Source organism: Crinia signifera, chromosome 2, assembly GCF_055691185.1.
Source record: "Crinia signifera chromosome 2, ASM5569118v1, whole genome shotgun sequence".
In the NCBI taxonomy this organism is placed as follows: Eukaryota; Metazoa; Chordata; class Amphibia; order Anura; family Myobatrachidae; genus Crinia; species Crinia signifera.
The window spans coordinates 221,747,472-221,819,560 of record NC_139218.1 but is presented as its reverse complement, the minus strand read 5'-3'; the positions used below and the strand labels follow the sequence as shown (position 1 = coordinate 221,819,560).

General features: G+C 45.2%; 1 protein-coding gene across 1 annotated transcript; it reads left to right on the top strand.

Annotated features, from left to right (window-relative positions):
* The first annotated feature begins 35,190 nt into the window (after positions 1 to 35,190).
* On the top strand, positions 35,191 to 62,683 carry MFSD2A (MFSD2 lysolipid transporter A, lysophospholipid). The gene is made up of 14 exons (XM_083173788.1): positions 35,191 to 35,572; positions 43,892 to 44,020; positions 44,262 to 44,386; positions 47,592 to 47,715; positions 47,813 to 47,891; positions 49,695 to 49,867; positions 52,152 to 52,242; positions 52,340 to 52,461; positions 55,890 to 55,973; positions 56,468 to 56,551; positions 58,053 to 58,165; positions 59,414 to 59,557; positions 60,108 to 60,284; positions 61,615 to 62,683. Exons 1-14 carry the CDS (start codon positions 35,507 to 35,509, stop codon positions 61,667 to 61,669), a joined length of 1,566 nt encoding a protein of 521 aa, XP_083029914.1. The 5' UTR covers positions 35,191 to 35,506; the 3' UTR covers positions 61,670 to 62,683.
* Positions 62,684 to 72,089: the final 9,406 nt, after the last annotated feature.

Sequence of the window (72,089 nt, the reverse complement as noted above, 5' to 3'; positions counted from 1 at the left end):
CTAAGGCGGAATGCATCAAACATTGCATTTTGCATGCGACTACCACAATAGTACACGGTATTTCCATGTTTAAAGCTTAAAAGGACCAAACTCTTCTTTTGACTGCTGCTTATTTTGTTATGTCAGGGAATTACTAGCCTGCAATCATCGGTTTGTGTTACTCATAGACAAGTTCTTTCTAGTGTTTCAAATTAGACAAGTTCTTTCTAGTGTTCCCCCCAGTTCCCCATGTTTAACTTTGCGATAGGCCAGGTTAGACAGTAGATACACTGTAGTAGATACACAGTTGCATGCAATTCAGTAGCATACTGTATGTGGCAAGCTTAATTGCTCAGAAGTAAATTATATGTGCATCTTCGCCTGGATTCTTCTTCTTCCCATGTATCACTTTACTGAAAACTTGAAAAGCTTTTCTTTGTGTTGTGAATGTAATGGGTGGAATCGGAAGCCTTTTGTTTTTGCACAACGGGAGCTTTGTTAGGGAACCCTTTGACATCTGTGAAAGTTTTATCAGTACTTTACCTCATGGTTAGGTGTCACGTACTCTTCCCTATAATCCTGGAATTCTGTTTCCATACTGGGTTTTGTAGGCATGGCAATCTGATCTGGTTCTATCCAATAAGCCAATCTTTTTTTAGTGTTGCTGAAGATTTAAGGTGCCCAAACACTTGTCCGATTTGGTGCTATTTCCCCTGATCCCGATGAATCGGGCCGATAAATTGGGCCAAATCCTATGTGTTTGATGTCCCCCTCGGGTCCGATGCGCAGTCCCGTGCGCATCAGACCTGAGCCAGAGGTCGGACCTGCTGCCCGTCCGACCTCCGACTCGGCCCCCTTCAGGGTGGAAGGGAGTGTGGTTGCATGCAATACATTTAATAGGCAACAAAAGGTGTTTAACACAAAGCGCTCAGTGTATAACCTTAAAGAATAAATTTATAATGAAACAATGTCTCTTTACAGACACTGGATCAGTTTAATAAACAGGATTGATGACCTTTTCACAAGGTGGTAATAAAGGACAAATATAGTGCAAATTATCCTTAGTTTAAAAAGAGATTTAATACATGTCCACACTTACAAATGTAGACGATAAAAACAGCATGATAAGAAATCCCCACAATGGCAAACTGCTACAGTCAGGTAGAATGGGCAGGAGCAATCACAGATCCACCAACCAGCCCGGAACTTGGGATGGAATCAGTCTCTGCTACACCGCGGTGACCGCTGACCACCTTTCCTTCCGGGGGGAAGTCCTCATAACACTCAACGCGTTTCGGATGTTCCTTCTTCAGGAGTGTAAGTTAGTGTTAGTTAGTCCTAACACTTCTGAAGGTGTAGCAGAGACTGATTCCATCCCTAGGAATGGGGTGGAGCTTAATGGGGATGGGGCTTAAAGGCAGCAAGTCCCACCCCCTGGAAAAGCTGCAGAGAGTCTCCCCTCCCGGGTTCTCTCTGAGGAGACATTTAAGGTAGGCAAGTACAGATGGAGTGCCTCTAGTTCTTGCCCGGGGATCGCCAGCATGCCTGCAGAGGCGTCCCAGTTTCAGGACGGCACCGCTGCCGGTCCCTGCCCCTCTCCACTTCAGGAAGATGGGCAGGGATAGGGGGGTGGTGGGGCATCGAGGGGCACTGGGGAAGGTGGCGGGGGAGGCGTCAGGTGGCAGAGAAATCTCCGTAGCCATGGGGCGCGCGCAAGCGTCTCGTACGTGCGCCCTGGCGAGAGCCGGCCAATGGTGGGGGCTGGCGATTGAATCGCCAGCCCTTCCAAGAAAGAGTCCGGCTCTTTTTGTATGATTAGTGTACATTCAGATATTGATATACTTACTGCTACACGCTAACTAAATGCACACAAGTCTTCAAATGCTATTTTTTGGCCATACTTATGTTAAAGTCGAGTTACACACATTTTAGGATAGTATGGCCGCCATTTTGGTTCGCAGAGTTGCGCAAATAAAGTATAATACCCGAGTCTGTGTAACAAAGTGGATCATAAGCGCAGCCATACTAATACACATAAATTCATAATATCACACTAACACAAAATAAAATATAGTTAATTAAAGGTTTAGTACGCTACACATAGTTTAATTAGAAATACACGATTGTTTCTGTACATGTTTGCGCAGCATTCCGGTCGCAGCCAAATATTCGCAAGTCCTATGGTTTGATAATTACGGACAAAATACTTATTATATGTACTTTTGCCATGTGTCCTGTGTAAGACAAAGGAATCAAGTTGTAACCAGTTCTTGTTGCTGATTTACGACCCTGACAACGATGCTAACAAACAAAGGACACCAAAGTACCCTCCCCCCTGCACCAATCCAAACCAGGTGCAATACCTTGCCCCAATCACTGAAGACTGGACATTTGAACCCTTGACCAATCGTGAGGGCCCCTTCTTGGACCCTATAAAATATCTATCCCTGAACTGTCTCGGTCTCTTTTGCACTGCATCTCTAGCTACATCTTGACCGGGCTAAGTTCAATTTGAACATAGCGAGCTCCGACCGGACTGCGCTGCGATATTCTCTTTACGGTAACATTTGTATTCCTGTTTGTTCAATGTGGCTGATTATATCATGTATCTGTTTCTGTTCCCTTGTTAGTGTAAAGTATATTTATTATTGTTAGTTTAACTGTATCAAGTGTAACACTGTGTTCTTACTTTCTGTAATCCCATGTTGTCCGCTAGGGACTAAATACACTATTTGGAGAATCTATCTCCTCACTTTGTTATATCTTTGTCTCGTCTATTATTCGCATCTAGCGATAAGGTATATTACGGACATTGTCCATAAAAGGTATTCGCAGTTTAAGTACTAAGTACTGCGAAGGGATTTCTTATTACTTGAACTGATCCAGCGTGTACAATACACGGAAAAGGTCCGCTACACTGCGCTACACTTTGTTCGCACGTAGCTAGAGATAAAGGGTACGCAAGTTACGGAAAGAGTACGTAAACTGCGCATTTCACTTATTGTTCTTCTGGTTATATAAATATCGGTATTAACACTTATTTTATCTCACATCATGTCACCCCACCATCTATCTCACAAGACAGAGCGTTATGCCAAATTGTCTATGCAGAAACACTGAGGATGAAGCAATTCTTGCACAATTGATAGACATTGGAGTGTTTGCACATTCCAATGTTGATACATTTAAAAGTGAGGAAACTGATGTGAATGAGCCAGACTTTTAATGACCCTCTCAGCTTTGGTGTGTTATGTGGCACTTGATTAAAGGTCTAGCTTTGTCATTATGTAGTAAGGTTTGTCTAGATCATGACTTCACATTGTGTTATTTATTTATTATGCCTGGCACAATATTTGGGTCTGAGACCCGGGAGTCCCTCTGCACATGCGCAGACTGATAGCGCTGGCTGCGGGTCATGCTGAGAAAGTTCTGTGATGTATCCCTCTGTACTTGTTTCCTAGCACGGCGCCTATCGCATACCATCGCATGCCTTAATTAGTGGTATGCGATGGTATGCGATGGGACCCGATTTTCGGGTCCTAAGAGCCGCACTGTACAATTTTAAAATCACATTGCATGCCATTAAAATGGCATGCGATGCGATCGATGCGATCAAAATTATGATTTAATTGTACATGCACCCTGATGGGTGATTAGTATGTTATATGCACTCCCATCGTTAACGCCACCGCCACTATTAACGCCAACCCGAAGTGTGGCGAGCGCAGCGAGTCTGTGTGGGGAAGCGGTACGCGTCCACCGACCTTTTCATACCCCCACTAACCTCGTTGGCGTGCAGTTGATATTACATAGTGTGGCGAGCGGGAATACATGTGAAGTAATCCACGTCCCCTTGCCACGCTTCAGGCTCGGTGGCTCGCTACGCTCGCCACACTGTATAAAATCATCTCCACGCCGACGTGGATAGTGGGGGTATGAAAAGGTCGGTGGACGCGCACCGCCGCCCCACGCGGACTCGCTGCGCTTGCCACGCTTCGGTTAGGCGTTAATAGTGGCGGTGGCGTTACCAATGGGGGTGCATATAACATACTAATCACCCATCAGGGTGATTGTACACTGAAATCATCGCTTTGAACGCATCGATCGCATCAATCGCATGTGATCTGGTCGCATGCGATGCGATCAATGCAATCAAAAAGATGTAACAAGATTAAAATCGTGGGCGCCGTGCTAGGAAACAAGTACCTATCCCTCAAATAGTTCTGTGAAGAGAAACCCATAGGCTTCTATAGGGTATTGTCAGCTTTAGCTGGGGATTCCCTATGCAGCGGTGTCACGGAGGAGAGGCTTTAGTGCATATGAAAATGTGGTAAAACCCCAGAAAACTGGGATTTTACCGCATTTTTACTTTAGTGCATCCTACCCAATTTGTTTCACCTTAGTTACTTTTTCTATTTAATACTTGCGGACAACTTTGTATCAATTGCCATCTGGTGCCTACCTTGCTTCCACAGCCAGGTAAAGGGCGGGATGCTTAAAACCCGAAATGCGTTCCATATCCCGTTATCTGAGTTTTTACCGCAATTCTGGATGCTCTATTGCCCCTCCGCAGTGTCAGCGCTGCTGAGGGAATCGCCAGCAAAAGCTGGAGATTCCCTGCAGAAGCCTATGGGCTTATTAACGCAGACGGACTCCCAGGTCTCAGGCCCGGAAGTCCAGTGCCGAAGCCGCATCGCAAAGGACAGCTCTTATTGCAAGAGCTGTCCCTTGTGTTAATAATTGCATACGTTAGAGCATATGCGATAATTAACAATGCGGTACCCAGCGAAGGGGGGCGATATATTAGAGCATCCTGCCCAAAGTCTTGTATGAGTTCTTTACAGTGATCCATAGACTATGGAAGATTATGGTGCCCAGAGCACGTGTATGCTATATGTAAATACTCCCAGCAGCATTAATGTGGTAAACACACTGTAGTGACCCAGTTGACATCATGCAGGGTTGCCTACTTTCTGGCTGCCCTCTGCCGCATTGCACAGTGGTGAACGCAGAGCCGGCAACAGAAATCTTGGGGCCCTGTACAGTGATATTTCTGGGGCAACCAGTGTAACAGAGTGCTAAAAATAATCATGCAATACCAATAAAAATAAATAAATCAAAGAGATTGTAATGTTAAGCTCCATTCACATGGAGTGCTAGATCTCTGAGCAATATATTGCACAGTTTTCCTATTTCAGCATCCACCAGAGATGGTTGCTGATAAAAATGAGACTCTCTGGCGGTGGAAGCCGCTGGTCACAGGAGCATGCTCGTGAGACCAGCGAACAACACCAGGGCTGATCGTGTGAGCACACTCCTGGCAACAGTTGCCCCGTACACACGGGGATATGGTTGCACAGCGACCATATCCCCGGTGATTATAGCTGATATTGCTCCGTGTGTATGGGGCTTTACAGCTATTTTTCTATTTGTTGCAGTAGCCGGGTTTTGTATAGTGGTGGTACAGAGAGTGCACGCTAACTTTCCCTTACTATTATGGTGCCTCCGGACCCACCGTTATCTGCAGTTGCTACTGCTAGGCGATCAACAACAGAACATCTTTTGAAAATACAGTATCTGCTTTTTGGGATTCACAGACTTCCTATAAAAGTATTCTTGTTGATCCAATAGACAAGAAATATAGGTGCACCCACTGGCGAAAGTGGTTAACAGGAGAATTTGGTTGTGTTTTATCCTGTTGTACAATGATTTTATCTAAAATAGCTCAAACAGAAAGAGAGAGAAAAGACCATGGTACAATATCATCAAGTACTGGGATTTGATTTATTTTTGTCAGTCCACTCACATTGATCCACAATAAATGCGCATGTCACAGGGTCTTTTGAGGGAATGTTCCTCCTGAGTTATCTTGTTCCTATATAACTGGCAAGAAAACTCAAATAGTGCAATATTGTCGAGTAAAAAACTTTAACAATTTTATTGGTGCACTCACATAATAAAAGATTTAAAATAGCATATCACCCATTCCGGGATAGCAGGGTCCGGCAAGTGCGTCACAAGGTAGGTACAGGTATTCCAAATGTCCAAAACACAAGTGTCCCACGTCCGGACCGGTCGGTGATGACAGAAAGCTTAAGCGCGCTTTCGGGCTCCAAAAGCCCTTCTTCAGAAGCGGTGTGTCATCATCGAACGGGGCGGACCTTAAATCCCCCCATCCAAATCAAAAAACATGTGAAACAGGTGAATCGTACGGTTATCCGGACCGGAAGTGACGAATCGCGAGGTCCGTTTTCTTGAAACTGTCCTCTAAGCGGAAGTCGTCATAAGAGTCCGTCTTGAATTTGTCTCCCTTATATGATTTGGTGTTTGCGTTCCAGCACAATCAATACTTCCTTCTAGCTGGAACGCACTGCCATTTTTGATGTAATGTCCGCATTTTTTGCCAAATATAAAGGGAGAAAAGTGTAAGTTAACAACTTTTGCCAGTGGGTGCACCTATATTTCTTGTCTATTGTATCTATAAGCTTTTGGTGAAAGCTTTTTTGGTGTCACCCTGGGCTGAAGGTGTTTTTTGCGCTGTGGTGAAATCATCTTTATATTTTCTTGCTATTCTTGTTGATCGCCCAGCAATAGAAGCCACAGATAACAGCGAATCCGGAGGCACCATAATAGTAAGGGAAAGTTTGCGTGCACTCTGTCTCTGTACCACCACAACAAATCAAAAAATAGCTGTAACATTACAATCTCTTTGATTTATTTATTTTTATTGGTATTGCATGTTTACTTTAATACACTTTTACACAATAACACACCTTATTTATGTTTGTAGAAATATTACAGAGCTGGTTCCCAGAAATCCATTTCTACAATTTTTTATGACAATAATGATGACTACACACTGCCTGGCTTTCTCTGCACTACAGGGATGAGCTTCTTGACACATACCCTTGACCTCCGTCCTTCTCACCTATACTTTCGAGGATCCAGGGGGCCCTTTCAGACTTATCTTCTCCAACTGTGACTGTCCTGTCGTGACTGTCATTCCGTCTCCTGCTACGACGACAAGGCAGGGCAGGAGGCAGCCACAGAGCGCGGAGCAGATTACACAGTGGGGCATGGGCGGACATGGGGAGCATCATATTGGGGCAAAGATGGATAGACAGACAAATGGGAGGGTGCACTGATGGCCAGAAGGGAGGGGGCATAGACTGACAGATAAAAAGACTGAGCATTATACGGAGGGGTCGGGGTCATTGCTGATGCGGCCGCCGAATCGCTCCACAGGGGGGGCTTGCCGATGCAGTCGCTGCATTGCTTCACGGGGATGGGGTGGGGGATGGGGGGCATTGCCAACACATCGCTCCACGAGGGGGGGGGTGTTTGGCGCCGCATCGCTACACACGGGGGAGGTGGGGGTGATGTGGTGAGGGCACAGCAGCGCTGCTCCACGGGGGGTGTGGGGTGATGCAGCCCGCCGAGTCACTGCAGCCTGGGGGTGGGAGGCGGTTAGTTGCCACTCACCTCGATCCACCTGCTCCCTCCTGCAGCCCTCCAGTGGCATGGTAGGTTTCGGGGGCACAAGGAGGGGTGAAGTGGGCACAGAAAAAGCTTATGGTGGCACAAAAAGAGCTAATGGTGGCACAAATAAGGGTAAGGGGTTCTGGGGAGTAGGGGTATCTGTCAGGTGGGGGTAAGGCTACCCATCACTGAGAACAATCAACCCCCACCCCCTAGAATGAGGGGACACACCCTGATGCCCCATCATGTACAGCAGCATCACCCCATGCACTACTGACCTCTGTGAATTTTTCAGCTCCAGCGCTAGGGATGAGCCGAGACCACCTCTAAGCAGTACCATCTCTACCTTCTCATCAGGCTGCAGTCCAACTCCGCCCAATTCCTATCAGGGCCCGGGTTGTGCTGCTGGAAGTTCCCCCATCCTCCGTGCACAGCAACGAGTAGCTGCCAGTCCTGGAGAAATTGCTTGCTGGGGGAGGGGGCGGAGTTACACAAGAGTCAGCCTGTAGGAGAGACCTGGCGGCAGCGGCGCGCTGCAGTAAAAGGCACTCAGAGGGAGCTCACAGACAGGGGCGGGGCAGCACACATAATAGACGGCTGTGGGGGTAACACACACACTCGAAGCTATACAGCTTACAGATGGGCCGCGGCTCTTCAGATCGCCAGGGCCCGTCACAAAGTTGGGGTGTGTCTGTGTGTGTGTGTGTGTGACACCATGAGTTACTACACCGGGTGACACCAACCCTAGTGACGCCACAGGGACAGGGTGTGGTTTACAATTGTAAATAATTTACATTATTGTTAGAAAAACAAAAATATCATATACCACTAAGAATACCTACAGTAGGAGGGCGTGGCCTGGAGTAGCTGGCAGCGGAACGTGTTTGCCAGTTCTCCCTCCTCAATCCTGTTTAAACATCCTTTTCTCAGCAGTGCTCTCGGCTCCTGGCTGGGCTACTTCCCTGACACCCCACTTTCTCTCCCTGGCATGCGCTTACCTGAGGCCCAGCGAGTTCTGTGGCCTGATCCTCTGACGTGGTGCCCTGTTTAAATGTGTCTAGTGGATGCTTCATCCTGACTTCCCTCTGGACCTTCTGAAGTGATCTCTCCGGTGTTTGACAGAGGTCCTTTGGGCTGCTGATCGAGTCTTCCCGGCTGCTGACTGGAACCGGGACAGCTCTGCACTGGCAATTGGGTGTGGTCGTGGCCATTTTGAGATCCCTCTGCCTCTACATTTCAGCACGTATGGACGGCACCTCTAGAACTTGTGTGCTTACAGCCGATTGTGTTCCTGCTGCCACTATCCTCGGTACATCTGGTGGTGTGCTAGCTGCCGCCATTGTCTATTAGGGCTCCTTTACGGCAGTCAGATTGCTCTCCTTCAACTTTGGAACTCTGGCTGCACATAATATTCCAATGATTATGGAAGCCTCTTTTCAACAACTACTGCAGGCTATGGCCCCCATTTACCATTGATCGCATTTACAATGCGATCTGGGCGGAATATTACATTGTAAAATGCGATCATTTCGCCCCAATGTATTACCTGTTGTGCGCAGGGACAGGTCCCTGCGATGCCTGGAGCCGGAAGCCGGGGGGTCTGCGCATGCGCGGTTATGCGCTGACCCCCCGCGACCCCGCCAACCGCACTGCCGCTAGGGCAGTGCGATATGTAGCCATAGGCTACAATGGGCTATCGCCATATCAGAATGGCGATAGCCCAGGGGTGCGAAGCCGGGCTGCCCGATGTTGATACATCGGGCAGCTTCGCATCCCCCATAGAAACCTATGGGGGATGCGGCCGGCGACGCTGCAGGGGGGGATCGCAGCAGGAATCAGAGATTCCTGCTGCGGTCCCCTGTGATACATTTCAGTGGTACTTCATATTTGTGGTTAGCCGCAAATATTAGTTGATAAATGGGCCCCTATATATGCTTCTAGTGATAGGCTTATTGCCAAATTTGCTGATCTGCAGGGGGGTGCCTTATCAGCCTCCTTTGTCCCTGACAAGTGTGATCTTGGAGATGAGAAGAATCTGCCTCAGTGCCATGATCTTGCGACCTCTGCAGCACCTACATTTGCTACTACCCTGGATGGTTTCCCCTGGATTGATTTATCCGGTTATGATGGGCCTTGGTACTTTATACCTACGTGCTTGGATGAGGCTGTGGTCCTCCCAAAACTTTCTCCATTTCTCCTAATTCCAGCTGTACAATTCTGGATTTCATGTTTTGACTCTCCTGGACAAACTCCTGCGTATCCCCAAGAGCCTGGACCTGCCTTCCATATTTCATTTCGTTCCTTTCCTGGTCCTGAAAACTGGCTGGACTAACTTTTGATGCCACATTGAATTTTGCGATGCCCTTTTCACCTCAGACAGATCCAGGAGCAAGGTATGTGCTAGTGCACCACTAGCGGTGCAGGGACGCCAGCCCCTGGTGACACTATTTGGCACCAACATTGCCCCGTGGCTACATCCCTTCCATCCCCGGACAGTCACCCCCACCGCACACAGGCACTCATCATTTCAGAACACCGAGTCTGGTGTCCTGGACCACACGTGAGCACAGTGCCAGCCATTTTTCCCCACCGATAAGAGAGGTCAGACAGACCGCAGACACCGCCGAGTGCAGCAGTGCTCTTTCCTCCCCCACAAACCCCCCCACACCCCTCCCCCCAAGCATTAGCATTGACATAATTATTTGGCTAGAACAGTCTGTTTACAGACTACACTGTGTTCTATACCAATAAATTCTCTTTGCTTTACACTTTATTCTCAGGTCATCATTACTCACCGCGTACATAAGATACCCACACATACACATTGGGCACACACTCTTAGAGCTAGTGCGCTGATCAACCTAGTATTTACTTTGTGTGGTTGTACCCGAATGGCTTCTTCGGGTACTTGGACTATTACAATTGTAATATAGCAAAACTCTGCTTCATTGGTCTGTGCAGTCTACACCCATCTCCTTTGTATATGACCATTTGTTGCTTCACTATTCGTTGTCGTATATTATGCTATCTTATGTGAAGGCCTTAGCTGCTATTATTTTTAAATGTGTTGTCTGTTTGTTACAAAAAAATCAATAAAAATTACTCAATCAAAAGAATACCCACAGTTTTCCTTTTCAAACACTTTTTATTCATAGAATAAATGTGTTTTGTTCAAGTAGTAAAACATGTGAAAGTCTTTAACAGGTCTTGTAAACAAGGCTCTACACTCGCACCCTCTGGCACTGACTGGCATGGGCACACTTCTCTGCACTGTGTTCCTCTCATGTGAGGCATCTTTCCCTCATCAGATGACATTGATGATCTTATCCGCAGGCATCAGGTGACCATTCCTGGCCAATAAAAACAGTTTCCAAGTGGGCAGGGAGAATATTTCCAGATTGCATAATTCAAACTTAATGTGGGTCACCAACCCGGGAAGGAAGACCCTGTAAAAATCCAGGTCAGTTGGTGCCTTTCAGACATAACAAAATCCCAGTTTGATGCGCGTTCATGTGCAAAAACACGGGATTTTGTAGCATGTCTGAAAGGGTTATTAGACATATTTCTTCATAAACCTAAATCTCTCTGCACATCCTCAATCTCTCCCACCTGCAGTTCTCTCTCTTAAATTGTTCCTTACCATAGGTGTGCGCAGAACATTTTATTAAGGGGTGCATCATCAAAGCGGTGTGCCTAGCACCATCTACTGGGCATATCTAACACCGCCCATTGTGTGTTTAACACAGCCAATCAGGCATGTCTTCCATCATCCATTGGCACTCGCTACTATATTAAACGTCTCTCAGCCACACCATAATCTCCTGCCTATTTCAGATTTAGGGTGAGATTTAATAGGATGAGAGATTCAGAAAGTGAGAGATTTGGTAAGAAATCTCCAGTTTTTTTAAAGCGGCAATCATTTACACTGCAAAACCAGATTGATTTTGAAGTGTAAATGATTGCCGCTTTAAAAAAACCTGGAGATTTCTTACCAAATCTCTCATTTTCTGAATCTCTCATCCTATTAAATCTCACCCTATATCTTCTAATTACTTTGTGTAACAGTACATGCAAATAAAGTTCAAAATATATATGGATGATGCAGGTATGTGGTGATATGACCATGGTCTAATACAATTAACAATGCAAAACACACATAATTGATTTGATGGGCGTTTGTTTTAATGGAATACTGTTCTAATAAGCAAAAGTCTTTGGTTAAAGGTATTGCTGGTATAGCTAGCAGCAGGGAGGTGTTCATAAGGGTGTGCACCCCTAAAGGTGCCTGTGTGCCCCTAAAGGTGCCCATACACGAGCCGATTTGGTCCGATTTCAGCCGATTCCAATGGATCTGGCTGTGAAATCGGACCAAATTGGCTGTGCGTGACATGCCGCCGGGTCCGATGCGCAGTCTGTGCACATCGGACCTGGACCCTGTGGTTGCACCAGCAGGACATCAGATGTATTGCAATCAGACCCATCAGTTGCACAGAGTCCTACGGTGTCAGGACTCTGAGGGGATCTCAGACAAAAAGTTACCGGGAAGGACAGGCCACAATCCCAACCCTAACTCTGTTAATCCCTCCAGAGGTTATAGGCACCTATTCATCTATATAAGCCACGTTCGAAGGGGTAAATTAGGTTCACCCCAACCCCGGTGCCACCAGGACTTTGCAAGGAAACAAGGTGCCCAACGCCTCCAGAGCGGACAAGAAAACAGCTAACTAAACTAAACTAAAATGGGAAACAATACAAAGTGTGGCATGGCTGTCCTCCACGGGAAGGGATCCTCCAGCAGACCAATGTACAATTTAACCACAAGTGACCCCTACGTAGGTCAATTACAAAAAGGTAGTGAGGTGGGGTACAATCCTCCACCGAACTACTGTGAATGCAACAATGCAAGAAAATGTTATACGTACAAATAATACTTCCCAGCTAAACTTATGAATGCAGAAATGCAGGAAGATGTTAAACATAATATGTCCCGGCTGACCTCATAAATGCAACAATGCATGAAGGTGTTAATAATATACAAACCCCCCCATGTGAAGCTGGATAACAAAAACATAAAAATAGAGACCATATAACTCCACACAGATACTGTATATGCTAGTAATGGACAGCAGAAAAACTGCAGGAGATAGAATGATCACTATCTCTGTCCTTGCAGAATCTGGGAACAAGCAGAGAACTCCAAGGCCACTGGGCACAGGCTGGATCTGGGAAGCTGAATAAACAGCAGATGACAGGCAAACAGACTAGGAGGGATATGGTCATTGGGTCTACAGCAAGTTATTCGACAAGCATTGGGTTGACACCATTAGGTCAACATGGTTCTAGGTTGACATGGTTCTAGGTCGACATGGGTCTAGGTCGACATGGGTTTAGGTCGACAGGTCATTAGGTCGACACAAGCATTAGGTCGACAGTGTCAAGGTCGACATGGAGTTTTTCACTGTGTTTTGAGCCGACATGTGCCAACAGGCGGTATTTCATGCCCTACCATCCACTAGGGCCTGGTGGGAGAATAAAATTGTGTGCCGAGCACAGCGAGGCACCGTGCCCGAAGCATTGCAAGCATAGCGAGTGATGCTAGGGAATGCAGTGCACTGGAAACTGTGTCCATGTCAGTTGTGTCGACATTTGGGTAAAAAAACCCATGTCGACCTATTGACCTGTCAACCTAAACCCATGTCGACCTTGTCCCATGTTGACCTAGAACCATGTCGACCTAAACCCATGTCGACCTAACGGTGTCGACCTAATTTTTGTTGACCAACTTGCTGTAGACCAAATGATCCCAACCCGACTAGGACAGGCTGCACTTAAGCTGTGTACACACTGTGCATTATCACTGGCAATATGGTCGCTGAGCAACCATATTGCCAGTGATTTGTTTGTGCACCCAGCGATAAATCGCCGGGTACACGCTCCCGTGTTCAGCCCCCTAATGGTCGCTGGTCTCCTGCGATCAGCTGTTTCCTTCTGAGGCTCCGCTGGCACACACCTATGTGCAGCCAGCAGCGGGTCTGTGCGGCGGGGGCGGGCAGTGGGGCACCTTGGGTGGGCAGCTCCTTGTGGTGGTCGGCGGGGTCCGTGTAGTGTGGTCCGATCAGTTGGTAGTGGCGGGCAGAGGGGTCAGTGACCATCCAAGCAGTAGCAGGTTTTGGGGCGGGATGCGCATGCAATTTATTGCATGTAAAAATGGCACATCAAGTGCCAGATCACACCTATGCTCCTTACTTTAAATCAGACACATGATGCATTCAAAAAGAGAGAGCCTGATTCAGGGGCGTGCATTGACTGATCACAATGCTGATGTTTTCACAGTTGAGCAATGATTTACTACTGCGCATGCAAAAATGTTTCTGGAAACGCCAAAAGCACATGCATTCTCCAACTGTAGGCACAATGTAGATTTTGATGAAGGGATCGCTGGTATCAGAAATAGAGTAGTGAAGTGATAGGTGTTCCTGGGCAGTGACAGAGAGGTGGCCCAAAGTGAATCCCAAAAATCTCTGGAATGTGGACATGTTATGTGAGTGTTGCAGGTATGTCAGTGGTTGCAAGCCTGGCATAGCTGGTGGAAATGTTGATGGTTGGTACATTGCTTACCCGATGCTGTCCCACAATGACAGTAATACCATTTTTACACCAAAACTGCCGGGTCGCACCCGGGTTTTTGGACCCGGATGCGACCCGGCAGTTGTTCCCTTTTACACCGGCGTCCCCCGGCATTATGCCGGGTAGGGACGCCGGTAAATACGGGCCCTGAGCCGGTCCTCGGAGATTACATAATATCCAAGCGCCGGGAAACCCGCCGACCGTCACCCCTGCAATGCCAGGTAAGCTGCTGGGCTGCCCCCAGCCTAGGTGTGCCCCCAGCCTCCGTCCATGAGGTGAATGGATGCCGCACACAGGCATCCATTCACCTCTGCTGCTGTCTGTATAGTACCGCAGACAGCAGCGGAGGCTGTACGCAGCCACTGCCCAACCTCCGGAGTGACCTCAGGGCGCTGCGATCCGGAGGTTGGGGCTCCCTGATTGGAGGAAATGGGTCCCTGGGTCGGATGACCCGGGTTACCCATTTACACGGCCGCTGACTCCGGGGAAGCCCCGTGTCCGACCCTGAACATTTGCCGGGAAAAAGGACCCGGGCTATTATTTTTTTTTGCTTTTTTACACCAAGCCCCGGCCCGGACTGGAGCGGCAATAATCCGGGTCGCGGCTCTGGTGTAAAAGGGGTATAAGAAGATAGAGAACAGATTTATAAGTGAGAGCACTGGAACATACAGAGTATGTCAGTTCTACATACCACCTGTGTGAGCTATTGCCAGTCAAGTAGAGAACAGATAAAAATAGCTTTTATCTGGAGAGATGGCATTTGTCCATTAGTGTTAACTGTATTTTTACTGCACATAATATCTATGCGCTTCAAAAGATTTATTTATTTACGGTTGTCTTAATATTGTCAGCCTGAAACACATGACCTCATTAGCGTTATCTGACAGTATATGTGTAACATTCATTTTGAGAAATGATTTAAGTTGTCCTTCAATTGGAAGAGATGGAAGAGCCCATTTGGGCACTGGGATGGGTCTTTGTAATTTAACTGGATGTGAAATTTTATTGTATGCTGAGAAATGTAATGGTAGAAGCAGCGACTTAACTATGATGAGTCCAGGCAGCACCTCCGTGGTTTGCAGCAGCTGGACTGTCACTTGCTCCTATGACACCTGCTGTAGGACTTAAAAATCTGCATAGTTTTGAAGGACGGGCGTGGCTAGTAAACTGAAGCCCCAATTTTCATCACTGCAAGGGTCTGGGAGGTGTGGACTACCAAGAGGAGTACTGTGCATTATTGCCCCCTCTAGTGCTGCCCCTGCACACCAAGGTCCAAGTGTGACCAGTGCTCTCCCCATGGAGCTCTGTGGCTCACCTGAGTTAATCGGCTCTGTCTCAGGAGTCCTGCTAACATCTGAAGGGAACAGGAACAGAGATAGAACTACCATTGGTGTAGCTGGTGCATTGTACTGGGGCTCCTGAGGAAATAGGGGCCCACTGTTGCCACCCACTGCTATGTGGCATATTGTGAACTTGGGTTGGAGTGGAAAAGGGGGCCCAAATTATAGTTTTTGTACCCTGGCCAACCACATACAAGTTCCGCCACAGGACAGGAAGGTCCACATCTGGTACTCATCCTGTGCTGCAGCAAGCAATGGTGCCACTGCCTCTGCTGCTGGACTGTGAGATGGAATCCAATGGGAATGCTGATTCTACATGCTTCAGACAGCAGAATCTCGTGAGTTTATTCTGACCCATCAGCCACTGGAGCCCTGACAATTCACTGTGGGCTCCAGTCCTTGCAGACCAGCTGAGAGCGCTGTGAAATTGTCTGTCTATATTTATGTATTATTTATTAACAGTTTCTTATATAGCGCACGCATATTCTGCAGCACTTTACAGAGAATATTTCAACATTCACATCAGTCCCTGCCCCAGTGGAGCTTTCAATCTATATTCCCTACCATACATACATTCACTCTAGGGTTAATTTTATTGGGCACCAATTAACCTACCAGTATATTTTTGGTTTGAGGGAGAAAACCGGAGCATCCCGAGGAAACCCAAGCAAGCACGGGGAGAATAAACAAACTCCGCACAGTTAGAGCCATGGTGGGTATTGAACCCGTGACCTCGGTGCTGTGAGGCAGTAATGCTAACCATTACACCATCCATATATTATTATCATTATTATTAGTAGTAGTAGTATTATTATTATTATTAATAATAAATAATAACATAATTAATTTTAAAACAGATTTTAGCGTCTTGTAATTTGGCTGATATTAAAGAGGAATGTGGCATAATATAAACTGTGGGCACCGAGTAGCATCAGTGAACTAGGGCACTTTGGGGCAGATGTATTAAGCCTTAACAAGAGATAAATGCAAGTGTGATAAGGAGAGATAAATGTCCAGCCAATCAGCTCCTTACTGACTTTTTTCAAACACAGGCTGTAACATGGCAGTTAGCAGGTGATTGGCTGGACGTTTATCTCTCCTTATAACCCTTGGATTTATCTCTTGTTAAAGCTTAATACATCTGCCCCAATGAGCCCCATTTCCCAAGATTTTTTTTTATACCAGCAGCATATTTGGCTTAGTTTGTCTCCGCAGTACTAAAAAAAATGCAGCTGGTATTAAGCATTACTTATCCACCCAGTGAAGTTCAGCCATGTCTTCCTCCTCAGCGGAGTCCTCCTCTCTGCTACTGGCAGCGTAACGCTACCAGCAATAGCATTCTGTGTTATGCGTATGTGCAAAAATCAATCTGTGCATACGCATGACAGCACTAATCCACTACTCCATGTACAAAGACACAAAAATGGATGCACCATCGGACATTGCACCAGCCCTATGGAAGCAAAGAATGGTCAAGAATTCATATACAGGTTGAGTATCCTGTATCCGTGCATCCATTATCCGAATGATTCCAAAAACCGTGGTTTTTGGAATCATTTGAAAAAAATTTTTTTACCCCCCTAACCCTATTTTCATACTTACCAAGTCCCAGGGCGTCCACAGCAGGCCTCCGGCATCTTCTCCAGGGCCTCCAGTGGTCCCAGGAATGCATTGCGCGAGTGTGCCGGTGACGTCACCGGTGCGCGCGCACACGCGTGCAATGCATTCCTGGGACCGCTGGAGACCCAGAGAAGATGCCGGAGGCCTGCTGTGGATGCCCAGGGACTGCGTGGACGCCGAGGGACCACCGAACACCATCGGGGGACAGGTAAGTAAGCCTAATTTTTTTTTTGCGAAAAACCGAAAAATTCCCCTATCCGGAATGCTCGTGGTCCCGAGCATTTCGGAAAGGGGATACTCAACCTGTAATGCTTTAGTGTAGTCTCTCATTTACAATATACCTCACTGTAGTTCCACATTTCAACCTATGCCATATTTTAGTGCCCCCCCCCCCCCAGTTTATAGTATGTACTCCAAAGTACACACATACACACACCAAGAGGGTATGACCCTTCAGCTGGCATACAGCTGGCACATGCATGACCTCTATTAGTGGTTGCTTACTATCCTGCATTCTGCAGGATAGTCTCTTAAATAGCAGCAGCATCCCTGACCAGTGGACCAGATGTTTGCAGCTAGTATAGTCATTTACCACATCAACTATGTATAGAGTGTATTTCTGATTCCTTTAACCCCTTCCCGACATTTGACGTATATATACGTCATGGCCGGGATGTACTTCCCGACACATGACGTATATATACGTCATGGCTTTAAACTGTCCCCGCGTCTATAGACGCGGGGACAGAGGGACGATGTCTGCTGTCCCTGACAGCAGACATGTCCCTGCATGCCCAGGGGGGGCTGCGATGCCGCCCCCCCGTCGGCGATCGCTGTGATTGGCTGTTCAGTGTGAACAGCCATTCACAGCGTTTTCCTGTGTTACCGGCGAATCAGACGCTCGGTAACACAGGTGTCAATCACCGCCGGGCGTCAGGGGGCATGAGGGGGTCATCGGTGACGACGACACCTCACCCCACCTGCCCCCAAGGCTGTGATTGGTCCGTGGGACCCACGGACCAATCACAGCCAAGGCGCGTGATTTAAACTAACGGTGACTGCACTGCAGACGCCATTCCGGTCTGGAATTGCGTGCAGAGCGGTCACCGTGCCAATCTGTCGTGATACATACCTGATCCTTGCCTGAAACTTACCTGATCACCGCTGATCACCGCTGGTAGCGTGCTGCCAGCAGCTGGATACTTCCTGGATCTTGTGACTTCTGTGTGTGCTGCTGCAGCAGTGTCATAGAGTCACAGATCGTGAGAGATAGGGACAGATAGTGACAGAGAGTGATAGAGAGTGATAGAGAGTGATAGAGAGTGCTATATTTTGTGTCTGCTGCACCCCCTTTTGTGCTGATCACTATATCTGAGGTGATCAGCAACTTTTTGGGGGTGCAGAGGTTTTTTTTTTATATATATACCTGTCAGTTGCAGCAAAGGTTGTGCTGCCTGTGCAACTGACTGCTGCCCCCCCCCCCCCTGCTGCCCCCCCTTTTGTGCTGATTGTGCTGATTAATTAACTGATCAGCAACTTTTTGGGGGTCCAGGGTTTTTTTTTTATATATATACCTGTCAGTTGCACCAAAGGTTGTGCTGCGTGTGCAACTGACTGCTGCCCCCCCTGCTGCCCCCCCTTTTGTGCTGGTCAGTTTTAATTAATTAATCAGCAACTTTTTGGGGGTCCAGGTTTTTTTTTTTATATATATACCCTGTCAGGTTGTGTGTCTGCTGCCCCTCACTGCTAATCAGTGGTGCATCACTGCATCACTGATCTGCAGTTTTTTTTTTTTTTTGGAGAGTGCAGTGGGGTTTTGTTTTTACACCCACGTTGCTTGTGTGGGTGTCCTGTGGCCGCTGAGCGCTGATCAGTGACGTACAATCACTGAACAGCATTTTTGGCACAGGGTTGATATCATTTTTTTTTCTGCAGTTTTTTTAAATTGTTTTTTTTTTTGGAGAGTGCTGTGGAAATTTTTTTTAAATTGTTTTTACACCCACGTTGCTTTTGTGGGTGTCCTGTGGCCGCTGATCAGTGACGTACAATCACTGAACAGCATTTTTGGCACAGGTTGATATCATTTTTTTTCTGCGGTTTTTTTTAAATTGTTTTTTTTTTTTTTTTTTTACACCCACGTTGTTTTTGTGGGTGTCCTGTTGCCTTTGAGCGCTGTTCAGTGACGGACGTTACTGACCAACATCTGTGCTCAATTTTTGGCGCAGGACCTTTTTTTTTTTTTTTTAACCCCTTCAATTTTTTTTTTTTTTATTGGGATCAAATTCCTGTATAAAGTATTTTTTTTTCTGCACTACATACACACTACACACTACATACCCCCCGTGTTGAAATAAAGTTTGTACCCCCTCTACACTATACACGTGTTGAAACATTACACTTACAGAAACACAAAAATAAAAATGGCATCCCAAATGTCATCCCAAATGTCATCCCAGTCATCCAGAAGAATGTATTCAGCGGAGGAGGCATATGCCATGCTTGCCTCTGACTCTGACTCTGACACAGCCAGTGATGCAAGCGGGGAATTTGAAGGATTCGCCTTAAGCTCCTCTTCCTCCTCTGCTGATGAGGGACCCCCTCAAAGACGCCCCCGTAGAGCAGCTGAGACCCCCCCCCCCAAATGATTGATCCCGTATGGACCCCACCACCAGACAATTTTGAGCCCCAGGTTCCTGAGTTTTTGGCCATCCCAGGAATCCAATTTGATTCAGCAGGTCTCAGAGAAATTGACTTTTTCAAATTATTTTTCTCTGATGATTTTATAAATTTAATGGTGGACCAAAGTAATTTATATGCCCAGCAGTTTATTGCTCAAAACCCCACGTCATCATTTGCTAGGTGGACCCCTGTAGATGCAGTAGAGATGATGACGTTTTGGGGTCTGGTGTTACATATGGGCATAGTAAAAAAGCCAGAAATTAGGCAATATTGGAGTACAGATGTTCTGTACAGCACCCCATTTTACCGTATGGCCATGACTCGGACTCGTTTTGAGATAATCCTTAAATTTTTACATTACACCGATAATACACTGTGCCCACCCAGAGATGATCCCACCTTTGACCGGCTATTCAAAGTCAGGCCGGTCATTGATCATTTCAGTGCCAAATTTGCAGAGATGTACATCCCTGAAAAATGTATTTGTATTGACGAGTCCCTTATACATTTTAAAGGAAGGGTTAAATTCCGCCAGTACCTTCCCAGTAAGAGGGCAAGGTATGGCATAAAAATGTATAAGCTGTGTGAAAGCACCTCAGGGTACACCCACAGGTTTAGGGTATATGAAGGGAAGGATTCAAGAATTGAACCGCCAGAATGCCCCCCCTCCCTCGTAGGTGTTAGTGGAAAAATTGTCTGGGATTTAGTGCACCCCTTCCTGGATAAAGGTTATCACCTCTATGTGGATAACTTTTACACTAGCATCCCCCTGTTTAAGGCCCTTGGTTCAAGAGGTACAGCAGCTTGCGGTACTGTGCGTAAGAACCAAAGAGGCCTCCCAAAAACGCACATTGCCCAAGTAATGAGAAGGGGTGAAAGCAGGGGAATATGCACCGAAAATATGTTGTTGGTCAAATATAAGGACAAGAGGGATGTCCTTATACTGACAACAATTCATGGAGACAGTACCACCTCCATCCCTGTACGAGGTACCAGTACCCACACCTCAAAACCTAATTGTATCCTAGATTACAATAGGTACATGGGCGGAGTGGATCTTTCAGATCAGGTACTGAAGCCGTACAGTGCCCTGCGGAAAACAAAAATCTGGTACAAGAAGCTGGCCGTGTATATCATCCAGATGGCACTGTATAACGCTTACGTGCTATTCCGTTCTACCAGCCAGAGGGGGACATTTATGCACTTTCAAGAGGAAGTCATAAAGGGCCTAATATTTGGGAACCAGCAGGCAGAGGGCCCCAGTACTTCTAGTACTGGCCCCCGTATTGTACCAGGGCAGCATTTTCCTAACGAAATCCCCTCCACTGCAAGAAATTGCAGGACACAAAAAAGGTGCAAAGTTTGCTATAAAAAGGGAATAAGAAAGGAAACTATTTTCCACTGTGAAACTTGCCCCGACAAACCCGGCCTATGTATAAAGGAGTGTTTTAAAATATACCACACATCTATGGATTATTAGGTTCATCATTTCACCGTGCTTCGGGGGTCTTGCTAATGCCACATAGCACCCACCATTCATTCCACCAGAATCTGAGCTGCAAAATCCAAAAATCACTCCTTCCCTTCTGAGTCCTGCCATGCACCCAACTGGTATTTTTTGGTCACATATGAGGCATTGCCATACTCGGGAGAAATTGGGGCACAGATTTTGGGGTGCATTTTCTTCTTCATACCTTCTGAAAATGAAAAATTTTGAGCCAGAACTGCATTTTTGTGTAAAAAAATGTAATTTTTCATTTTCACTGCCCAGTTGTATCAAAATTGGTGAAACCCCTGGGGGTTTGAAATGTACACTATACCCCTAGATGAATTCCCTGAGGGGTGTAGTTTGCAAAATGGGGTCACTTGTGGGGGGGTTCCACTGAATTGGTGCTTTGGGGGTCTTGCTAATGCGACATAGCACCCACCAACATTCCACCAGAATCTGTGCTGCAAAATCCAAATATCACTCCTTCCCTTCTGAGTCCTGCTACTTTTTGGTCGCACATGAGGCATTGCCGTACTCGGGAGAAATTGGGGCACAGATTTTGGGGTGCTTTTTCTCCTTCATACCTTCTGAAAATGAAAAATTTTGAGCCAGAACTGCATTTTTGTGTAAAAAAATGTAATTTTTCATTTTCACTGCTTAGTTGTATCAAAATTGGTGAAACCCCTGGGGGTTTGAAATGTACACTATACCCCTAGATGAATTTCCTGAGGGGTGTAGTTTGCAAAATGGGGTCACTTGTGGGGGGGTTCCACTGTATTGGTGCTTTGGGGGTCTTGCTAATGCGACATAGCACCCACCAACATTCCACCAGAATCTGTGCTGCAAAATCCAAATATCACTCCTTCCCTTCTGAGTCCTGCCACTTTTTGGTCACACATGAGGCATTGCTGTACTCGGGAGAAATTGGGGCACAGATTTTGGGGTGCTTTTTCTCCTTCATACCTTCTGAAAATGAAAAATTTTGAGCCAGAACTGCATTTTTGTGTAAAAAAATGTAATTTTTCATTTTCACTGCCCAGTTGTATCAAAATTGGTGAAACCCCTGGGGGTTTGAAATGTACACTATACCCCTAGATGAATTCCCTGAGGGGTGTAGTTTGCAAAATGGGGTCACTTGTGGGGGGCTTCCACTGTATTGGTGCTTTGGGGGTCTTGCTAATGCGACATAGCACCCACCAACATTCCACCAGAATCTGTGCTGCAAAATCCAAAAATCACTCCTTCCCTTCTGAGTCCTGCCACTTTTTGGTCACACATGAGGCATTGCCGTACTCGGGAGAAATTGGGGCACAGATTTTGGGGTGCTTTTTCTCCTTCATACCTTCTGAAAATGAAAAATTTTGAGCCAGAACTGCATTTTTGTGTAAAAAAATGTAATTTTTCATTTTCACTGCCCAGTTGTATCAAAATTGGTGAAACCCCTGGGGGTTTGAAATGTACACTATACCCCTAGATGAATTCCCTGAGGGGTGTAGTTTGCAAAATGGGGTCACTTGTGGGGGGGTTTCACTGTATTGGTGCTTTGGGGGTCTTGCTAATGCGACATAGCACCCACCAACATTCCACCAGAATCTGTGCTGCAAAATCCAAATATCACTCCTTCCCTTCTGAGTCCTGCCACTTTTTGGTCACACATGAGGCATTGCCGTACTCGGGAGAAATTGGGGCACAGATTTTGGGGTGCTTTTTCTCCTTCATACCTTCTGAAAATGAAAAATGTTGAGCCAGAACTGCATTTTTGTGTAAAAAAATGTAATTTTTCATTTTCACTGCCCAGTTGTATCAAAATTGGTGAAACCCCTGGGGGTTTGAAATGTACACTATACCCCTAGATGAATTCCCTGAGGGGTGTAGTTTGCAAAATGGGGTCACTTGTGGGGGGGTTCCACTGTATTGGTGCTTTGGGGGTCTTGCTAATGCGACATAGCACCCACCAACATTCCACCAGAATCTGTGCTGCAAAATCCAAAAATCACTCCTTCCCTTCTGAGTCCTGCCATGCACCCAAATGGTATTTTTTGGTCACATGTGAGGCATTGCCGTACTCGGGAGAAATTGGGGCACAGATTTTGGGGTGCTTTGTCTCCTTCATTCCTTGTGAAAATGAAAAATTTTGAGCCAGAACTGCATTTTTGTGTAAAAAATGTAATTTTTCATTTGCATAGCCCAGTTGTATCAAAATTGGAGAAACCCCTGGGGGTTTGAAATGTACACTATACCCCTAGATGAATTCCCTGAGGGGTGTAGTTTGCAAAATGGGGTCACTTGTGGGGGGGTTCCACTGTATTGGTGCTTGGGGGGTCTTGCTAATGCGACATAGCACCCACCAACATTCCACCAGAATCTGAGCTGCAAAATCCAAAAATCACTCCTTCCCTTCTGACTCCTGCCATGCACCCAAATGGTATTATTTGGTCACATGTGATGCATTGCCGTACTCGGGAGAAATTGGGGCACAGATTTTGGGGTGCTTTTTCTCCTTCATACCTTCTGAAAATGAAAAAATTTGAGCCAGAAATGTAAATGTGTAAAAAAATGTAATTTTTCATTTTCACTGCCCAGTTGTATCAAAATTGGTGAAACCCCTGGGGGTTTGAAATGTACACTATACCCCTAGATGAATTCCCTGAGGGGTGTAGTTTGCAAAATGGGGTCACTTGTGGGGGGGTTCCACTGTATTGGTGCTACTCGGGAGAAATTGGGGCACAGATTTTGGGGTGCTTTGTCTCCTTCATTCCTTCTGAAAATGAAAAATTTTGAGCCAGAACTGCATTTTTGTGTAAAAAATTTAATTTTTCATTTTCACTGCCCAGTTGTACCACAATTGGTGAAACCCCTGGGGGTTTGAAATGTACACTATACCCCTAGATGAATTCCCTGAGGGGTGTAGTTTGCAAAATGGGGTCACTTGTGGGGGGGTTCCTAAATTTTAGCATCTTATGGTGCCTAGAAACCTACATGGTGCCTAAAAAATAATCTCATAAAAAGGAGGCTCCAAAATCAAGTAGGTGCTCCTTCTATTATGAAGCCTGTGGTTTGGTCAACGTGCACACTAGGGCCACATATAGGATATTTATGAAAACAAAAGAATTGGGGGAATCAATTTTTAGTCACATTTCTCTAGTAAAATCTACTGTGTTCCTTAGAAAAATGTATTAAAATTGCAAATCTGCAAAAAAAATGAAATTTTGAAATTTCACCTACACTTTGTTTTAATTCCTGTGAAACACCTAAAGGGTTAACAAACTTCCAAAATGCTGTTTTGAATACTGTGAGGGGTGCAGTTTTTGAAATGGCATCATTTATGGGGGTGTCTCACATACAAGTCCCTCAAAGTCACATCAGAACTGAACTGGTCCCTAAAAAAATCAGTGTTTGAAATTTTCTTGAAAATTTGAGAATTTGCTATTCATATTGTAAGCCTCCTAGCGTCCAAAAAAATTAAAAGGAAGTTGAAATAATGATGGAAACATAAAGTAGACATATGGTCTATGTTAGTTATTAACTATTTTGAGTGGTATGATTATTTGTCTCACAAGCAGAAAATTTAACATTTTGCAAATTGCTAAATTTTCCATTTTTTTTACGACATTTTGGTATTTTTCACAAAAAAACACAGACTGTATCGACCCAAATTTACCACTAATTTGAAGTACAATGTGTCACGAGAAAACAATCTCAAAATCACTGGGATAAGTAAAAGCAAAAAAAAGTTATCCCCACTTAAGTGATACATGTCAGATTTGAAAAAAAGGGCTCTGTCAGGAAGGCAAAAACTGGCTGTGTCAGGAAGGGGTTAATGTTATCTTCATTGGAAAAAAAGTGCTTTTCTTTGAACGTTAGTGTAGACCTGCAGATCTACACTACCGTTTAAAAGTTTGGAGTCACTGAGATATGTCCTTATTTTTTCAATGAAGATACCATTAAATTAATCATAAATAGACTCTATACATAGTTAATGTGGTAAATGACTATACTAGCTGCAAACATCTGTATTTTAAAGGAATATCTACATACAGTAGGTGTATAGAGGCCCATTTCCAGCAACCATTACTCCATTGTGCTTATGGTACATTGTGTTTGCTAATCGCGTTAGAAGATTAATGGATGATTAGAAAAACCTTGTGCAATTATGCTAGCACTGCTGAAAATGGGTTTGCTGGTTAGAGACGCTATAAAACTGGCCTTCCTATGAGCTATAGAAGTTGTGATAACAAGATATCGAGGTAGAGGCGCAAGCCGGCAATGGGTTGCTATGCCAAGCTGCAGTGTACCAAAAAAAGGGTTGTCACACCCGTAGGTAAAAGAGAAAGCAAAAGAGGGGTGTACACCTCGCTAAATTTAGAATAATTGTAACACAATATTGGTAAGTATTAGGTGCCAAATATGTTAGATTAAAAAATATTTAATAACAATCAGAATTAATGAATACAGATAAATCAATAATAAATGTATAGTAAAATTTTAAATTAAATCAAATGCTGCTAAATTAATGGTTTATGAGGGAATAACCAATGCCAGCTCATACGGTACCGTATTAGTCTCTGTTTGGAGATAAGGGGTTGCATTTATCATCCTACAGCGATGCCGGCGCGGTGACATCGCCGGACATCGCATTACGGTATTGTGAAATACCGCCTAGATCAGGGCTGGGCAACACCGGCCCTCCAGATCTTATTGAACTACACATCCCAGCATGCCTTGCATCAGTTTCAGCATGGCCACATAGCAAAACTAATGCAAAGCATCTTGGGATGTGTAGTTCACTAACATCTGGAGGGCCGGTGTTGCCCAGCCCTGGCCTAGATGTATTATTAGAAGCCCTGACCCGGAAGCCGGGGGGTCTGCGCATGCGCGGTAATGCGCTGACCCCCGCCGACCCCTCTGACCGCACTGCCCCGCTCGGCAGTGCGGTCCCGCAGCCATAGGCTACAATGGGCTATCGCCATATCAGAATGGCGATAGTCCAGGGGTGCGATGCCGGGCTGCCCGATGTTGATACATCGGGCAGCTTCACATCCCCCATAGAAACCTATGGGGGATGCGGCCGGCGGCGGTGCAGGGGGGATCGCAGCAGGGATCGGAGATTCCTGCTGCGGTCCCCCTTTAATACATTTAGGGGATACTTAATATTTGCGGCTAAACCCAGAAAACGGGTGTTTATGGGGATTTAGCCGCAAATATGGTTTGATAAATGGGCCCCAAGGTCTGTTCCTATTTTGCAATTATGTTATCTTCCATATTGGATCCAGATGGAATATAAAAATCCATTCAATTCACTTGATATACCTGGTGAGGGGTGTTATAAATAATAAGTTCCTGTTCATAAATGAGACTGAGCGAGTGCCTGCACTTCCACAATGACACTTTTAATAAAGCACCTCCCTGTACTGCCAGCACCGCTATCCAGGCTCCAGGCTCCTCTTTAGGACAGTGCCCTTTGGCCAGAGGACCAACATAGCTCTGCGCATTAGGAGGGGCTAATAAAAATATATATTACATAAATGCCTGTATGAACAGCTACAATACTACAAAGAATTTGCAGAGTCAGTGGTTGATCTGTAACATTATTGCCTATTGGCAGGGAGACCACAGCCCCATTCTTATGGAAAGACAAATAACAAAATGTTTAATATAAAAACAGTGTACTACATTGTACTATATTCAAATAAATATCCTATTGTTATCTTTTATCGCTCATACAGCTCATCTCTATTGTCCTTTGTATTGCCAGTCCAGTTCCAGTAAAGATGGAATATGTATTGGCTGATACACTATATTCTCTAAATGAAATGTTCTACAAGACACCACAATGAAAATATTAACTAAAATAATAAGGAAATTATCATAATATTAGCCTGTTTTCTTAGGTTTCGACTTGATACCATGTACTAGGGTGTGGTTAAGTTGAAAATAAAAACTAATATTTTTTTTTTCCTTTTAACGTTTGGTTTTATATATATATATATATATATATATATATATATTTTATATATATAATAATAATAATAAGCTAAATTTACTAAGACAGGAGTTCTATTTCAGGTGCGATGATGCTATGGTAACCAGTGGCAGTTTTTACCTATGGGCTGCAGGGCTGCAGCCCCCCCCCCCCCGGTAAAATCCGCCACTGTAGTGATGCCAGATGCAGTCTGTGAGATTGCACTGGCTTCACTGTGACTGGCAGTGACTTCAAATTGGAAGTCCGACCTGCCAGTCACAAAGGCAGTCCCATTGGGAGGGGTTCCCTCCCTCCGGGGCGCCTTTGTGCGGGCTGCCATGTAAAAATGGCAATTGCGCATGCGCAGTACCTACAGATGGAGCCGGGCTGGTCTTTGCAGGGGATGGCGGCAGAATCGCCAGCCGCCATCCCCCGCCAGCCGCCACAGCCGCCATCTGTATCTGTGGAATACAGATGGCGGCCTTCCGACGGCGCTTCCCCCGGGTCCCCGCCGGCTTGTCGGCGGTCACCCGGGGTCCCCACCGCCTCCCTGCACCCCCCCCCCCCTAACCCTGTCCGTCTCCCTGAAGCAGAGACGGACAGGTTCCCGTCGCCCCACCGCCCGGAAACTGGAACGCGTGTGTGTGTGAGACGCACGCGCATTTCAGTCAGATGGAGCGCCTCGCTGCTGGCGGATCGCCAGCAAGAGGGAGCCCGGCTCCATCTGTATATCAGTACTGCGCACATGCTGGTCCCGGTGCCTGTAACTTATATTGTACAGGCGCCGGGACCAAGATTGCTTCTATGGGCTGTTGCCCAAGCAGCCCATAGAAGCTGGCCACATGCGCAGTACACGTTTGGATGCCATAGGAACAGTTCATAGGAACAGTGGTGTTTGTCTTGGCAATCTGACAGCTACCAGAGGTACCAATCACGGGGCCCCATTGATTTTCAACATCTGGACCTCTGGAGCGTCGGCTAACTGTAGATGTACCACCCTGTTCATGTTTTTAGCTTTTTAGTTATTTGAATAAAGGATCCATTTTTTACTTTCTGGTGGATTTCTGGCTCCATTCTTCCGGAGTAAAAAGACCCTGTGACACGCATAATCCAAGTTACGTAAAAGTGAGTAATTGGAAAGGGGGAACCCCCCGACCTCTTTCGATTATCTGTGCAGGATAAGGAAAATCGTATGAGATATTTATGATAAGCTGTCATAATTTTTTGAAAGTGTGAGTTTTTAGAAAGGGGGAATTCCCCGATCATATTCTCCATAGGATAATTCTATTTAATAGAATAGAGATTGTTCTAAAATAACAGTATCACACGAGGACAGAGGTCTTTGCTGTTTTTTGTCTTTTCATATCCGACGACAAAGCATCCCCAATTGACCCTAATCTACGTACGGGCCCATAAACAGGGAAGTATTACATATCAACATCGACATAGCGCTATTGTTTGGTGGAGGGCATCCATATTGCTTTCATTTCTTCTCACTGGAGGTGTTGTGTTCCCTCCAAGCCCTCACCGATATTTGCTGCTATTTTGCGCAATAGGAACCCCACATACCCCCCATTTCTTGCAGTACACGTTTGTACTGCGCATGCGCCAGTCCCGGCACCTGTCATCACAGCACAGGCACCGGGAAGAGAGGAAGTAGCAGCAGCAGCGGCGACAGGGGGAGGGGGGTGCCCCCGCTGCAGCCAGAGGCAGCCCCCCTCCCCCAATAAGGTACGAGAAGGTGTTAAATAAATAGATTCTGATTAATATCAACATACCATGTGAAATAGATGTCCCATCTTAGAAGATTTCCCCCATTGTATTAAGCATCCTATATAATAAAAGACTAACGCTGCTCCTCACCTACATGGTGCACCAGAGGCCACTAGATGACGCACATTTGAGCTCCGTTCCGGTGCAAATTCACACAAATACTACACCTACACCAGATCTTTTGTCTGCCCAGTATTGACAATACAAAAGTAGACTCTGCCACCTAAAATATATAGGTGTACTGTACAGAGGGCCTTTTTTTGGTTCATTCTTTCTGACAAAATCCTTCTTAGATGGACAAAACCATGTGCACTGCAGGGGGGGCAGATGTAACATGTGCAGAGAGAATTAGATGTGGGTGAGTAATTTTGTTTCTGTGCAGAGAAAATACTGACTGCTTTATTTTTACACTGCAATATAGATCTCACTTTGAAGTAAAACCCCACCCAAATCTAATTCTCTCTGCACATGTTACATCTGCCCCACCTGCAGTGCACATGGTTTTGCCCATCTAAGAAGGATTTTGTCAGAAAGAATGAACCAAAATAAGGCCCAGAGTGTCTGATTCAGGGTAGAACGGAAACCCAATGGATTGCATTCCGATGCTAGCAGCTGAGATGTGCTCGCGCCCCTGCCGCATTGCCCGCAGAAAGAGCTCAAACCAGTGAAGTGAGTGGGGATCCGGGTAGGGAAAGCAGGGGCTTTCTGCAAGCACACTTATTATCTCTCCTTTTATGCCTGCTTCACCAGTCACCCACTATCTACCTGCCACCCACTATGTCCTGTCACCCCTGCCTCCCTATTCAACCACTCAGATTATACCATACAGTGGGGCAGATGTATGAACCAGCATTAAGTGCAGAAATGCACTTAATGCTAGTCAACTGGGGGGATTACGTTTTCCCCAATGTATCACTAGCGCACCTAATGTGCGCTAGTGACAGCCCACCGAGTGATCACTAATGCTAGACCCTCCAACATGACCCTTTCAAACAGGTACAAAAGGCCCTGTTCTTGTATTTCCATCTTAGGGCGGGATGCTCTAATGCAAAATGCGGTGACCTCCTCCACCCTGCACTGCACTGTACATCCTCTTCCACGTGCAGGGAGGAGGAGGCGGAGTCCACCCCGCAGCAGTCAGCAGCCGTGTAAGATAGAGAGGGGGAGACGCTGGGGACTTGCTCACCCTCCACCGGCTGCTTTGCAATGGGCATCTCTTATCACAAGAGCTGCCCGTTGCTATACTAATTGCATATTTTAAAGCATATGCGATTAGTATCGTTGCGGTAGCCGGCAGAGAGGGGCGGTAACTGACGGCGGAGGATAGTGCTTCCCGCCCAAAATCTGTGAATGTCATCACTGACTCCCCAGTGTTAAATTATGCTGCTTTCTTACTGCCAAACCTGCTCTGACCTGTTTTTTTTTAAATGTTTCTTTAACCGGGTCAAAGCAAGTTTAACCCCATTCACACTGCATGTTGTAAACAGTATATTACTGGTTAATTACCGTTTTTGTACCTTTCACATTGCACCAGTTGTGAAAGGTACAAGGTAATTAACAAGTAATATACCAAGAAGCGGGCAGCACCTGGTATCTGGGAGCGAGGTAGGCAGCGGGCGTGCATATCAATGAGCGGCCCGCTAGTTCCCATTTGCAGCAGGGACCCCGCCGATAATATCACACTCTCCTAATGGATCTGCTTCCTCTGCCTCAGCACAGACTGCGTTGCCCGGATCCCCAGGATTGCTGCCAGGTACCAGGGGACGAGATAGCGGGGGTACCTGCAAGGTACCAGGGGAGGGGGGGTACCAGCTGCAAGATACCAGGGGAGGGGGCAGGACCGGTACTAGGGGAGAGGGGAGACCAATGTGGGATACCGTTTAAGACCCTTTCCCACTACCCAAAAAAATGGGTCTTAAACGAGTAAAACACTGCTTTTTACCCGTTTAACAAATACCAGTATTTGTTAAACGGTTAAAGCAACCTGAAGCTTTCCCACTGCAGCTCTACCCGTTTAAAAGGGCTAAAAAAAGAGCAAATTGCCGTTTTAGAGCTGCAGTGGGAAAGGGGTATTAGTTAGCTGATATGAAATGCTTTTCAACACAGGTGACGGAAATCCTGAATTAAGAGGGAAGTGCAGAGCATTTTGTAACTGAAGGAAGTGGTCATGTTGGAGATTTTGTAATGTGATCACTTTACTTTTACACATACTTGCCTACCCTCCCGGAATGGCCGGGAGTCTCACGAAAATTGTGTCCTCCTCCTGGCTTCCCGGGAAGGTGGGCAAGGCTCCCGCATTCCAGGATAAAATGACAGGGGGGGCACCATGATAAAAGAGGCTTTGGGTAGGGGAGGGGCGGTGTTAGTGGTGCCAGTGTACATGCTAAGAGAGCGGCAGAGAGAGCGTGGGAATGGAATAAAAAATAGGCCCTGGCATTTAAAGTATGCAGGCCCACTATGGCGACAAAAGTGAAGGATGTAGTTGAAGGCACGCTCCGGAAAACGGGGTGTGGCCACTCAACAGGGGGCGTGTCCTTGAGTGTAGTGTACCACACCATATACAACTTCTACACATTATGCAACAAAATACTAGACCCTATTATACTTTCCCCTTACACATGATGCCAAATGGAATGAGCCAAAATTCACATAATGCCACATGGATTGAGCCAACATTCAAATAATGCCACATGGATTGAGCCAGAATTCACATAATGCCACACAGATTAAGCCAAAATTCACAATACGCTTCATAAACAGGGACATTGTCTGCCAAAGGCGCGCATTAAACATTTATACCATAATGTCCATTACACGTTAAGTTACACGCCATTATGTATTATGCCAAACACCATAATGCCTATTAAAAATGCTACATAAGTGCTGCTTATCTACATGCTCATTGCCAAGGGCTCCATGCTCATTGCCAGAGGTTCCATGCTCGTTGCCATGTGGGATTACATGCTCATTGCCAAGGGGGAATACATGCTCGCGGTGAATGGGCGACAGCCGCCGCCAGGCAGAAGTGATAGCCACTGACAGTGGCCCGGCTATTTGAAATAATGGTACTTGTGTACTATCAGGGCGCCCATCATATCGCAGACCATATCGCTTGCGATGTGATGCGATATCGCGCGATGTTCCACAATGTCATACAATTTTAAAATTGTATGGCATTGTATATGGCATACAATGCCATACAATGCGATGGGATGCGATTATAACTTGTATAAGCACCCTAATGGGTGCTTACAATGTTAAATGCACCCCCATGCCACCCCCCAAGTATAAACGTGAACCCGAAGCGTGGCGAGCGCAGCGAGCCCGCAAGGGGCGGCGGTACGCGTCCTACGACCTTTTCATACCCCCACTATCCACGTCGGCGTGGAGTTGATTTTAGAAAGTGTGGCAAGCGCAGCGCAGAACTTCACAGGTATATACGTCCCCTCGCGGGGCACGCTGCGCTCATTACGCTTCGGGCACGGTGGCTCGCTGCGCTCGCCACACTTTATAAAATCAACTCCACGCCGACGTGGATAGTGGGGGTATGAAAAGGTTGTAGGACGTGTACCGCCACCCCTCGCAGGCTCGCTGCGCTCGCCACGCTTCGTGTTCACGTTTATACTTGGGGGGTGGTGTGGGGGTGCATTTAACATTGTAGGGTGCTTATGCAATTTAACATCGTATATGGGGCAAAATCACATTGCATGCCATCGGGTGTATGGCATGCAATGCGATCAAAAATCGGGCGACTAATTATCGTGGGCGCCGTGCTAGTACACAAGTACCGAAATAATACCCCTTTCACACCAGAATTCCCAGGTTGGCCCCTTTTACACCAGCCTAGTCCCTGCATTTTCTGGTGTGAGGGGGAGAGAAAACCACCCCTCCCCCCTTTAACCAGTTATCTCATTTAACCTGTTATATCTTCGGAACCAACTGACTCATTTACATGAGACAAGTATCATACTGAAGAACTTTTGAGTGGGCTTTGAATGATTTTGGTCCAGTGAAACTGAAACGTTTGGTTCCAGAGTAATCTGCCCTCAAAGAACATGAACAGCCATGAAATTACATTAAAAAAAAAAAAGTTTATCCGCAATATCTCTGGAACCGATTGACCGATATGGACCAGCCTGGTATCATATTGAAGACCCAGTGATTTGGATTTGAATAAGATCAACCACAATCTGTGATGCCAGGGGAGGAACTGGCAGCCGTCGGAACCCGGTGTGGGTCTGAATTAACGGGTCCCATATTATCCTGGGGGAGAAAACGTTACAGCTTTGCCAGAAGATATCTCCGGTTCCCAGGGGGCTAGAGACACGGGGCTGGGCTCGTTGGAAAGCCATGGTCCTCAGCTACAAAAATAATCACAGGGGGGGCACGTATCCAGGTGCCCCCCCCCCCCCCTGTGGTGGGAAATGCACATTTCAAATCAGCATTGCCCATAGAAGCCTATGTGCTTCAATGGCAGACTTCTTGGATCCCTCCCAGCATCCCCGGTGGTGAGTACATCACTGGACATATGCGCAGTTGCCAAAACCTGGAAGAGACATCATTGCAAATGATGTCTCTTACCGTAAGTGGCAACCTTTGCCTAATTCTTCATGCATATGTGTTCCTAAATGCCAGTATGCAGTCGTAGACAGGCGGCAAGCTGCTTGCGATGAATGCTGCATTCCACCTATTAAATGGGGATATGGTCATAAGGTCTACAGTAAGTAGGTCAACAAGCATTGGGTCGACACCACTAGTTCGACATGGGCTAGGTCGACAGTCAAAAGGTCGACATGGATTTTTTCACTGGTTTTTTTTTTGAGCCGACATGTGCCGACAGACGGTATTTCATACCCTACCATCCACTAGGGCGTGGTGGGAGAATAAAATAGTGTGCCCGAAGCATTGCGAGCGAAGCGACACCACTAGGTGGTGTCGACCCAATGCATGTCAACCTAGTTACAGGGATGCCTCCCCCCCCCCCCCCCCGGAATGGCCGGGAGGGTCCCGGAAATCAGGTCCCCCTCCCGGCCCCCCAGAAAGAGGGGCAACCCTCCCACAAAACCGCCTGGCTCCCGCAAACCCCAGAAAAGGCAGACAGAAAGTGGGTAAGTATGAGTAAAGGCCCATACACACTGGGTGACTTTGAGCTGAAAGTCGCTCAAAGCAGCAGGTTTGAGCGGCTTTCAGCTCAAAGCCGCCCAGTGTGTATGTGCCGGCGATGAGCGGTGAGTGCTGCTGCGCTCCCCCGCAACATTGCCGGGAAAGCCGTTGGTTATACCAGCAGATGAGCAGCTTTCAGGACGGCTTTGCATAGTACTCCGCAATGCAACGCCGTCTTCCCCCCCTCCGTCGGCGCCGGGCATGGGGAAAGCCGCTCAGTGTGTATGCACTGAGCGGCTTTCCCCGCAGCGATGACAGCGGTTATCGCTGTCCATACACGCTGGGCATAGTCACCCAGTGTGTATCATACTTGCCTACTATTGAAAACTAGTTTCAGGGAGATTATGGTTGGTAGTAGAATTTTGCATAGCGTCCCATTGAAGGGGTGTACCAAGCTCCACCCAAAGGGCATGTATATGGAGAGATTGTGAAAAAAGATAGTGAATTTTGCACCCAGAAGCGTGGGTGTTTACTGCTACATCTGAGAGGAATTTTGTAAAATGACTTACAGTATAGCTAAATGTAGATGAGCCCCAAAGCAGTTAGTAAGAGATACTACTATACTTACTAAGTGCTGGGAAATGGTGTAGATGATTCAATGTAAATGTATCTATCTTTCAGTCCTTTTTTCCCCCAAAAAATAGCAGTGTAATGTGGTCTAGGTAAAATGAGGGAGATTTCTATACTAATGAGGAAAAGAGGGAGATTGCTCTCATTTCAGGGAGTCTCCTGCAGAATGCAGGAGGGTAGGCAGCTATGGTGTGTATGGACCTATATATGGTCGACTAAACGATCCCAACTCATTAAATGAATGAGCTCCTTTATTGTTCCAATAAATTAGAGGCAAACAATATAAAATGGATCATTCATTTTCTCTCCAGAATATAGACTCCAATAGACTTACTCAGTGAATATTTATTAGGTACTTGATTTCCAGTAAGAAGCAATATGACTCACAAAATTACATTTCCTTCTTATTTCCATCTTTTAAGTATATTATATGTATGTCGGTACAGCACGCGTGTCACATTGTTCTATGCATATGATAAGAGGACAGGCATATCCTGTAGTAGTGGGGTGGGATCACCAAATGGGTGGAAGAAGAATCGCAGCAGACTAACGTGGTAGTGAGAGGCGTCAGCAGCCGGTTCCTCTAGGTGGGCGTCACCCGCCCCGTACAGCGCCCGTCTTTCATTCACCTGCCAGTAGCAGTCTCCCAGAGAGCAGCAGCAGTAGTAGTGGGTAAGGAGCCGGCGCCGTAATCAGCTAGGTAACCGGCAGCGCTTATCACATCGCACAGTACATACAGGAGCCGCACCAGCCGTAGCCGCTGCCTGCTGTGTGCTGCGGATAAGCTACCCTGCTGCCTCTCTCATATCACCGAGAAGAGCCTGGATGGAGAAGCAGTCCGAGAGCGCGTCGTCTGCCGGCTTATTGGGAGAAGAGCAGCCAAAGACCAAGGTCAGATATTATATATACTAACATACATTATATATGCTGCTAACAGCGTGGGTGTGCCTGCTGCCTTGTGTGTCTAATGTATGAGACCGACGTGTCTTTGGAGGACACATGTGAGTGCGCGGCGTGTCAGATGCTCCCCCGTGCAGTTGCTATGTATTGGATGCAATCCCTGTGGCTGGTGGAGGAACCTTCCACTGTACTGTCCGCCCTCTATTTCCGTCTGGGTGACTTCTAGGTCAAGTTCTTTCCGATAGTGTCACTGTCACGGGCGCATGTACTTTCCTACACGTCCTTTGTTCTGCTGCTTCCCGGTACAGTAGCGGGGCGCCGGAATAGTTTCCTTGTGCAGGACACACACACACGGGATGGCCAGATCTGATTCCTCAGCGCTGACGTTACCAGAAGCCTCCATCATATCACATGTCTTCTGGATCAGGGGCTGCAAGGAAACATTTCATGGCATTCAGATAAAACCCAACTTTCTAATCACTAGTGTGGCAGCATTCCTATGCATATCATTTTGTTAGTAGAACAATAATGCTGTATTATACAGAATGTATCCACACTCAGCCTGGCTCATGTCCCAGATTGTCACTATAGCAACATAATTTTGGGTTTAACCAAAGTAACTGCAGAAAAGTTCTATCTTTCAGGACATGGCCTGTTACTTAAGCAGAGTCGCTATAAATATCTAATATTAATAATCTTTCAAACCAGTACATTGTTTATTTCCCATCATGCTGTCTTTCTGCCATGTACATTTATTGGCTAGTCAGTGTGGCACATAAAATATCCCCTTTTTTTTTGGGGGGGGGGGGGGGGCGGCATTTTACCATAGGATCGTATTGTAATATGCGACCCTATCACAGTATGTATGTCCCTTTTTGGAGCCCATCCATGCGATCTGTGCTGGGTATCTGGGGTTTTCGCTGACTGCACTGCTCCACCTGCAGTGTGGTAAGTAGCCCACCATCTCAGAGTGGCGGTGGAACTGGGACCCGAAGCGCTGTCTGTAATTAGTACATTGGATAGCATCTCATCCCCCATAGAATTCTATGAGGGAAGCGGCTGCGACATAAAAGACATGCCCCATCCCAGCACAATGTAATATTGTATATAGATTTTAGTATATATACTGCATATGTGAATATCTCTCTGGGTAGGTTTTACTAATGCAGAACTACAGTTTTTGGAGTTTTTACTACATTTCAAAGGGTAACACCAGCTATAGCTGGCATTCTCATATAGAAGCCTATTCCGCAGCGCTGTGTGATGAATCAGACACTGATCCCTATCGGCATGCCCATGGTGGGATGTACTGCAACATACTAACTTGCCTCACTCATGAGCCCTTATAGTGCCATTCCTCCATGCCCCTCCATGGCAACTCCACTTGGGAGGAGCGTGTGGGGATTTGAACAATATGTATTCAAGTCAGAAGCCCGACCAAGCGCAATTTAAGTGTGGCTGTATGCTGCACTTATGGTACTGCTGGACTCAGATTTTTGATCAACGAACCATAGGGCTACAAGCAGTGGTGCGAGTAGAAAAAACGACTTAGTGGTACTGTGCTGCGCGCCTCCGGCGCGCAGCGAAAAATGGGCGTGGTCAGGGGAGTGGCCATGGGCGTGGTCATATGACACAAGGGGGGGTGGTTACATGCCACCGCCCCCCCCCCACAGAGTCTGTACGCCCGCTGACATACTATATAACACCACAATGCCCATGACATACTATATAACACTCCGCGATGCCCATGACATACTATATAACACTCTGCTATGTCCATGACATACTGTATAACACACCATAATGTCCATTACATACTATATAACACCGCAATGCCCATGACATACTATATAACACCGCAATGCCCATGACATACTATATAACACTGCAATGCCCATGTCATACTATATAACACCGCAATACCCATGACATACTATATAACACCGCAATGCCCATGACATACTATATAACACTGCAATGCCCATGTCATACTATATAACACCGCAATACCCATGACATACTATATAACACTGTAATGCCCATTACATACTATATAACACACTATAATGCCCGTTACATACTATATAACACACTATAATGCCCATTACATACTATATAACACTGTAATGCCCATTACATACTATATAACACCGTAATGCCCATTACATACTATATAACACTCCGCGATGTCCATGTCATACTATATAACACACTGTAATGCCCATCACATACTATATAACACACCGTAATGCCCATTACATACTATATAACACAGCGTAATACCCATTACATACTATATAACACACCATAATGCACATTACATACTATATAACACACTGTAATACCCATGTCATACTATATAACACTACGCAATGCCCATGTCATACTATATAACACAGTGTAATGCCCATCACATGCTATATAACACTACGCAATGCCCATGTCATACTATATAACACTACGCAATGCCCAACACATACTGTATAACACACCATACACATTTGACACATAAGTGCCACTTACCTACATGCTCAATGCCAGGGGCTTCATGCCGATGCCAAGGTGGACTGAATTTGCTCGTTGCTCAGGGGGATAGATCTGTGCCACTGTGCTCATTGCCCAGGGGGATATATCTGTGCCACTTTTCTCGTTGCCCAGGGGGATAGATCTGTGCCACTTTGCTCGTTGCCCAGGGGGATATATCTGTGCCACTTTGCTCGTTGCCAAGGGGGATATATCTGTGCCACTTTGCTCGTTGCCCAGGGGGATAGATCTGTGCCACTTTGCTCGTTGCCCAGGTGATAGATCTGTGCCACTTTGCTCGTTGCCCAGGGGATAGATCTGTGCCACTTTGCTCGTTGCCCAGGGGGATAGATCTGTGCCACTTTGCTCGTTGCCCAGGGGGATAGATCTGTGCCACTTTGCTCGTTGCCCAGGGGGATAGATCTGTGCCACTTTGCTCGTTGCCCAGGGGGATATATCTGTGCCACTTTGCTCGTTGCCCAGGGGGATAGAAACCCCCCCCCCCCCGGCAGGCAGGCAGGCACATACACAGCCCCCTGTGCCTGCCCGCCCGCACGCTCTCGTCTCCCCCGCTGTGTACGCGGGGGAGACGTGCTGCTGCTGCTGCTGCTCCTGATAGTTACAGCTCCTGCTGCTGGACCGCGCACTAACCAATAGCCGCGCGCGGTCCAGCAGCAGGAGCTGTAACGAAATCATGAGAGCAGCAGCAGCAGCAGCAGCACGTCTCCCCCGCGTACACAGCGGGGGAGACGAGAGCAGGGAAGACCCGGCGGGGGGGAGCGGCGCTAGCGCGCATATGTAAGTGGCCACGCCCCCCGCCACTTACATATGCGCACATGCGCAGTAAATATTTCGGCCTATTTGTTATGGCGGTACGGGGTACCGGCACCATTTGTTTTAATGGTACGCCGTACCACCCCGTACCGCCATAGTTGCACCCCTGGCTACAAGCAAAAAATGTGCGAGTATGGCATTAGAAGGGTTTGGGAATGGGGGTACTTCCTCATCTTTCCGGCCACCACTACCATGTCCACGCTGCCATCTATTACCTTAAGTAAAGTTGTAGCAAGCAGAGCGGAGGGAGACACCTAGCCAGGACGGTGGCGAGGTGTCTCGGAGGTATTACATCTGGCCCGCAGAATGTATATATGTCAGTAAAAAAAATGCTGACTATTGCAGGAAAACAACAAAAAAAGAAGGTTGTGAATATACAGTACATAAATAAATTATATACATACATCCATATATACATACACGCACACAAAATTGATGCTACATAAGTTCTGTAGCGTAAGTGGTGGCTGCAAAGATGAGGAAGTACTGGGGGGGGGGGGGGTGAGTTTGGATCCATTGCTGGCATTAACATATAGTTGCAACGGATGTATGTGTCCCCCTACAGCTAATAGTGTGTGTTTTATGTATCGCCCCTTTCCCACTAGTTTAAATATGCTGTGAACCCAAGATTGCAGGCAGGTGGAAATGCTTCCCAGTTGAATTGACCCATGTCATAAGACATGGCATTTCATCCTGGGTAGCGAGCAGGGTTGCTCACTGTGGAGGGTAAATGGGTTACCTGAGTCTCATTCACTGCAAAACAATAGCTGGCTCATTGTGCGGGTGGGGACGCTAGTCGAAAAGGGTTCACATGCCGGCTACAGAATGCAACTTGCGACCTGGCTTGTAGTTGAAAAAGGTGTGTGTGTGTGTGTATATATATATATATTGAATAGTAGAAAACTTTAGACTACAATAGCTTGCGGAACGGGGTAATTACATTATCTTCACTAATACACCTTTGCTAAAAGCTAAGATATCTAAATGCAGCACAATTGCTAGTTTCTGCGTAATTTGGCTATAACCCTGCTTGCTAAATAGAGCCCTTGATATGTAAAGATGTTGGCAATAAATGTAAATTTCTTAATTTTGCATATTGTGTTGGAACCATGATTAAAACATAGAAAATATACCTAAAGTATAGTATGCCAGCTGAACTTGGAGGTTTTTTTTAGTTTTTATTCACTTACAGGGCATAGTTTTGTCTAATACCCCTTTTACACGGGTCCTCTACACCGGTCCTGACCTGGGTAGAACACGGTCAGGACCTGTGTAGAGACCGGTGTAAATGGTCTCGGCGAGACCGGTCCCAAATGGTTGAGGCACCCATATCGGGTCCTTGCACGGCGTGCAGTGCTGTCCCCTCTGATGCAGGAGGGGGGTCGGTGTCTACCGCTGCTGGGGGGGAGAGAGAAGCTGTCAGGCTGCTGAGGGGGGAGACAGAGGGGATGCTGGCGGCAGCTGCTGTAACTCCCCCCTGCAGCTGCGGGATCCCTGCGGCGAATGGGATGTCAGTGGTGGGGTACCTGCAGCGGATGAGAACTAGTAGTTCCCATCTGCCGCAGGAACTCTGCCAATGACCGCTCATTCGCCGCAGGGACCCCGTGGCAAATGGGGGGAGTAACAGCAGCAGCCACGGCCAACATCCCCTCCGTCTCTCCCCTCAGCAGCCAGACAGCTTCTCCCCCCCCCCCAGCAGCAGCAGACACCCCCTCGCTACTTGTTTCCTAGCACGGCGCCCATCGCATCGTATACCATAAGGCATACAATGGTATGTGACGCGATGGTAGCCGATGTTATACAATTTTAAATCGTATGCCATATACAATGGTATACAATTTAAAATTGTATAAGCACCCTAATGGGTGTTTTCAATGTTAAACGGGCCCTCTATAAGATTATTAATTGTATAAGCACCGTGAGGGGTGCTTACAATGTTAAAAGCACCCCCACTATCAACCCAACCCGAAGCGTGGCGAGGGGCGGCGGTACGCATCCTCCGACCTTTTCATACCCCCACCATCCATGTTGGCGTGGAGTTGATTTTAGATAGTGTGGCGAGCCACCGAGCCCGAAGCGTGGCGAGCGGACACCGAATACATGTAAAGTAATACGTGTCCCCTCGCATGGCTCGCTGCGCTCGACATGCTTCGGGCTCGGTGGCTCACTGCGCTTGCCACACTATATAAAATCAACTCCACGCCGACGTAGATAGTGGGGGTAAGAAAAGGTCGGAGGATGCGTACTGCCGCCCCTCGCGGCCTTGCTGAGCTCGCCACGCTTCGGGTTGGCGTTGATAGTGGGGGTGCATTTAGCATTGTAAGCGGAGGGAGACACCTAGCCAGAAGTGTGGCGAGGGGACAATGGTGCTACATAAGTTCTGTAGCGTAAGTGGTGGCTGCAAAGATAAGGAAGTACTGGGGGGGGGGGGGGTTCTGGGATGGATACAAAGCTGAATGTACTTGCAGAGCATATTATGCATGTTTCCAAACTGCACATGCTCAGCACTCAAGCGTAAGCAAATACTAACGATGGTGAGTGATGAGCAATTCAGTTCACTTGTGACTAAAGGTGTTGGATCTGGCGTTCTGACAAATATTGGCAAGTTAGTTCAACGTGCACAATGTGGGAGCAGTTACAGCCAACTTGAGTTCAATTCCTCTGCTTCTGAGACATTTACTGTGATGTAACCGCTTGCCAGTAGCGGAAGAAGTCACCACAAAGGGTGTAACTTCCTCTTGTTCTTTATACAATCCATATACTCATATTTGCTAATACATTGTATTACCTCGGCCGTAATTCTTTAGCCTGAATATAGCCGTATTAAAACATAAGCTAAAGTGACTTCTGCAGCTAGAATATATTTCATCAAAAACTTCTGTCTCTAGTGAGTAAAGACCTTTTTCCTTTGTTGTAGCAATAGTGTGAGACTAAGCTGTACATTCTAGTTAGGACCAACGGTGGAGTCTTTCAGCCTGCTACCTTTAGAAGCCAGTCTGTGTGTGAAAGGGTATACGGTTATTAGGTTGACATGCATTGAATCGACCACTGAAGGTTGACATGAAATAGATGGTGAGCGCAGTGGTACACTTTGACGGTGTTCATGTCGACTTAAGTCGACATTCAGGTCAAACTCATGTCAACCATTTGGCTGTCAACCTTGCCATTGTTTCCCTAATGCTTGCGTCGACCTTACAACCCTGTTGACCTATTTCATGTGTTGATCTAAGTCGTCTCGACCTTCAGTGGTCAACCTAATGACCCATACCCTGTGATAGTCTAATACCCCTTTTACACCGCCGAAAAATCCGGGTCAGACCTGGATCATCGGCGGTGTAAATGGGGTATATCCGTGTCCATTTACACGGGTCCTCTACCCAGGTCCTGACCTGGGTAGAACCCGGATAGGACCCGTGTAAATGGCGGTGTAAATGGTCCGGCTGCGGGTGCAGGCACCCGCAGCGGGTCCACAGCGTGCAGCGCTGGGGAAGATGTGTGGGAGGAGGGGGGTCCCTGCGGCTGCTGAGGGGAGGGGGGTACCTGTCAGCCTGAGGTCGGAGCTCACTCAGTGGAGGAGATGATGTGCGCCGCTGCTGTACCTCCCCCCGTCAGCCGTTACCTGCGGCGAATGTACAGTCAGTGTCGGCGGTCCCTCCAGCGCATAGGAACTAGTACTAGTTCCCATGCGCCAGAGGGACCCCCGCCACTGACTGTACATTCGCCGCAGGTAATGGCTGACGGGGGAGGTACAGCAGCGGCGCACATCATCTCCTCCACTGAGTGAGCTCCGACCTCAGGCTGACAGGTACCCCCCTCCCCTCAGCAGCCGCAGGGACCCCCCCTCCTCCCAGCACCGGGGGACAGCACTCCCCATCTACCCCCTAAAAAACACTGAACCTGGGTCAGCCCTGCCTTAAAAAAATATATAGATAGATATATATATATCTATCTATATCTCTATCTCTATATCTATCTATCTATCTATCTATCTATCTATCTATCTATCTATCTAGAAAAAAGAGTGAGAAGGGCGCCTCCTAGTGTAGTATTATAATTCTCAGTTTCCCTTCACCACAGGTAAAGACGTACAGGCACCCCAATGTTAAAAGGTGTACCGTAATCAGTGGCCTTTCACCACTTCTTATGAGCGAATTCCCAGTTTTTTCACAGGGTATTTTCTAACACCAAAAACCGCTTTCCTCTGGTTTTCTTCTCCCTGGTGACTCACACCGTGATCCAAATGTATATGGGATATAAAGAGCAGAAAAAAAGAGGAACAAACTAGTGTAATATAGTTTACACTTTTAATGGTTACCGCAAATGATACAATAAAAACTCGTACAATAAAAAAGAAATATGATGTTTATTTGATGTTGCTCTATACAATCATCCTCTCATGGTCTAGAACTGTGTCCCCTCAACGCGTTTCATCCCTTTAGGACTTCCTCAGGAGTGTGTATATATATATATATTATATTATATTATATTTATATATATATATAATTTTTTTTTTTTTTTTTTTTTTTTTAGGCAGGGCTGACCCAGGTTCAGTGTAAATGGTGCAGACCCAGGTCAAAGTGCTGTGTAAATGGGGTATAAAGCAGGGTCAGACCCTGGATACTCCAGCATTCAAAGACCAGGGTCCGACCAGGGTTTTTGGTGTAATAGGGGTATAAATAAGTTTGGTTTAACCTTTTTTTTGTTGTTCTAATCCCAGCATCCAGTCTCTCCTATAAGGGCGTCTGATTATTTCTGTCCACACAGTAATCTGCTCTTGGCACATGTATTTTGCTTTGGCGGTGTTGAAGGGTATTAACATTCCAATTCTTGTAAGCTACATGTTCTGTCCCCCTTTGATTTTGTGCGAATTACATTCTGCCATGCATTAAAATATTTGGTGCACCCAAGCCATCAATTACTTTATAAATTCTTTATTTTCTTTTTTTCTTGCAGAGCCATCGGGGGAAGCATAAGCTCTCCATATGCAGTAAAATATGTTACGCTATTGGTGGTGCTCCATATCAGATCACTGGCTGCGCACTAGGATTCTTCCTACAGATCTACCTTCTGGATGTGGTCCAGGTAACAAAAACTCATATGTCATGTGCTTATGGATTGTACAAACTATATACATTCACATATGGGACATCAGGCAAAAGTGTGAAAATCTGACATAGTTGCAATCCAATTTATCACAGAAAATGCCCCTTTTGTGTGTGGATGGTTTGATAAAATAAATAAATGTTACATATGTGTTTTCATTTATTCCTAACTATATTTAGTTATCTCCTATACCTCCTAAATGCTTTCTTCTTTATTGTAGATGAGTCCTTTCCACGCATCTATCATCCTTTTTACAGGAAGGGTTTGGGACGCTATTACAGACCCACTGGTTGGGTTCTTTGTCAGCAAAAGCTCTTGGACAAGGTTTGGCCGACTGATACCATGGTAAGAAAAAAAAATGAAACCGTATCTGTTAATGTTGTTGGGAGGTGGTAAAAATATGGGTTCACGATTAAATATGAACATCGTATGATGGGTCACTTCATAATCACTGGGAATGGCAGGATCTTCAGCAAACATGACACTACAGTCAGTCACTGAAGAACAGTGAGGAAATGCAAAAATTGTGAATGGATCGAGCAATAGGAAACAGGATTTGTGTGGGAGGCGGGGCAGCTGTGTGGAGTGTAAAGCCGTGTACACACGGAGCAATATGATCGCTGGCAATGTATTGCTCAGTGTTTTCCGTTTTCTTCAACGACCAGAGATGGTCACTGAGGAAAATGACACACTGCCGGAAGATGAGGCAGGGGAAGACGCTGGTCGGAGGAGCATGCTCCTCCGACCAGCGACCATTAGGGGACTGAAAGCAGGAGCGTGCACCCAGCGATTTATCGGCGGTACACACTCCAATCGCTGGCAATATGGTCACTCAGCGACCATATTGCCAGCGATTTTATGCCCCTGTGTACGCACCTTAACACATGTGAAGACTGAATAGTATAATTATCTGTATTCACCACAATTCAGTAATGTATGACAGAGGTCATAATATACCAGTTTAGCAAAAGCGTGGAGATAAGAGAACCAAAACACACAGATGGGCTATTACCTGTATAATATTGTGTAAATATAGTGGCTATACGCCGCTATATTTACACAGTCACTATATTGTGATATTTGTTTAAAACTGAATTCCTTGCTGTATACATATCAATACTACTAATAAACTATGACTTTATAAACACACGTGAATTTTTCACAGTCATGTCCTTTTGTATTTTGCTATAAATGGTATACAAAATTCAAATAGCACCTAAATATTGTGTGCAAGAACTCCCCAGATGCTAAAACCTGTTTAGTCTAGTGATAAATGCACATCATGAAATGTGAGAGCTATACATTCCTTTATTAAAAGGATTCAATTCTTACGCCTATTTGATACACAAGGGGTTAATTATCAGACGTGGTGCTCTAGGATTGTGTGGTTCATCTAGGGGAGCTGCAGCAAGGATTGTGTGTGTCTGACGTGTCTCTCGCCTGATCACAGAGAGGCATGGATGAATGAGTAAAAAAGGAAATAAGGCGGGAGCATTTCTGAAGCACAACACACCACCTCTTTTAGCCAATGAAAAGGCTGGGTGTGTACATGGACGGTTCAGCTTTCCCAATGAGTATGCCAGGGAGTGGCTAAGTGTTCTGACAGCTGAGACTGGGGTTACTACAGGTTACAGTAACAGTTGCAAGTTAGACAGCAGATATAAATTCATATTTTTACTGTCCTAGCCAAGCACAAATGCAGATTACACACAGTGTAGCTTCAATGTGCTTCTACTATATACAATATTTGCAGAGGCTCAATATGCAAAAAAAAAAAATTTAAATGTTACATTAAAATCAAACTTTTTTACTACTCCTGTTAGTATTGTAAGTAAAAGTTTTCAGTATCTCTAAAATACGCCTAGATTCAACCTTATTGTGTTGATTTTTTTTTTTTTGATTTTTTTTTTTTTTTAATCTAAGCTGTAAAATGTTCCATTAGAATGGAGCTGATGCAAAACTCATTCAGCAATGCACTTTTACGTAGGAAAGGTTTCGCCAAATGCTCTTTCCTAACCTCTGAATATTTCAGTAATCTTTATGCCACACTTTCAACAGAGCTGCTTCCATTGCTGGGGCAAACTTCTGATCCTATGCAGCAGGCATTTTCAACCTCTGTCCTCAAGGCACACTAACAGTTGGGGTTCTGTTTACAAAGCCTTCAATGGAGATCAAGTGGACAGAGAACGTATTGAGTATTCATTTCTAAAGCCCCATACACATGGGGCGAAGGGTGTTTTGTGCTGAGTGGTCTATCATCGCTCAGCACAGACCGCTGCACCAGCGCTGTGTGCTGAGCGATCTGTTGCTGTCTGTGTTCTCAATAGGCAATACATGGTTGACTAGATTTTGACTGCATGCAGTCAAAATCTAGTCCGGCGATAATTGCGCACGGGAGTGCGCATCGCCGTCAGCGGGCCATACACACGGATCGACCCATGCTCCATTACTGGCCAATATCGTTCACGTCAGTGACGTCCCCTACCTCCTGCTCTGTACATGCATTCGCTGATGACATTGTCAGATTGAGACGTACGTGATGATATTGTCATGTACATACGACAGGAGGTCGTTACCGATATTGACCGTGTACACTGGATTACATACAGTATACATGATAGTCATCAATAATTGCGCATATTGTTGACTATATATTGCCCAGTGTGTACCCTGCTTAAAACCTGGAGGCCTATTTACTGAATAAAGCTGGGTACACACCTAAAGAGTTATCTGTCTAGATTTATTCTCTTTCTGGTGGGAACAAAAATCTGGTAATGTATGCGAGGAAAAGTCAACCATTTGCTTCCAAATTCTGGAAAATGGCCAAAAATTGTTTGGATACATTTGTTAAAAACAGATTTTAACCAATTTGTCTGAATTACCAAGGTCTGTTTTTCAGTATTTGTCAGCAAATGGTTGATTGTCCTTTTGCTCACATCCATTACCAGATTTTTGTTCTCACAAGACAGATTGGACTGCTAAATCTTTAGGTGTGTATCCAGCACCTTGAGGACCGAGGTTGGGAATTCCTGCTCTACAGATACGGCCACCTTGCTCTTCAAACTCATGTACTAATGCCACACAATTTTGCATTGTGTCTTCGCCCTTTTGTGCCGCATAAATGAGATGAGATTAGGGTATTCCTCAGAATAGTCCATTTGGGTCTGGAACACTATTTCATCCGTTTATTTTTTAAGTGTTTAAAAAAAAACAAAAAAAACGTATGCTCATTGCAACACCATTGAATTCTGCACACAGTTCCAATATTTTATGGGTACACACCAGGCTAACATGATATGAAGTGACATTCACAACCAGAAATGAATTGGGCACACGTAATGAAGTGTTTTTAGAAATATCTCTCAATTGTAATGCATTGCACTGCCTCTGGGGAAACTACCCCTCATTGTGTGATAATGTGCCTTGTCCAGAAACAAAGGCTCCAGTATCAAAAACCTCCAACATGTTTCATGAATATAAATGACTAGATCTCCATATGCACTTCCTTTATTTTGCTCATTGCTTTCCTATACTGTGTTTCCTTGTACAGGATTATGTTTTCCACACCCTTTGCTTTGATCGCCTACTTCTTCATCTGGTTTGTGCCTGGATTCAATAGTGGACAGATCATGTGGTACCTAACATTTTACTGCCTTTTCCAGACCCTTGTGACGGTGAGAAGTGCTTCATTTTAGCAGATCTATATTATTCTTAAGAGGGGAGGGTGATGCCTTATTCTCTGCTAACACTTGTTTTATCTCTGTATTTTAGTGTTTCCATGTTCCTTATTCGGCGCTTACAATGTTCATCAGCAAAGAGCAAAGTGACCGGGACTCTGCCACTGGTTATCGTACGTATACTCCCTCCACACCACACCACATATGTTTATGGCTCTCGTATATTTAACTTCTAACACTTGTGACCTACTGTAGGGGCCCATTTATCATTGATCTAATTTTCAGTGCAATATGAGTGCGATATTTGCTCCCAAGATTGCAATGCAGAATGCGATCACATCAGGTCACTATCGCCCGGAACAAATAGGGACAGGGGCTTTGAAAGAAGCCCATCCCTACACAGGGGCGTAACTAGACCTTCGTGGGCCCCATAGCAACATTTTGAAAGGGCCCCCCTGCACTCCATGAAAACAGGGGATGGGTGGGAGAAAGGGCGGGGGGGGGGGGGGGGTGTTAGCTGAAGGGAAAGGGGTTTAGGGGGTTAGGCACTTACTAGGGATTTAGGTCTCCACCCAAATTCTGGCTTTTTGTAAGTCAAGCTGCAAGTGACATCTTAATTAAATGTAATATTTTTAACCTTGTATTTGTTGAATATTTATGTGGTGTTTTTTTTGGTATATGTGTTTCTAATACTGTATATACAGAAGTAACCATGTAAATGTTTCCTGCGATGCAGCATGCTACGCCAGGCTGTGACTATTCAGACGGTGATTTCTCCTTTAAATCATAATGGAGCTATCACCGGCTGCGAATAATCACAGCCCGGCGCAGTAGCCAGTGTCACAGGAAACATTCACATGGCTACTTCTGTATATATTAGAAACATATATTAAACATATATTTTATATAATATTCTGTAAATAACACTAGCATATTAACAAAACCATATGCTATACTTATTATGGAATAGTAGCCACATGTTGCTCAGCTCACCAGCAGCTGCAGGACTCACTCTGCAGACTTCTGGACATGTTCAGCCTGTCTCTCTCTCTTCCAAGTAAGCAGGCGCCGGGTTGGACATGCAGCGCTGAGTTCATATACCAACGTGGCTCCTGGGGCTCTGTCAGATGCAGTAATACACCAGCTCCACTACTTCCCTTGTGGCACCAATCCCTCCACCCAGCATGCGGCTCTGGCCTGGCTCGCCCCGTCCATCGCGCTACGCTACCCCAGCTCCTGCATTGCGCACGACTCTCTCACGCTCGGCGCGCTACTATGTCCTGCTCCCGCTCGGCGCTCTATGTCCTGCTCCCGCTTGGTGCGATACTGCGGCTCCTGCCCGGAGCGATTCTGCAGCTCAGTCAGTACTCTAATACTAATAATAAAAATATAAAAAACTGTGCAGGGGATTGCTTGCTGTGCCTCGGGCCCCCCAACCCGCCGGGCCCCATAGCAGCTGCATCCCCTGCACCCTCGGTAGTTCCGCCACTGTCCCTACACATTCTCTGCGGTCATGTGGACTGCCACGCACAGTGGGTATTTCCTGGATTCCTGGAGAACCTGGCTGGAACTACAGCTAGATCTACATTGGGCAACCGCTATATGAAGGTGGTGGGGTGGTTGCGAGGTCCAATATCAGGATTGCTTTGCTTCCAGATACGCGTGAATATGGGTGTATTGCATCCCCCATGGAACCTATGGGGAATGCGGATGTCAGTGGGAATGGAGGGATCACAGCAGGTATTGGAGATATTGTCTGTGATCCCTTCTTCATGCATTCCCGCAATACTTTTATATTTGCAGTTAACCCCGAAAAATGGTTGTTTTCAGAGAAATTATTGCAATTTTTGGTTGATCAATGGGCCCCATAGAAAGTACACATCAATCCGCTTCCTCTGCCAGTCTGTCACATGCAACTAATCTGCCAGATCTGAGGCAATGACTCACAAATGTCTCTCTATGCTTCTTCTGTTTAGGCATGACCGTGGAAGTCCTAGGTACTGTCCTGGGAACAGCAATCCAGGGACAGATTGTGGGTAAGGTGGATTCAGTCTGTGTTCCTAAATCCCTTCAAAATGTGCCTGAGAATTCCTCTGTATCTATGGAAGATGTTAATGGTGCCTATGGTTTGGAGTCCCTTACTAGCTCTGTAAGTCCACATCTGTCTCTTGCTTCCCTTCAGTGTTCCTTTTTATTTTATTACAGTTGTAAACATGTTTACATTACCAAAACAGATATGGTGTGTACACATAGTTTATTAGGCTTGCTGTTCGATCCCGATGCGATCTGATTGCATTGGATCAAAACGCACGGCAAGTCACCCGACATACATGCTGTTTTGACTATATAGTGCAGATTTGCAGTATAGTCATTGCAGCCCTGTCTATCTGGGTTTTGATTTGTGCTGCCACTAAAGTGCCCATCGGGATCGCAAGGTAAAAACCCTGTGCGATCTGTATGCAATCAGCATGCAATTTTGACTATATAGTCAAAATCTCATGCTGATCGTACCCGTGTGTACACACCATTACACAATCCAAGATACGGTATATCTGAAGGTGCCCATACACTGTGCAATAATTGCATGTATTTTGGTCTAGATCGCATCGCATGCGATGCGATCGGGTCCTAGCTCAAAAAGTATGTGTAGCACATACTTTTTGATCTGTATCATAGGATGTGCGAGGGAGTGCCCATTGCACACGCAAATTGCTTCGTGTAGTGGCACCTAGACCCTTTCCCAGCATCAAAAACTCCCTACACGAAAAACCTAGAACACACAATAATTGTCATCCACCTCTCTACCCTCCTTTGCCCCTTTTTCAGCAGCTTAGCCCACTGGCCATGTAAGAGAAAATATTTTCCTTCATATCCTCTAATTGACAACCCAAAGTGACAGACTGATAATAAGGAGTCCATTCAGTTTTTAGTAATATACAGGTGTACAAATCAAGAACTCCTCTATCCAAGCATTGTAAATATATCTGTGCATCTCTATTGGGTACAAGGGACATCATGTGATGTTGTTGGCCACAAGGTACTAAAGTTTTTCCCTTTTTATCTGGAATGCAGCCATCCACATTAATTGGATTGTTTTCCTGACCTTCCATTTTGGGCAGGGGCTGGATGGGATTGGATTCTGAGCTTCTGTTTACTTAGGTGTCAATGCAATAGGTTTGTGAATAAGATCCCAATTAAACCCTTATACTCCCTGCATTTTAAATGTTGCTCTTAACAAGAGACAGATGAGCCCTTTGCAGACATGCTGCTTCCTGCCTTAACATAGTCACCAGCTGTTTACTTCAGAGCAACAAGTTATATGTCTAATTTTGTCATTTTCCAACAAAGTAGATTATAGATGCATGCTTCCAGTCTATCCCAGGAATGACACTTGTCAAATGAGGCACTAAGTAACCCACCAAAAATATGGTTTAGTCATGTTTTGGTACATGCGCATTATATAGTTCATAAATCCACAATAATGTGATCTATTCTAATTTCATATTTTGATACTCCAGCATCTGCTGTGAAATCTTCAAACATTTAATCGGACGTTTGGATTTGAATAAATACCGTTCTAACAACAGTCTATGCAACTTTTATTTTAATAATGTCTAACTAAATGGACATGGGGTCATAAAGGCAATATCCTGGGTTTTTGCACATGAACGCACATCCCGATCGAATAGCAAGGCAATCTCAGTGTGTACACTCCTTATGCCTGAAAGGGGCCAACCCGGGAATTTCTTAGGTTTGTGGAGTAGTGTGATAGGGTGTCTCAAACAAAAAAAATGTGTTTTTGCAGAGGAGAAAATGCCGGGTCTGAGCAGAGAAATTCCCGGGTTGTATGTCGGAAAGGGGTCCAAGGAGGGCATATTTGCACCTGGCCACGCTTTTTCAGTGCCCCAAAAAACTGCTTTCTCTCTACAAAATTTCTGCACACTTCACTTCACATCACTGCAATAGAACATGGCATTACCAAAATGTGCAAAACACACACACTTAACTCTATTCCCAGTTCTAATGTTTCCCCATGACCTGCTATAAAGGGGTCGATCCTATTCACCCCGAACGGTCCGAATGATTCGTGAGTTGCAAATCATCACGACACTGGGCACACTTCAAGTCAGCACTTTTCAGCAAATTTGGCCCAGCGAAGGGTGCGAGTTAGGGTTAATTTGGGTGCCGTTTTCATTGTTCAAAGGGCAACTCGCACCCTTCGGGGTTTAATAGAATCGACCTTAAAGAGGGAAATGGAAACAACAAATTATGCTTTAGAGGGGGGGCACAAGGTACCAAAAGCTCTTGACACAAGCTGTAACTTGTTTGCTATGAAATGGTTTTCTAGATCTTCAGTGTCACATGTGAAATATACACTAAAATTTTTCTCTACTCTGTACTTTATCAATCACTGCTCACATGTGTCTCCACAGAGACAGGCATACATGATTGCTGCAGGAGTCATCTGCGCGATCTATATGGTCTGCGCCATCATACTGACACTGGGAGTGAAAGAAGAGAGAGGTGAGTAATCCTGTATCCATGCTGCTTTCCATTGTAGGTTTGTCCTAAAATACTGCCCAGTTCCTCTATAATTCCAGCCTCTCTCTTCCTGCTGCAGAGTCTGGGGAGCTCCTGTCTGACCAGCCTATATCGTTCTGGCAGGGTCTGAAACTTGTTATGAGTCATGGGCCATACATTAAACTAATCGCTGGTTTCCTCTTCACATCTCTGGCCTTCATGGTAAGCCATTTATACACCAGTGTTTGTAGACAAGGCAGAAGTAGCTATAACTGAGTCATACAATGAGAACTGTAACCAGGACATTGTTTTTCCCAGTTGTACATTATTTATAAAAGAATGTAGGAAAAAGTTGCTTTATGTATAAGTGAAATACAGGACCATGCAGATAGGAGTGTGATAATGCCCATGTGATTTGGAGCCTTTTCACCCGATTCTGAGGGATTGGACCTAGAAATTGTGTGAAAAGTGGCCAAATGGTATTTGCCTAACTTCCGATCCAATGTGTGTGTCCCGTGCGCTTCGGATCGGGAGATTGCAAGTGCTGCGCGTGATTTATCGGTTCCCACAGCACTTGCTGGGGGTCGCATACGATACATCGTAAGCTTAAGCCCGGCGGAGGTATTACATTTGCGGCTGTTTGTGATACATCAGATAAGTGTATGGCCAGCTTGAGAGTATGTGGGAAAATCTGGGACCTGGAGAGGTATGTCAAGTAGGAATCCTTTATAGACAACCGGGACAAGATGAGGATTTGGCTTACTTTAGAAGAAATCGCTGAGATGTAAGTGAAAGGTGAAGGCATAATTATAGGATTTTGCAATATGCCTAATGTCTGGGATTTGGCAGTTGCTTAATCAGCCAGAAGTCGCATTCTGATGTGCACATCTGCAGACAGTTGGCTAGGGAACTCAGGGATGCAATCTTAAGGGCCCCATACATCAGCAATTAATTGTGACAATTTTCAGATATGGAGATGATTGCCACAATTAATTTTAGATGTGTGGGCTCCCCCTTTTGGCAATCCCAATCACAATCGCCAATCGATTGCTTAATCAGGTTTTTAAACATGTTTAATAATCTGGTATTATCTGCAGATCTTTTTTAGATGTGTGGGCATTCCCAATTCGTTTTCTTCATCTATTTACATTATGAACAGCTGAAATGACAATCGATTGGGGCAATTTCCAGATATGAAGATGCAATCTTTAGATGGAAAAATCTGCCGATCACTGAAAAAATCTGTAATGTGTGGGCAAAGTCGGATAGATCTGAAAATCCATTTATCTGGCCAAAATATCCCAATATCTGAAAATCCATAAATTGTGATTGCTGATGTATGGGGCCCATTAGATTTGGTCATTGGAGGCGATGTATAAAGTGTCTGAGATCTTGGCCTAGTAATATTTAATATGATAGTAGCAGTAGAACTGAACCAAAGCAAATGTTTCACATTTAGGGAGGTATACAATTACCTGTGATTACCCATTAATATCTGGCATGTGGGATATAATGGGTGGAATAAACAAAATATCAGTGCTGCCAGGGGCGTAACTAGAACATTGTGGGCCCCATAGCAAAATTTTTAAGGGGCCCCCCCACAACTTTTAATGCTGCACCACAATGCATAGTGTGTGTGTATGTATATGTATGTGTGTATATATATATATATATATATATATATATATATATATATATATATATTCATACTGTACATTACACATGTACACATGGGATGTAGTCCCGGCAGTTAGGATGCTGGCGTTCAGTATACTGATGCTGGCATCCCAATTGCTGTCAGAAGACTGATTCTAGAACATCAAAATGGATCAAGATGCTCACACTGGAATCCCAACACCCAGAATCCTGATTGGTAAGAATGCAGGGAGTGGTAGTGTGCGGCTGGGGAAAGGGGGGGGGGGGGGGGGGTAGGTTTAGGCACTACTGGATTAATTAGGGTTGGGCAATGGGGGGGGGGGTTAGTTTTAGGCACCTAGAAGGGGGGCTAGGCTGCTAGGCGGAAGTGGTTAGGTGCAAGGTGGTTAGGCATTAGCATGGAGGGCTAGGTCAGGCTGTGGGGGCTTAGGCTGTGGACAGGGAGGGTTAGAGTGGGGCAGGGGAAGTATACTTAACTGATAGACATTCATACATAAAGTTACACTGCCTCTCAAATACTAACACACATACCTGTACACTGGTTCCATACATATAGCCTGTACATCCCAACCCTGCAGCATGGCACATTGAGACCACTACTATCACCTTCCCCCAGGCAGTGACTCAATCCTACCAGTAAACCCATTGACTTTGGCCAGGTTAACAAAGTGTTGGTGCTGGCGCTGCTGCCCGCTGAAGAGCAGAAGGAGATGCAGCTTCCCTCTGAGCTGCTGATGGCGGTGGGTAGGAGGAAAGGCAGCTGCGTGTTGCGGGAAGCGGCTGCTGTCCCTGCTTACACGCTGCCCACTGAGGAGGAGAGGCAGCATCCCATTGATCATGTCGGCGGGGGTAGGAGCCTGAGAAAAGGCACGCAGCTACCTGTTGTATCCAGCGGGGAGCAGCTGCTGTTGCACCACTCACTGGGGAGCAGAAGGAGAGGCAGCGTTCCGTTGCGCTACCTCCTCCAGTCCTGGCTTGGAGCTGGTGGGGGTGGGAAGAGACGGACAGGCAGTTGCCCTTTGATTTATGCGGGGAGCTGCTGCTGCTGTCTCTGCTTTTGTGGCGCAGCCAGCTAGGGAGAAGAATCAGAGGCAGCGCGTGTGCCAGTGGTGTAACTCTAGAGGAGGCAGGGATGCACTTATGGGGCCCCCCAAGCCCTCGGGCCCCATAGCAAGTGCATCCCCTGCACCCTCTATAGTTACGCCACTGAGTGCTGTAGTTTTTTACAGTATCTGCTAGACCAGTGGTTCCCAAACTGTGTGCCGTGGCTCCCTGGGGTATGTCGGGACACTTGCAGGGGTGCCACGGGTTGGTGGTCCAGGACCAATTCAAACTATTTATGGACAAAACCAGTGCTGGTGGCTACCAATCCTAAAATATGTGTACACACAGAAGTAAATACTGCTCTTTACCATGTAACCGAACCTAAGGCTCACATATAAACACAATCTACTTAATTTAATATTTACACCTAGGGGTGCCGTGGAAAAATTCTTATACTTTAGGGTGCCGTGATTCAAAAAAGATGGGGAACTGCTGTGCTAGACCCTAGAGTTACACCCTGAGTATGCTTATAAAGTAACTATACTCAGTCGAGGAAGAGTATGCCACGAAACACCAACCTGAATGAGGTGGCTTTGTTGAGGCCGAAAAGGCGTTAGAATGTCTGTATAGTTTTTTATTGTTGTTTTCTGTTGAAACTTCAAAGGGAGTTGCCTACATTAAAAGGGAAAAGATCTACAGTACTGCACCATAGGTATACATTTCTGTAGTACAGGGGAGAGTTATTTGAATTCTCAACTAAAACGAAACTTGTAAATGGCAAGTATTGCATTGTGTGTGTGTGTGTTATAAACCCAGAAACACACACTGCATTACCACATTATTTCTCTTTTGTATCATATTATTAGATAAACCCAAAGTAAAACACTGTCCCATAACATTAAACTTTGTGTGAAGCGTGTAACCTTTTCCATGTTACTTTTGTATTCCAGCTTTTGGAAGGAAACTTTGCCCTATTTCTGACATATACGCTGAATTTCCCCAAAGATTTTCAGAATATCCTGTTAGTTGTAATGGTGAGTATGGGTCTTCTTATTGTCTGACAGCTGTATATGAGGATCAGGCCTTCACTTCTCACCAGACCAAGCAGACAGCCTCTCATGTACAGATCTAAGTATATACACGTAAATCATGTAAAAAGTACCAAAAGAAGCCTGGTGTACTTTTCCTATGGAATTCATCAGTGACTGTTTAAGCTGATCACGAATGTAACTGCGTATTGTTACATTTATCCAGTTATTTAACATTCAAAGATCAGCGCACAAAGCCGCTTTTGTTCCTTCAGCATTGAGACAGAAAGCTATTGTGCACTGTTGAACATAATATTTATGCCCATGTCCCTTCCCCTCCCTGGCAGATGGGAGAAGCCTGGGTTCCCTGTCACTGTGTTTAACACAACTATTTACCATTTTCACTCTTTTTCTTGCCAGTTTCCCACCCCTCCCCCAATACATGGCAGTATTGTGACCTTTTTTTTATTCGTTTTCTTTTCTTTATCTCCGTCCCACAGATTTCTGCTACCCTGACCGTTCCATTCTGGCAGTGGTTCCTGACTCGCTTTGGGAAAAAAACTGCAGTTTATTTTGGGATATCGGTGAGTAAAAGTATGCACACTGTAATCTAACTAGAGTCATGGAAGGAGTGACAGTGTATTTGGCAAATAAATGTAATGGCATGTCTGGCATCTGTGCTATGCTGAAGTTTTGCTGCCCTCTAGTGGCCACAGTATTGATAGGAAATGAAACGGCTAATCCTATTGATTTCATACTGCTTTTATACCAAAATCCTGGATCCGACTCTGTATATATTCTCAAGTCGGCACTTGTCACACTGCAAATGGGAGCAGCTTCTTGAAGGTTGACGCTTGGAGGTGACCTCTCCAAATGCCAGGCAATACGCAGATCAGGACCCTGACTGCATCACACTGGGTGGCAAGCCCAGAACTCTGGAAAGCTGCTGCTGGGCTGCTCTCAGCCTCCTTTTCGGTGTGGTGATTGGAAGCTGCATCCATTCACCTTTTCCATGGCACTGCTGTAGCAGGGCAAACCGCAGTGGAGACTATGTGCTCCTTGTTCCCCCAGCCCCCGGACTGCCCACAGGCTGGGCTGGATTTGTCACTAGGCCCGTGAAGCATGGGCCTAGGGGCAGCACCTATCATGGGCAGCAGGTTGTGATCAGGCAGGCAGGCAGAATTGACAGCCGGGCAGACATGCAGTATGACTATCCTCTCGCAGGAGCAGGTAGCTGGAGGTCATGAGAGCTGCAGTTGAGCAGGGATCCGGAGCTCAGTGTGGAGATGGAACTCAGTTAGGAGGTCACTGAGCGGGGAGCTGGAGCAGCACCGGAAGCCGGAGCTGAGCCAGAGCTCTGCAGAGAGCGGGAGGTCGCGGAGGTTGGACACAGCACCTACAAGCACGCAGGGTGGGGTTGCGACCTCCCCTCAGCCTTAATGTAGGGGAAGCTGATGGCCAGTGTGTCTTCACATGCTGGGTGGTGCAGGCAGGAAGGGTGCTGATGAGCACTCTTATGTCCTTAGTGCCTTCCCACTGCTCACAGCCCTGCGGGATGCACGTATCCTGCCAAACCTACTGCAAATCCCTGGGCGCCTGGCTGGAAAGAAAACACAGCCTACTACCGCAGACATCCATGTAACTGCTCTACTGGGCACAAGCGCAAGCTCTTCTGCCCAGTCTCATTATGCTTCCCTGTCTCTAGTCTCTCCCTGTGCCTGACCCCTAAATTCGCCCCGCCCACTGGATGCTGCAGTTGGGAAGTATGGGCTCTCTCATTGCTTTACCTGTTTACCTGTTCAACCGAGAGCATTTCCCAGGCAGGATTGCTGGGTCTTTGGACCTGGATTATTTTGGGGGCACACACACACATTTACACTGAGGCCTGAGTCTGGTAGATCTTGCAATAACCCAAGAAATTGCTTTTGCATAAAAGGGGTATTATGTAGACCATTGTTAGTCTGCAAAGGTTACAGCAACATATAAATAGATTTGTATGGTATAATGGCCGATTCTTCCATCTGTAGCCACATAAATTTGAAAGTGTCATAATGTTTGATATTTTGTTTGTTTTCTCCTCTACAGTCTGTTATCCCTTTTCTGGTTGTTGCTGGTGTGGTAGAAATCAATCTCATAGTTACTTACATTGTGGCAATAGCTGCTGGACTCAGTGTGGCTGCAGCATTTCTCCTGCCCTGGTGAGTGTTTCTAGCTCCTGAGTTTCTCCTTATTTTATGTACCCTGCTGTATGTATTTATGGTCATATTTCCAATTCCTCTACATTCCATGTGACAGATGTCAGCAACTTTATGGAAGCTGTAGCTAAAGATATTCCCTAAATATGTAAGTGTCTCCTAGTTATCCAGTCAAAAAGAAGTCCTTAAGATTTGTTTGACTTGGAAAAGTGATTCTACATGGACTAGGTTTTAGTGTATGACTGATAAAATACCTCAGGTTACAGTGCGACATCTTGGTGTGTGTGTTTTTTTTATGAATTACTGTTGATCTGCAAGGAGATTATGGGTCCCATTTTCGTTGCTTAGTCAGTGTGACCTGGTTGTGATATTAGCCCCCAGGTTCCCTTGCAATAGGCAATTAACTTGATGGGATGTATTTAAAAGCACCTGCAGAGACACCGGAGCTTGTGCTGGGGATACTGCGCATATGCTGTACCTCTTACTGCACATGTACGGCGGCAATTTCTGTGGCAGGTTTGGGGGAAATTATCTGGAACTACATAAGCCATAAGTGGCCCATAGGCTACAACAGGCTACCACCAGGGTCAATGCTTTGTATTCTAGAAACCTGCAAAATATTTAACTCCTATAAAAACAATCACACAGTTTTGGTAATTGGCCAGTTTATAAAGTCCCGTTATGTCTTGAACTTCCTAGTGAGACCTCATATATGTTATTATGCGTAATGACTACTAAAATTATATGGGCTAAAAATGAACAGCTATACTCTATAGGAAAGGGGCTGACATGTATAGTTTTGGAATAGAGAGATGGGTATATAATAGACCTTTTAGATGAAACAAAGATGACTGCACCCATTATAAATACGCCACTGGTAACACAGTGCACACAGGCCCCTAAGTTAATAACATACCCTCCACAACACTTGCCGCAGCGCTGGTAAAATCCACAGCAAAATGTCTGCTGCACCATTTTTCCAGAGATTTGGCAGGTGAAGTAGGGTCTGAGCACTCTACAGCATAGTGCAGGTGCTGGTAGAGAGGAGGAGCAGCTAGAGGGGGCTGCATACGGGCGTCTCCTCTCTTAAAACGCTCCATAACAGCAGTCCTAAATGCAGCATTATAAAACTAGAACAAACTTCGGAAATTAAGCTTTACGAGAATTTGTGGGGTGTCCTTACGGTAGACAGTGTTTTTTTTATGACCTATTTAGATATCACCTCAACTTTTGTCTTTTACTTACCGTCAGGTCCATGCTTCCAGATGTCATTGATGACTTTATTTTGAAAAATCCAGATTCCCCGGGACATGAAGCCATTTTCTTCTCATTTTATGTATTCTTCACCAAATTTGCGTCTGGGGTTTCACTTGGCATTTCTACACTTGGCCTTCAGTAAGTATGAATCCTGGAAGAGACCCCATTAATAGATGATGGAAGATAGGGCCTGATTCAGACTTGTGCACTAATACCGCCCTTTCCACTGCAAATGTATACGCAGATATTGAGAAAAATTATGCAAATGCTGCAGCCGCATGGATTTGCATCAAGATGGCGACTTTGCGACATCCAGAGGCTGCATACGACAATATCATTCCCACACCAGTTGTTTCTTTTACGTCCTGCAGTCATAGGGCTACGGAGAGCTTCAACGCTGGGGCCATTTTAGCCACGCATGCAGTTTTGCTGCCACTCCCGTTAACTAACTGCAAATAGACCCTGACTGGCCATCACTTTGTGAATAATCCTTGCTGTGACCTCCATTGGTAGACTATTGCGGCACATATACAGTGCAATTTAGATCAGATTTGCATTAATTCCTGTATTCGTCCCATAGTGCACAATGCGGAAAACAGAGAGATTAATGATTCTTAATGCTTTTTGTTCATTGTTCTGTATACATGTGGAATGTAGGCCTATATACTCATTGCAGTCTTAAATCCAGTTTTGCAGGCTACCGGTCCCGTGGCTGCAGTCAGCCAAAAGAGGTGGATGTGACGCTGAAGTTGTTGGTGTGTGCGGCTCCTATTTTGTTGATACTTTTGGGGCTCTTACTGTTTAAACTGTATCCAATAAATGAAGAGAAGAGGAAAGAGAACAAGAAAGCTCTGCAGCTCATTAGGTGAGGACATCCATTCATTTTGTCTAAATATTACACTAAATGTTACATAGTTGCCCAAGTGCTTATGCGATGGTCATTGAAGTCTTTTGATTTAGTGTAGGTAAATGGGATGCAGTGGTTTTTGGGGAAATCTGTCCTAAAAGTGCAATGTAAAATGACCCCAAAAGGGATGTGCAGGTTTGTGAATAGATCTAGGGGCCGATTTTATGACTATCCAAATCTGAGGAAATGGATGTGCTGTGATAAAATTCGCCCAACTCGCAATACAATAATTGACTACAATGCATGGATGTATCAATTAATGCATGCAAGGATAGCACTTGCAAGAAAGCTCTGTCCCTACGATGCGTCTATTCACCACCCAGGGATCGGCTCCTGCTGCGTTGCCGGTCTTCAGAAGTTCCGCCCCGAAGACAGTCACCAATGACCGCCCCCTGTTTTGTACAGTGATCAGCTTGTATGATCACACTGTCTCTGCACTGCCTTCTCTGCCTAGGGGCAGAGAAAGCTCTGAAAAAGCCCTGATTTGAATGTGGAAAATAGTGGAAGAACAAAGAACCACCGTTACAGTTAAAGCTGCTGTATATGGGAGTGTGTAAGGCTCCCTATAGTGATATAGAGCAACAAAAATAGGGGGGTATACAGCCCTGGGGTTTTACTGAAAAAATACCAACTATATTGAACAATTTCAATACATTTCAGAAAAACGTACATAATAATTAGAGAATTCTCTAAAAGAAAGGGGGGGGGGGATAAAAATAGAAAAAAATAATGAAAAAGTTTATGGTTTAAAAAAAGTCTTTGCTAGCATAATTGCTCCAGTGAAGAAATAGATGAATTGACAATTCATGTGTACCACCAAGGTAGATTGTATAGTTCCCAGAGATGAGAATCAATGTAAACGTCTCCTATATACTGAGGAGGTTTGAGAGATAGTTCCGGAAAATAGCCCAGCACATGGATCCAAGTTGGCTCAGAAGGATTATCAGAGGTCGCAGGTAGGATGGTATGAAGATGCCTGACTTTACCACTGCGGACAAAAGCTGAGGTGGTCGAATCACATCAATCAAGATGGCTGGTCCGGAAGATCTGGTACAGGCTGGAGCAATGAGATTTTGGGGGCTCAACTCGTTTCGACGTGTTAACATGTCTTCATCTGGAGCAGTAGTGGAGCTACTAGAGGAACAAAATTATGAAAAAATGTTGCAAGGAAAATAGACCTACAGGGAAAAGCCACATAACTATTTTATTGTATATAAGTAGTAAGCATGTATTTTTGACTTGCAAATGCTCTTGAAGTCACTCACATGATCTCTTTTGTCTTCCTCAGAGATAACGACCGGGACTCTGATTCTGATTCTATAGAACTAGCAAGCAATGTATGACCAAGGCAGAGCAACTTGCAATAGTTCCCATGATGAAGCTGTAGAGACATTCGGTTTACCACAAAAAGGGGTTGGTACCAACTCCTGAATGACTTACAACACTGTGCTCTTAAAAACCATTTGCCTTTCTTCTGGGGGCGTAAATCGCCACCTTGGTGCTATGTGCGCTTGGCGCACAACAGATGCTGCAATCCTACTGATATCACTAATTTACGGTAAATCGATAAACTTGCAGAATGGTTTTTGTACATAAGGACTTAATTACAAACTTTTGGGAAGAGAGAAATGAAGTTGAGACTGATATCGTTCAAGTTGACCCAGAGGTTATGTCTCGGCAGGTTGTACACCATGTGCCTGCTGATCGCCAACACTGAGATTTAATAATTTATGTTGTTGTAAGAAATATGATTGTATTTATAATGAAAAAAATGCTGTATATGATGTGTCTGCTATGTATATACATGGGTGTATTATATAAATAACATTATGTTTTTACATAAACATAATATTCCATATTTATGAAGTATTATTTTGCTTCTTTACTCTACTCTATTGTGCACATATGACCTGTTTTCTGCAAAATTGCAATTATTAATGAGTAACATTCCCATATTGATTAGATGGTAATGTAAAATTCATCCGTCGGCGCTAATGGTGCCCATAAACGGTGCATTTTGGGCTGCCGATGCAGTGCATTGTGCACATCGCATCGTACAGTCTAAAAAGTATGTGATGCAGGTACTTTTTGGACTAGACTGCATTGTATCTAGTTCAAAATGCATGGTGCTTTAGCTCCAGCCTATCTCACCGTGTATGGGCACCATAATACAATAGTGCTCCAAATGATCACAAATATCACAATGTTTATCTTCATTTAGCATCTCGTAAAATGTACAATAATACATCTGTAATATATGCTGCTAAGGAGTAAACTATGTTTTATTTATTTTATTTTTTTTCAATACTTTATTATTTATTTGTTGTTCAGTTGATAAATGTTTATGAATCCGCTAATGGTTTATGTGGTTTGTGCATGAGGTTCCAAAGCTGAATACCTGCTCTAGCAATTTGTACCGGCATAATGCAGTGTATCCCAAACTATGTGCCGTGGCAACCTGGGGTGCCTTGGGACACTTTCAGGGGTGCCCGTGGTTAGTGGATCAGAGGGTATACGGTTGTATAGGCAAATCCAGAGGGTATACGGTTGTTAATTCAACACTATTAAGGTAGACAGGCCTTAGGTCAACATAGACAAAAGGTCGACAGTCAATAGGCGCTATTTCATGATAGGGGACGCGGTGCCCCGATACGGTGTCCATTTTGACTATGTGGACAAAACCGTGAAAACCCCATGTTGACCTTTTGACTTGAAAACCCCATGTTGACCTTTTGACTGTCGACCTTCCCAATGTATGTCGACCTTAATTTGGTCGACCCATACCCATCCATAAATGGTGTCTGCCAATCTTGTCCCTCACCACATAACTGAATCTAAGCATGACATAGACAGAATTCAGCTAATTTAATGTTTTCTCAATCAGTAATTTTAGGACTAGGGGTGCCGTGAGAAAATTCTGATACTCTAGGGCGCTGTGATTCAAAAAGGTTTTGGGAAGCACTGGCATAATGTATGGTTTCAATTTGGTATGTGGCTAGTTCTTATTGTTGCTATAGAGACATAGCATAACAGTGTTACAGTTAATGAATATCTAATCCCAGTTTCTGCAATGTAATGTGTGCTGCACCTCCTGCGGTTTGTCTGCCTCATTACAGGGTGGTGTTGGCAAAGGTGAGTCTGTATTAAGAGTACAATAGGATTAAACCACTACTAAACAGAACATTTAAATATTGTAATGTGTGTTGAAAACGCCTAAACCCAATCGTTGGGAGGAAAAGAAACCCTGCACAGAAATATTTGTGCACACTTTTTTTTATTTTTTTTTATAATATATCCAGCTAATGATACTGTAAGTAATAATAAAACTACTCCTGCTAGAGCACATCTGTTCATCTTTATTCATTAACTAAATAGTAACAATTTTCCATCTGTCATTTACAGATCTTTTATTGGCATGGTATATCCTAAATGTTTATCTATACCTATTGCATAGACCAGAGTTCCCCAAACTCTGCTATTATGGCAAAGGTTTTAAAGCGATTCACGCTATAGCAAAGGTGACTTAATTATCACCTTGTCAATTTGATTCAACTACGTGGACTTGTACATGGTTGGATATCTTTTAAACCTGGACTGTTATGTTGAAGTTTAGATAATTCTGGCAAATTCAAGAGGTTCGCAAACGTGGTCCTTGTAGTCACGCTTACGGTCCAGGTTTTAAGTATATCCATGCTAGAGCACAGGTGGCTTTATTAGTACCTTAATCATTTTGATTAAACCTTCTGTTCTGAACCAGGGATATCTTGAAAACCTAGACTGTAGGGATGGGAACTTCTGGACTATTATATAAAGAGAAAATCTTGCATGTGGACTTTCATGTTGGTCTTTTAAATATTCTAGTTGCACTGGCTTTTTTTTTTTTTTTTTTTTTACACTGTTCTCTTTTATGCAAACACCATTAGTAACATGCTAAATAATACAATGATAACACTACCCCTCACCTCTATGGGGTAATTAAAGTGTTTTTTTGACAGCCAACACATTTTAAGCCTGAATGACCAATTCTATACCTCCCAACGTGACCCATGCCAGGAGGGACACAATGCTCTGCTCCTGGACTTTCCTCTTACTGCATGATTACCCTCATCTGTGTTGAACAGGTTCATTGATCAGAAAGGTGTTTCACCACAGGTGATGGCAATCATACATTAAGAGGGAAGTGCAGGAGCAGAGCATTGTGTCCCTCCTGGAGAGGGTCATGTTGGGAGGTATGCAATTCAAGTGAAGTGATAAAGTGTTGCCGGTTCTTACATTGGTGCGATGATGTTTTGATAACAGGCTGGAAACTAGTTTTGTATAATGTCCCTATTCAGGACTTCTGAACACCTCCAAGCAGTAGCACAGTGGTTCCCAAACTTGGGGCAGATTTATTAAGCTTGGCGAAGTGATAGTGTCTGGTTTTTATCACCAGCCAATCCGCTCCTAACTGAAGTTACAGGCTTGGTTTGAAAAATGACAGGTAGAAGCTGATTGGCCGGTGATGAAAACCAGAATTTACTAAAGGAAACTTGTAAAAAAAAATAGGTGTATTTGTATCCAGAAATACACTTATTTTTGACATTTACTATCCCGAAAATACGGCTATTCGCATTGATGTGCTATCAATACGAACACGAATTGCCGTATTTTTGGGATTGTAAATGTCAAAAATAAGTGTATTTCTGGATACAAATACACCTATTTTTTACAAATTTCCTTTAGTAAATTTCCCCCTTTATCACTTCACCAAGCTTAATAAATCTTTCCCCCAGTCCTCAAAGCATCCCCCAACAGTCCAGATTTTAAGAATTGGGCACAGGTGAATTAGTACCTCAATATTTTTGATCCAAGCATCTGTGGTCAGCCATTGATGGTCTTAAAACCTGGACCATTGGGCTGCCTTGAGGACTACATTTTGGAATCATGGCAGTAACTCCAATTATAGTCTATGGACTATGCATAACTTGTACATTTGGTATCCTAATAGTGTAATGCTTTGCATTAATACCTCACAGCACTGAGGTGGTGGGTTTAGTTCCCGCCATTATCTTAACAGTGTGTAGTTTGTATTTTCAGTACTTATGTAGTATCTGGGCTGCCGATTTTGTGATTGTATGCCTTACCTTAAGGCATACAATCAGATGCGATGCGATTCGATGCGATTTTGCATAGGATTCAATGTTAAGAAGGTCCTGTTCATTTCCCCACTATCCAAGTGGGCATAGAGTTGATTTTATATAGCGTGGCGAGCACAGCGAGCCACCGAGCCCGAAGCGTGGCGAGCGGCCGCATATTTCTTAAAAAGTATTCTGTGTCCCCTCGCGGGGCTCGCTACGCTCGCTACGCTCGCCACAGGTTTATATCCAACTCCATGCCCACTTGGATAGTGGGGAAAGGAAAAGGACCCCTTTTTTCCCATTGAATTCTATGTTAAAATGGACTCAGACCATTTTAACATTGAATCCTATGGAAAAATCTTGACCATCGCATCGCATACAATTTGGTCGCATGCGATGCGATCCGATTTCTAAATCGGACGCCCAGATACTACATAAGTACCGTATTTTCTCCCTGTGCTTGCGTTGGTTTCATCACATGATGCAAAAATATACTGGTTTAGTAGGTCGTTACCTGACAAAAATGAACCCTGGTGTATACATGTCTATAGGACAGACTAATGATCTATGATTAGTATATATGTTTGTTCCCTTTTCTTTCTTTTTTTTTTGTCTGTGTTTTCATTAGGGATAATAAACTTCTCCACTTGCATACATTCTTTGTCACCACTAAATACTGATTTAAGGTGTATAGCACCAAATACTTAGTCGCGGAGTGGGGAGAAGATATTGCCCTGATAAGATAATGCAGCTTTTTTGAGAAAAGATGTTGTATTACATTTATTTTTACTTGACTAATTTGATACAACTGAAAACCTTTTGTAATAAATAATTATTGTTATGGTTGATCTTTATTTTATTTTTTACATATTGTGTATATTGGCAGAAAAATGTGTAATGTCTTCATCTTATGATAATGAGTGTAAGAGGATCAGAGGTGAACATAAGGAGCCACTCTTTTAAGTCTGCGCATGCGGTTTTGTAGCCGTGCACATGCATCCCGATGCTTTTTGCTTGGAGATGCATTATCTGTTGCCCGATGCAATCTATACTTTCACGGGCAAATGGACAAAAGTCCATTGGGTCCCGTTCACTGCAATAAAGAAGCTGCCGCTGGGAAATGCTCTTATCTCCCAGCGCCCCACCTCCTGATGTCACCTGCCTGGCTCTATGCTGGGTTGGGGCACCAGTGAGAAAGGGTTTGCAATCCGAGTCACACCAAGTACACAAATCCTGGGTGCGTCCCGGCTTTCAAGTGGAAAAGGGGTATAATCCACACCAGGAAGCAGAAAGTTAACGTGTGACCTACTGTCCTAGGAGTACAGAAGGACTTCTTAATTTTAGAAGTCTCCCAGTCATTCCAGCAGAGTAAGCAAGCATTTATACAAAAACTACTGTGCTGAGCCTGTGTACATCATTAACAAGGGCTTAGGGCGAGATGTATCAAATGGAAAATGCTGTAAAACCCCGGTTTTACCGCATTTTCCAATGTATCAAAAATGATACCGCATTGAAGGGTATCGCCACCTTTGGGTGGCGATACCCTATAGAAGCCTCTGGGCTTCTTTTCGCCGCCCGCCGCCTCGCCGACCCCCCCCCTCTCCCCCTCCCTTGGGCTTACCTTCTTGCAGGTCCTCCTGGACCCCGGAAGGTAAGCCCTTCCTCCCCCTATCAACGCAGCCGGACGTCCTTCCGGCTGCAGGGGGGAGGAGGAAGCGCCGGGGACAGCCTGCTTAGCTGTCCCCGGCGTGAAAGCAGCAGAAGCCGGCTGGGAGGTGACGGAGACCCCCCGCAGACCACAGTACAGGTATCGCAGGGGGCCTCCGTCACCGCATCGCGATGCCAGCTGCATATGTTAGTACATTTGCGGCGGGGGGGGCGCGAAGGGCGGCGATGTATTTTAATACATCCCGCCCAGAATGTTTAAGCTGAACTGAGGCAGGAAGGCCTAAAGCTAATGATATTGTGCATATTGGTAACTATGCGCGCTCCATTGGATCATTTACTATAACCCTGATTGGCTGAACATGCAGTCCAATCTGACGATATCGTCAGTGGCTGCATGTTCCGCTAGGGTCCTGGTAAGGACATGGAATGATATTGTTAATTAAATAGTTCATTGTTTACATGCATGTTGTTCATTTTTGCAGCACTGCCAAAAGTAGTTAAGCTTTTGTACAGTGTATACAGACCATTAAGGTGACTACACACTGCCAAATTTGTTTCTAATTGGGATGACAAATAGGGTGATTTTTTTTGGAAATTGAAAGTCTCAATATCTTTGCTGCACATTATGCAATTTCTTTATTAGACGATACAGAATTTCCACAACATCACACTGATTTTGCATATGTCTGCTCACAAGGAGGATGACCTAGTCTCAAAAAGACAGGAAATACAGGCAGAATATTGAGAATGCACATACACTGCTCTATGTAGGGAAATTTTGGGCAGGATTCTTGATCTTTCCCGACTGGGGAACCTTTTTCCCTCTAGCTCTTGTTGAACTACACATCTCAGCATACCCTGCAACAGTTTTAGCATGGCCAAATAGGAAAACTGTTGCAGGGTATGCTGGGATTCAACAACAGTTAGGGGGCCAAAGGTTCCCCGTCACTGGTTTAGATAATCGAAGGAAAGCTTTTTTACATTTTTTTTTTTTTTTCTAAACCTTGTTTTTAGGTGAGACGCTGAAAAACTAATGCTTGAACACTTTACAATAAATTATAGTGATCACCCAATTATTGTCAAATTGGACCAATAATTGTATAGTGTGTAACTCACACACCTCTCACATACTCAACATACCCACAGTCTATATATATAAAAAAAAAAATGTAAAGGCCCATATACACACTCAGCGATTTTGAGCTGAAAGACATTCAAACATGGTCTTTTGGGTGGCTTGCGGCTCATAGCCACCCAGTGTGTACGATCCGGTGGTGAGCGGTGTTGCACACTACTGCATCATCGCCGGGAAAGCCATTCATCTGCTTGTATTTGTAGCTGGCTTTGCATAGCGCTGCGCTATGCAAAGCTGTCCACTGATGGTGCCCGGGCAGGGGGAAAGCCGCTCAGTGTGTATGCACTGATTGGCTTTCCCCCCAGCATGACAGCGGTCATTGCGGTAAATACACGCTGGGCAAAATTGCCCATTATGTATGGACCATTACAAGCCATATGGTTCTAGGTATAATATTTGGGGAAAATTCTGTTATATGTAACATTTATGGAAAACAAAGATTAATTATAAATGGTATGCTTTATTTTATGTATACTTTTCATAATTTGCTAATCAGTATAGTCTTTTTTTTTTTATATAGTATTGTCAAACAATGTCCTTAATATTTCAGTGTGTTTTAGTGAATGGATACAGTCCAATAAAGAAAAGTCTCAAGGTAACAAGAATAAATGTCTGAGTGAAACTCAATAGGGAAAAGTGGCTCTAAATTGCCATCTGCTGAGCATAAAATGGTTTACACAAAGAGAGAGAGAGTGAGTGCAAATGCACTATGCGATTATTACATAACAGTATAATATATAATAAGAGGTTGTTAGTATATCATTGGCCAGTGATATTGGCCTGCCCACCAATCGTCCAGGTCACCTCTTGTCGAGCAGGTACCTAACACTATGGGGTCACCACCTGGGACGCAGGTGACCCCATAGTGTTAGGAACCTGCTCAACAAGAAGGTGACCTGGACGATTGGTGGGCAGGCCAATATCACTGGCCAATGATATACTAACAACCTCTTATTATATATTACATTGTTATGTAATGATCGCATAGTGCATTTGCACCCTCTCTCTCTGTGAAACTCAATAGATCAATGGTGTGTTGAGCAGAATGTATAGGTGCGTACACATGTACAGATTTTTCTGTCTGATCTATCTGGTGGGAACAAAAACCTGGAAATGTATGGGAGCAAATGACAATAAAAAAATTGTTCCCAAACACTTGAAAACAGACAGTGATCAGTCAGACAAATTGTTTAAATCATTCTGATGTAACATTTATCAAAGCATATATTTTTTCTTGCATTTTGTCATATGCTCCCATACATTTCCAGGTTTTTGTTCCCACCAGATAGATCAAACCGAAAAATCTGTAGTGTACGCACCTTAAAAGAGGCTATGGGCCAGATACACTAAGCTTAGGGGTTAAAGTGAGGGGAAATGGGGTGGAACTGTTTTCCACCACCTCTAATATTAGGGGGAACTTGTTCCTCCCTCCACAGCCCTGCAAAGCAATTCCAACAGAAAGCCAGCAGCTTTCTTTTCTGTCACATTGTATGTGATGTCATGCCATCACAAGGTACTATTGCTGTGGGCATTATATGTAAGGGGCTTTACTACAGTGGCCATTGTGTACTAAGCAACTCTACTGCATCCCATTCGTAGTTGAGTACTACTGTGTAGCGTAACATGAATAAGGGGCACTAATGAGTGTCATAACATAGTAAGGGGTACGAATGTGTGGTGTAATATGAGGGGGTTTGCATTTGCACCCTGGAACTGGCCCAGGCTCATCTTATGTGGAATTGGGGGGAGAATTAGTTCCAGGACCACCTTAAGCCCTGGTGACAAGTGATGGGGAAGCATGCTGGAGAGACATTTCATTGAAGGCTGGAGAGATGCAGGAGGGGACATGGGACAGGAGGTGACACTCTGTTGTCTGATGATAACATGGGTTATATTATTACACAAACAGGCGTAGTCCAGACTAGAGGATTTCTTACATAATTAGTGAATCCTGAATAAAGACAGTCAGCCAAAGGAGGATCAATTTCTTCAGAGGTTTCCTATTGCAGAGAAACTACCATACAGGTAAACGTGTATTTTTTTTTTTTTAATACAGTACACAAAAATAAACTACACGTTTTATTTATTAAGAGGCAGATCTGGCAACTGAGCATGTCACAGTACTTGATGGCATGTCAGCTCCTCTTTTATTTGCATGGAATTATACAGCACACATGGCAGCACCCCTGGACAGATGGGGCACCACTGAAATTATACAGCACACATGGCAGGGGATGCAGTTAAGATCCCGGCGGTCGGGATCCCGACGCCGGAATCCCGACCGCCAAAATGCCGACACTTTCTCCCTCCTGGGGTGTCCACGACACCCCTGGAGGGAGAATAAAATAGCGTGCCGAGCGTAGCGAGGCACCGGGCCCGCTGCGTGGCGAGCGCAGCGAGCCCGCAAGGGGGGGCGATCCACGTCCCCCCCCTTGTCGGCATTTCGGCTGTCGGGATTCTGAACGCCGGGATCCCGACCGCCGGGATTCAATACTGAATCCCATGGCAGAACCCCTGGAAATATACATCCCACATGGCAGCACCCCTGGATTATATGGCACACATGGTTTGAAGAGGCGTCACTAGGGCTTGTGTAACTTGGTGTAGTTACTTGTGGTGTCAGCCTTCCTTCTCTCTACTGGGCCTCCTCCCATCAGGCACCGGAGGGCATTGCAGAGGTCAGTTTTTATAGGTATAGCTGCATTTGCATTGCTACTCACATAAGTTAGTACATATGCATTTAGCATTGGTGCAATGGGTGGAGGGAGTACCATGCTTGGTACATTCCACCCACATAAGAATAATATTATATATATATATATATATATATATATATATATATATATATCTCATTGTAAAGTGTAATTATATACTATATGGTGCAGCTAATCATTTTGTGTCCGCCTGCCGCTCCATGGAATTTTATTGATGCTTACACATAATGCCCCACATTGTTCCCATTTACATAGTGCCCACTGTAGTGCCATATACATGATGCCCCCTATAGTGCCATTTCCATTATACCCCCAGTAGTGCCATTTACGCAGTTTTCCCAATATTGCAATATACATAATGCCCAGCCATAGTGCATTATTGAATGCCCACGTACCTTATACATATTGCCACCCATAATGCCATTTACGCACTGCCCCGAATAGTGTAATTTACTTATTGCCCCTGTAGTGCCATATATATGTAATGTCCCCTTAGTGTATTTACATATTGCCATATACATAATGTCCCAGTAATGCATAAATGGAATGCCCCCCCATAGTGCATATATGTAATGCCCCCTGTAGTGCCATATAATAATGTCCCTCTGTAGGGCTATATGCATAATGCCCTGCGTAGTGCCATATATGTTATACCCCAGGTAATACTTACATCTCTGCTTCTGCGGATCTCCTTCTGCGCGGGTAGCTCTGCCCCCTATATAGAACTAGACTGACTGCACCAGTGCTTCACCCATGTTGAAATGTGCGGACCGCAGAACAGACGTGTGGGTGCGGGTGTGAGTGAATCTCTGGTGCCACCCTACCAAAGGGTGACACCCAGGTGTGGGCCGCACCCCCCTAGTGACGCCGCTGCATGGTGGCACCCCTGGAATTATATGGTACGTATGTCTGCACCCCTGGACTGTGACGGCACATTTAGCAGCACCCCTGGAATTATTTGTCACACATGGCAGCAACCCTGCAGTAAAAACATGGTACTTGTGTAGTTTCACGGCGCCATCATGGCGCCGTGCTACTTCCGGGTGTACGCTCGCCACGAAATATGTCCAAAAAAGTAACTTAACTCCATGCCAACATGGATAGTTCATACCTCCACTATCCATGTTGG

Bases quoted from the DNA above. Each gene is read 5' to 3' on its own strand.
- MFSD2A (XM_083173788.1), top strand. From the start codon at position 35,507: ATGGAGAAGCAGTCCGAGAGCGCGTCGTCTGCCGGCTTATTGGGAGAA. The intron at 35,573-43,891 runs GTCAGATATTAT...TTTTTCTTGCAG, and splicing joins AAGAGCAGCCAAAGACCAAG to AGCCATCGGGGGAAGCATAA. The intron at 47,716-47,812 runs GTGAGAAGTGCT...TCTGTATTTTAG, and splicing joins TTTTCCAGACCCTTGTGACG to TGTTTCCATGTTCCTTATTC.